We start from the raw sequence: 66,528 nt of genomic DNA on the forward strand, positions 1-66,528 counted from the left end.
GCAAAGCTTTAAGCTACAAGCAATCACGGAAGTCAGGACGTCTCAGGGAAGAGTCTGGAAAGTTAGGAGGGAGAAGCGGATCTTCCACAGAATCTCTGAGCCTCTGACCAATACGTGATACCCAGATGATGACATAGCCGACCAGCTGAAAGATGCTTCCTGAGGGCCTACTGTGTGCTGGGCAGGGTATCGAGAGCTTCATGCACAAGTCTTACTTTTCATTTTCTCCTCATTTGAGATGGCACAGAGACAGCTCCTATGTGGGTGACTTGGAAACAACGGGGGCCTTTATGGAAGACCACCGCTTTCCCCACAGGAAAGTGGTGCCGTTATTAATTCAAGAACATCTCGGGGAAAACAGCTCCAGAGGAGGACGTCAGCGTGGGGAAGTGTCCCCTGTCCTGTGTCAACGAGTCTGCTTCTCTTTTCAGTTTGAGGATAAACAAGCCCCCAGACCCACTTGGGCTCCGTGTCTCTAAGTATGGAGGTAGTTTCTGGCTTGAATCATGCAGACGTGGGCTTCCCTCTGTCGGGAAGGAAGGGGGTGGCAGTTGCGTGGCCTCCGTATCTGTGAGAAACAAGCAGCGGCCGAGTGGGTAGGAGAGAAGAACTCCGCGTGATTCATTGTTGAGGATTTTGAAGGAAGAAAAGGAAAGGGGGGGCCAATCTGGTCAGAGTCTGCTGGTGGTCCCTGGGTAGCTCCTTCAAGATCCCGTCACAAAACTCCAACAGGCTGCTCACTGGAGCTGGGGACAAAAGCTGGGGATGACCCAAGAAATGCCAGATGAAGTGGCCCCTTCAGGGCTGTCACTCACTGGCCCTGCTTCGTTCTCCCCAGCCCCTGACGGTAGGTTAAGTAAGACACAGAACCAGGGCTTGGGGAGAACTGCAGGTCTCCCACGACCCCCAGTGACCTCCCTGAAGAATCCTTCGTCCTGCTTGGACTTACCAGGCTAACGAGGTTTCAGAACATTCGATGCTGAGCCAGGGGCTGAGCCAGGGGCTAACCCAGTCCTCAGGAGTGTAAGGGGTGCCTTTTGGCAGCTGTCAGGCTGCAGAGGTCAAGATGAAGTCTATTTTAATGCAACATTTTTTAAAAATCCAAATTCATGCCAAAAAAAACATGAAAAACAAAATATCAAATTGTTAAAGAATGTAGATAACTATGTAGCACCATGCCTGGGACCCAGTAGGCTCTGTGTGACAATGTTGCTCTGAAGCCACACAGAGCACATAAGAATAAGACAAGGCTCCTGCCTCCCGGCGCTCACCTGTTAGCTAGGAGGACCCAGCTCACTGGCTGGTATCGCCCCAAACTCTGGGAAACAGGGGAAGCTGCTTCCAAGAAAGTTAGAAAAGAGACATTTCTTGGTGGCATCTGTTTTGTTGTTGTTTTTACTGAGCCCCTCCTGCTCCAAACAGCAGATGCCTAATCAGCATCTGCTGAAAGAAGGGATAGGAGATAGAATAAGGTGCCCCATGGCCACACATCATAGCATGGTGTCCAGTGCAGGGCTGGGCAGAGGGGTGGCCTCCAGGGATCTATGCAAGGACCCCTTGCTCTACCCAGGCTCCGGGCTGGGGGGTTTTCTTGCTTTAATTGTAAAATGCTAAAAATACAGGTCAAGTGTCCCTTATCTAAAATCCCTAGGACCAGAAGTGTTTCAAGTTTTTTCAGGTATCTGGAGTATTTGCATCTACATAGAAGACATCTTGGGGATGGGAGCCACGTCCAAAAGGAAACTCATTCGTGTTCCATATTTGCTTTGCATATGTAGCTTGGGGTGATTTTCTACACTTGCATTTTGATGGCAGTTTGTTGTGTGAGATCAGGTGTGGAATTTTCCACTTGGGTCTATGTATTAATACTCAAAAAGTTACAGACTTTGGAGCATTTCAGATTTTAAATTTGTATAATAGGGATGCTCAAGCTATGTGCCATAAAAGTAGAGATACTGATACAATGATGCCTCTTTATAAGTATCCATCATAATTATCCATAATTATCTACATTCTGCTAATCTTATTTTATCCGCCCCCCTCTTCCCTTTTTTATCTTGTCCCAAATTCAATTCAGCTCAATAACATTTCAATCACACATACTTCTGTTTATGTCTTGAGCAGATAAGGCCCTTAAAAATACAGCACTGCAAAATCATCACTTCCAGCAAAATTAAGTGACTCCTTAATGTCCTGCTAATGCACGGCCAACATCCAAATTTCTCCAACGGTCTCAAAAGTGTAAAACAAAATATTCAAATCAGGATCCATATATGGTACTGATTTTAGTTGAAAAATCTTTCAAAATCTCTTTTAATCTAAAACTTTCCTCCTTTTTTTACCCCTGAAAACCTCAGGCCATTGTCCTGCAGAATTCCCCAGGTTCTGGTTGTGATGAGCACATCCTTGTCTGCTGTGGGTTCCTCTAACCTTTGAGTTTCCTGTAGGCTGGAGAACAGGTCCGGAGGCTTGATTCAATTCAGGCCTGAGTGATCTGGACAAAAATCCCTTTATAAGAGGTCTGGCAGCTTCCAATGACGTCAGCCCCCGGCACATAATGTTTTCTGTTCCTCCTCCGAGTAGAGCTGCTCGTTAACTTTTCATCTGACTGTTTCCCGCACCCAAACGAGGTTGTCAACTAACTCATGGGAGGTAGAGAAATTCCCGCTGCCATTTGGAAGGCAGGCCTCCCCTTTGCTGGGCTGGTGTGAGTTACCCAGGGTGCCTACTGCAAGTACACCATCTTGTCTCACTTTATGTCAGGCTCGAAATCGGTGGACCGCCCTTTGAATACCTCCTGGAGATGTTTTTTAAACATTGAATTAATATTCTAACATGGGAATAATATAGATTTCTAAACGGAGCTACTTTCAGCTTGCTTTGACATATGGGAAGTCCAGCTACATGGGGTCAGTTCTACCACTTGGGGGCAGTCTACAAGGTCCAATTAGTGACTGACACTCTACACAGAGTGCATTCTTGGTTCTCCATGGTCACTGCCACTCCCCGTTATGTCCCCAAAGCTAAGGCTGAGCCTCAGGTGCCCCATCAGGCCCTTGTGGATGTGGCTGTCATGATGGAGAGGTAGTTCTGTAGAGCCCACCAGCTGGAGGCTGAAAGCAGAAGAGAGGCCAACAGAGACACTTAGTTCGAGGCAGTTAGGAAAGAGACTATTTCCTTGACATTTTTAAAGATGACACTAGTGGTCTAATAAAGCATGTCTGTTAATATGGCCTGAGATAGCTTCGTGCTGCTCCCAGCCCGCGGTGCTTGTTCATCTCCATGACGCGGAGTTTGTGGCGCCTCTTACCCTTTCTCTCAGCAGGATCCTCTGTGCCCATAACTTCAGGTCCCATCTCGTTATGGGCTCAACAGTGTCCTCCCCAAATTCACATTGAAGTCCTAACTCCCAATGCCACAAAATGTGACTGTGTTTGGAGATAAGTTCTTTAAAAAAATTATTAAATTCAAATAAGTCCATGAGTGGGGGGAGGCACTGTTCCAATCTGACTGGTGTCCCTATGAGAAGAGGAGATTAGGACCCAGGATGAGCTTCCAGGGCTGTGGGCACAGAGGGACAACCACAAAAGTGACAAGAAGGTAGCCATCTGCAAGCCAGGGCCACCTCTGCTGGCTCCTGATCCTGGACTTCCAGCCTTCAGAACTGAGAGCAAAGACATTTCTCTTTTTTAATCCCCCAGCTCGTGATATTTGATTATGGCAACTCCAGCAAATTAACACACATCACTGAATTGAAAATCCCAAATCTGAGTCCTGGCCACACTGCTGCCCTGACCCCCAGACCAGAATTTTCGGCAGCCTGTATCATGTCTGGTCTGCAAGCAAAACCCGATCAGGCCTGAGCAGAGCTGCAGAGCCTGGATCCCACCCTGTCGGGAGGCTGCGGCAGGGCCCCAGGAGACAGAAGGAAACGCGACCCAGCAGGCAGGCTGCAGGGAGGTCATAAAGTGCTAAGAAGCAATAGGCTTTCTAAAGGCCCCCAGAGATTTTCAAAGTGCCATTTTGGGAAGATGAATCATATAACTGTGGCCTTCCCTTTTTAGGCTCGATTAACAGGCCTAAGAATGTTGCATCGTCTTATTTTAGGCCTCCATCCTGCCAACCAAACACAGCTGACCACAACAAGCATTGGTTAGGTTCTAATAGAGCACATCTGTTAATAGAATATGGCTTGAGCTAGCTTCGTGCTGCTCCCAGCCCACGTCACAACGGAGGGGCAGGGATGGCATCTGGCCAGGCTGTGCGGACAAACATCACCCAGGGCCCCACGGGAAGAGGCTGGGGTTTTGGCCCAAGTCTGGGTTGGGATGTTGTCTAAAATCACAGAAGGCGCTGGGGAGAGAAACAGCCCAGTTTCCCATGCCTGTGGCTTTATCACTTTATCTGACTCTTTAGGGGTAAGGGAGAACAAAGTCCCACTGTCTCTGTAACTGGATTGTAGTAACTCTGCATCATCAAGAAAGGAGAGCTTCCAGACGTGATTCTAAGTACATGCTCTACTCAGACAGTCCTTGGGACCAGCTGGAGGCATCAGAAAGAAGGTGACATAGACAGGGAGTGAGAAAATAAATGCAAAACCCAAAAATCTCCAATTTATTAGAGTTTATGAATGAGATTTCAGAACCACATAAAACATTAATGCTAAGCCAGAGAGACCATAGGTGGAACAAGAACTCAATCTAGATGAACAAAAGTACTATGAGACACAATATCTGCTATACAACTATGAGATAGTAGGATACTCAGTTAAAAGAAGACATTGTATTTCCCAAGAGAAGGTACAATAAAAATAAGCCAGAATTAAACAAAATGGACATGAAAAAAGAGATTTTAGTGTCTGCTCTGCAGTCAAACTTATATTTTCAAGACACATGACAGTTCGAGAAACAATGTTTATTAAATGTTCACTAGAAATCAGCATAAAGTGAACTAAACATGTAAAAAAAATGAAAGCAACTATTGGTGTTGAATTTAAGTGGAAATAAGTCTGCTAGGAAGAAATACAATAATACATACAAAGAGCCATGAAGCTGTGCATAAGTGTTGGACTCACTAATTTACAATGGGGAATTTCTTCCATAGAACTAACCAAACAAAAGCCAAAGGCGCAAATGTATTCATTTGTTATCCATAACGGCTCGCTCCTGAAAACAGACTGTTCAGTGGAAAAAAAAAAAAAAAACAGAAATCTAAAACAGAATGTTCCTTGTGAGAAGAATAGTTTGGTAAATATGGTTTAACTAACAAGCGAAGGAACTAGATTCATTAAACAATCATGATTGCATAAGAGCACTTTCAGAGATTTATGACAAAAAAAACGCGAAAGCTGGATCTTGCTTTCTGGCCATGGTGGAGTGACTGTGCCCCAAGAATCCGCCCACCATAAACAACCATCAAGCTACACCAAATAGATGAGGCAACTTCTTTTCAGCACTGGGTGTGGTGCAGTGTGAGGGTGCCAACTCTGGAGGCGGGACACTCACGGGATGCTTCTCATTACAGCTGTCCCTTCTCGAGGACCACTTCCCAGCTGTGATGTAGCAAGCTGGAGTCTGAGCAGAGCTCTGGAGCAGCAGGTCTGAAGAGCCAAAAGCCCCAGGCACTGGGGACTCTGTGGAGGATCTAGGGAGAAGAGGGCTGCATAGAGGGGTTGGGGACATAGGTCCTCACAAGTCCTTTTGAGGATTAGGCTACCCATGGGCAGGGGGAGACTACACAGCAGTTCCAGGTAGTGTCTGCTATGGACTGAGAGCAGAAGAAAGACATCCCAGATTGGGTGACACAGGGGACATTAAGTTCCAGTCCAGCCAGATCCCACAGACATGCAAGGCATGCCTCATGTATACTGTGATGAGCTCATTACCAGCAAGTTCAATAGTTCATACAATGCAAATTATCAAAACCAATTCATGGTGAAATCATTACTCTGAAATACCTTATGTCTGTAAGGAAATTGAATTAGCTGTGAAAACTTTCTCACAAAGAAAACTCCGGGTCCAAGTGGTTTCTGCGGTGAATTCTGTTGAATATTTTCAAAAGAAATACTATCAATATTGCACAAACTCTTTAAGAAAATAGAAAAAGGAACGCTTCTTAACTTATTATATAATGCTAACGTTGCCCTGAGCTTAGAGTAAACATAGACATTTCTAGAAAAGAAAAGTAGAAATCAATAGTGCTCATGAGGATAAGTGAAAATATCCTCAAAAAAATCAAAAGATTAAATCAGCAATGCATAAGAGACATATTACTTTCTAAATTGGGTTTATCACAGAAAATCAAGTTTTAATATTAAAAAAATTCAATTAAAGCCATTCTGATAAGCAGTTTCTCAAAAAGTTGAACATAGAACTACCACCCAGACTAGCAATTCCACTCCTGGGTATCTATCCAATAAAAATGTTCACACAGAAATTTACACATGAACATTTGGAGCAGCATTATTTGTAAAAACCCCAAACTACAAACAACTTAAATGTTCATCAACTGGTGAATAAAGTGTGGTATATCCAAACAAAAGAATACTAAGCAGCAATAAACAAGAACAAACTACTGATGTACACTAGACCCCCCAAAATAGCATGCTAAGTGAAGGGACAGACACAAGAGACACACACTGTATGTTTCCTCTCATATATGAAAGGTCCAGAGAGGACAGAGAGAAGCTGTCTACCGAGAAGCTAGGTTAGCACTGTCCAGGAATGCAGAGTGACCAAAGGATGAGCTTCAGGGGTCCCAAGGGATCCTATTTGGGCAGTGAAGAGATTCCAAAACTAACTTATGGTGAGGGTTGAATCACACAGTAATGAAGTCACTAAAAACCATCTAGTTGAACCTTGAAGGTGTGAGCTTTAGGTCAGTGAAATGTACCTCAACAGTTACGTGTAAACCATCGATGAGTGTAATTCACTACATGAAGAGGATGAAGAAAACCGGCCATAGTTACAGAGAGAGTGTCTGACAAATTACAACACCCTTTTGTGATTTAAAAAAAAAAAAAAAAGGAAAGGCCCGGCATTTCCTACTTGGAGGCATAAGATGGTTTATATGTTTATATGTTTACTTGTTCCTCGAGGTAGGAGGTAGCGTGGCAGCAGGCTCAGAGGCGAGTTCTCACCTTAGCCTGGAAGCCAGAGCTGCAGGGGACCAAGGTGGTATTCCAGGATAAGGGGAAAGGCTGACGCAGCAACTTGCACAAATGTCTCCGTCTACTCCTATCTGCAAAGAGGTCTGGGAAACCAGTTTTCCAGCCATTCCCCTTTGTGAAGTGTTCTGCTTGTAGGAAAGGAGAGAACGGGAGTGGAGCAGATCCTCTTCTCTCCCCGAGTGTGAGCCTGAGGTTCCCTCCCTCCGTTTCAGTTCTCTGGAAGCAGGATTGTGCAGTGGAAGGACCTGACGTCCAGTTCCCGTTCATCTGACATCCGAGCTTCCATGTCATCCTTGGGGTAATAGAAATAAAACACCTTCTCTGTGTTTTACAGGCTTCTTAGAGGATGGGATGAGCCCTTTGTTTTAATGTATCTAACAGAACACGACAAACAGTGAAGCAGGACTCAAGTAAATGAACGTAATGTAATGATGACCATGTTCAAAACCAACAGAGCAAGCCGTCGCTTCTGACTTTTCTCTTACAGCAAGTCACCAAGTCCGTAAGTCCTTCTTCCCACATCCACCTGCATCTCTGGCTGAAATCGTCCTTGATAGTATCCTTTTACCAATTCTCCATCTCTGCCATCCTCACGGCCACCCTCATGGTCACACTTCTCCTTTGACTTACATTAACTCTCTGAGCTAATTTCAGTCCCTATTCACCCTTCTCAGCCCACATTTCTATATATTTCCACATGGTTTTCACTGTCGTGTTTGATAGGTTCACCGTGGATGGCTGCATCATAATCCAGTCGGCATTTCCTACTTGGAGGCATTAGGTGGTTTATATGTTTAGTTGTTCCAAAGTGGCAGTAGATTATTTATATGGCCATACTACATGTAAATCTGGACAGGTATAAAGCATATGATTAATTGTTGTTAGCATAAATTACCATAATTTGGGGGGGAGAAAATAAAACCTCTCAGAAACCTAAGAGTGAAAAATGAAAAAAACCTTCCTCAAACAAAAAAAAAGTGCATCTATGAAAATTCTATAACTAACATCATATTTAATAATAAAAATCTGAATTCTGCCTCCTAAATTGGCAACAAATCAGAGATGTTGACTCTCCCACTGATCCTCAATGTTTTCCTGGAGGTTGGCCAGTACAGAGAGGCAAGCAAAAGAAATAAAGAACAAAAATATAGAAGTGAAATTGTTTCTCTTCAAAAGTGAAATGATTATCTGTATAAAAGATTCCCATCTGCTAGAATAAGGAAATCTGGAAATTTAGAAATTTAGAATAAAATCCAATATATGAAAACTAGCTGCATTTCTATATATTAACATTGGATAATTGGAAAATGAAATTTAAAAATAACATTACTGTAACGGCATTAAAAGTACTTAGAAACAAATGTAATAAAATATACGCAAAACCTATTACATGGAAAGCTGCAAAACTTCCCTGGGAAGAGCGAAGAACATGGTATTGGCACCAAAATAGACTTGTTGACCAATGGTAAAGAATAGAGGACACAGAGACACACTCACATAAAAGGGTAAGAAAGATGGTGGAATGAGATGGACATCATGGCCCCAAGTACATGTATAAAGACACGAATGGTGTGACTCTACTTTGAGTACAACCAGAGACATGAAAAACTGTGCTCTATATGTGTAATATGAATTGAAATGCTTTCTGCTGTCATGTATAACAAATTAGAAAAAATAAATAAATTTTTTCAAAAAGAAATATGCCATGTTCATGGACCAGAAGATAATATTAATGAGGTGTTCATTAATACAAATTAATCATAGATTCAACTACTGCCAAGAAAATTCTAACAGTCTATTTTAAAGAAATCAACAGCTTTGGGTTAAAATTTATATTAAAATATCAAGCTTGTGGCTCAGCAGTAGAGTGCTCACCTAGCACATGCGAGGCCCTGGTATTGCTCCTCAGCACCATAGGAAAATAAATAAATAAAACTAAGGTATATAAAAAAATATATCAAGGATTCACGATAGTCCAAGGATACTCCTCCAAGCAGGCAAGGGGATCTCAACGCCACCTGAGTGAGCTCTTGACCTGAGTCACTGAAAAGAATCCCCAGATGCATCAAAAGCAAGGCACAAGCGAAGATTGTTAAAGGAGAGCTACAGTACACACCCCCTAAAGGCAGAGTGCAGGCATCCCGCATCCCTCAGAGGAGCCAAGACGAGGGGCGTGCCCAGGGTGGAGCTCTCTGATTACCTAGTGATTTTTCTGGGAAGCAATGTGCAGGTTCCCAGGGAACCTTGTGTGAAAAAATTACATCTCATGCCAATCACTGGATATTCAGGGTCCAGAGGGTTTCTTCTTGATTAAGCAGTCTAGCTATAAATCAGCTGTGGGCACATTGTCTACGACTTTGAAACTGGTGACATTTAAGTTGATCTGTTTTTGTTCCAGTTGCTCTGATACAAGCACACACTGGAAGATTGTTCATCTAACTAAAGAGACAACTCTCGGCTGGTTCTGCTCTTAGATCTGGACCTCCAACTACTAAGGACCTCTTTATATCTCTCCCCCAGAGCCCAGCTTCTCAAACCCATGTTTGAAAAAGAACCAAGTTAGAAGACTTGCGTTCCCTCTCCCAGGCCATAGTCAACCCCGAGAATGTGGTATTGGCTTTAAGGGTGAACAAGACTAGGAATAGGGCTCAGTGGTGGAGGGCTTGCCTGGCATGTGCAAGGCCCAGGTTCAACCCCCAGAACCTCAAAATAGAACAATGGAGCATCATAAATGTAGTGCTGAATAGTATCCCCCATAACACGGCCCTTTTCACCGAGAACCTCAGACTGTGAACTTATTTGGCAATAGGGTCTTTGCCAATGTAATCGCATTAAAAATATCAAGATAAAATCATACCAGGATTAGGATGGCCCTAAATCCAGAGACTGGTCTCTGAAGAAGAGTTGTGGTCACAAAGACACGGGGAGAAGACCAGGTATAAACAAGGTGGATTGGAGTGGGGCGGCTCCCAGCCAAGAAATGCCACAACAGCAAGAAAAGATCCCCCCAGGGCTCAGGGGAGCGTCGGAGGCCTCTAGAAATGTGAGAGAATGTGTTCCTGTTGTTTTAACCCCCGCAGCTTGTGGTCATTGGCGGCAGGAAACGGATTCAAGAGAGAACCAGAACAGAGCTCTCAGTACTACCAAGGGCTTCTGCAGGGAGGCCCCTGGGCTCAGCTGGGAGGTTGTGCAGGCTCAGCTGTGGCTCTAACTTCTGCGCCCAGCTGCTGGGTTGACTGGAGGCCGGGTGACCTCGAGGGGCCTCCACTGGAGCGGTTCGCTGTGCTCCAGATGTCTTTCATCCTCCGTGGAAGCCAGCCCTGTCTTCACATGGCAGCTGGACGAGCTTCCACATGGGAGCAGAAGCATGCAGAACCAGATCCCATCACTCTGTTGAGCAAAGAGGGTTGGAGGCCCACCCAGATTCAGGGAATGGGAAACACGGCAAAGTCCATGGCAGATGGTGAGCGTGCGAAGATGGGTGGAGGATTATGACCAAAAATGGATGTCATTATCACCCTTGTTGATGTAAAAGAAGACCAAATTTCAGAGAAGTTAAGTAACCTTTTAAAGGTCACATAGCCAATAAATGACTGAGCTACTGGGCTCCCATTTCAAATTATTTCCACAACAAATTGTAAATTTGCATTTGAAGGAATTTTTGGTGTTTTATGCCATTGAATCCACCAATCCCTCTGTAATGTTCACAGAATCAACAGACCAGAGGATGAGGTAACAGGAAGTTGGTGAGCACTAGACTTCTGAAATAATTTCAAATGTGACAGATAATTTCCTGAAACCTAAACAGAAAATAAATTCACTTCCTTTTAGCATCATCGGGGGCTGAGAATGTCCCCAGTAAATATTCCACTGTTTCTCATCCTTCAGACAAGGCAAAGCAGGCTGTTGACCACACGCAGCTATTGCCCACACAGGCCAAAGTAGCACTAAGAGTGACAAATGGTCATTAGAGACTGGCCGTCACCAGAGGAGCACACTGATGGTGAGATCCCACAGCGGGTGGGTGAAACAAGTGGGGACATGGCCAGCCCAGGGTGACTTTGCGGCCAGGTCAATGCAGAACATGGGAAAGATGCAGTGTAAGAGACCAGGGGACTGGAAATGTGCACATATGCATTTCAAAGGGAGGAAGTGACTGCAGAAAAGTCGATAGCCCAGGAGCTGGGAGCTATTGTCCCCCAAATTGCTAAGTGTGAATTACTGACTGTTGCACACCAAATTTGAATGTGCTGGTTCTTACCAAAGTGCATGGAGTGGTCCCCAAACACAGCACTCACTTGCAGAGCTGGGGCCACACACCTGCCTAGAGAGTCTGAACACACAGCACCAGGTGTCCCCCCACCCCCTCCCTGTTCCCACCCCCACCAAGCAACAGCGCTGCATGAACATTAGCCAGGCAGGTGCAAGAGGTTTTGAGGTTGCAGAGAAAACTTGGCATTCAAAGTCCCAAATCCTGGGTTTCCAGGTGGGCAGCAGCATTTAGTAACCACATGCTGCTGGCCATGTGCAGGCCTCGGCTTCCTCCTCTCACAGAGGGCGATGGGGAGCCCTCCCTCGAGGGGTGTGTGCACCTCCAACAGGCTCCAGAGCCCTGGGCACCTACTTCAGGCCCCCTTCCTCAGGCCCACGATTGGCTTCTCTTCAATCGTGAAATCTAAAGACAGCTCAGGTGCTTGTTCAGTGACGTGCTTTGACAGATCACGTTCAGATCCACAGTCCTTTCCAAAGCCAGATTTTAAAAGGCTCCCGTAGGAGGCTCGATGGTCTGTCCCACCCAAAACTCCCTTCCCAGTGACACCAGACCCTGACCCCGGGTGCTTTGTGGGTTTGTTTTTCGTCCGTGTGTAGTTGGCTCCGCACACAGGAGCACATTCTATCCAAACTCCAACAGGTTTAGCTGGGTGCTTCCCCTCTCCCCTGGGGCTGTGGCACCCTGTGGGACCCACTGCCTGAACTCTGGAAGTCCAGGACAATGGGATCATCTCTTCCCAGGGGTCTAGACAAGGAACACTGGACCTGTCCTCCTCTGGCTAGGTCACAGAACAGTTAGCCTTGAGGACTATACCACGTCTCCCATAGGGAACCTCCTAACTGATGCTTGGAATCTTCCAGAACCAGGACCTTATTACAAAGTCCTAGACATTCGTTCCATTGTGAATGACTTCTTCTAAATGATGCCTGGCATCTGCACCAAATCTGTCTTCTCTGAATGTTCCTCCGTGGTCCCTCTTCTGTCCTTGGAGCCCAGAGAACCTGGCAGCCCCCCTTCAGCCAGATCCTGTTCTCAGGGATGGCTACATCATTGACAGGATCCAGTGTGAAATGGAAATGTGGGCCCTGATTTGAAAAAAAAAAAAAACAGAAAAAATGATATTAAAGATACTATATTAGAAAATATGTACATGGTTTATCTCTCTCTTTACTTGTAAGTTAATGTTATAAGAAAAATTAAAAGGTTAAATAATGATCGTAAATTTTGCTGATCTTCATACTGTGAACTTCCAGTTTTTGGTTTGTTTGTTTTTAATTTTTGGTGCTAGAAATCGGACCCAGGGTTTTTTGCATGCTGGGCAAGCACTCTACTACTGAGCCACAGCCCAGACCCAATAGTTTTAAACAAAAATTTAAGTTCACTTAATTTATATGTGAAATCACCAAAATTATGCAATTTCCATTTTGTAGTCTGTAAATTATGTATTTTTCCTCCAGAATAGTTAAAACACTGCATAAGATTAACTCAGCCATCTGAATGCATTTCTTTCCTTCTTTCTCTTTTCTTTCCTCCCCCCCCCAGCCCTTTTTATTATGAGACAGGGTGTCCCTAGTGCCCAGGCTAGCCTGGAGCTTGGGATCCTCCTGCCTCCGCCCTGAGCCCCTGGGGTCCAGGAGGGACCACCACCCCCGGCTTGACGCACATTCTATCCAAACTCCACCTGCTCTTACCAATGGGCAAGGGACAAAGGAACGGGAATTGTGGGTGTCCTGCGCAGTGGTGTCCTGGCCAGTGTAAAGAAGTGACATAACAGAAAGGAAAGAGCGTTCCTGGTCGCGCCTGTTTTTCAGGATGCACCGCCCACCTTTGATTTCCAAGCAAGTTCTGGTTGGACAGGAGAGGACAAGATGGCCCCCTGGGTGTGGGCGGCCCCAGGATTCAGGCATAGGTGCAGCCTGAATCCTCAGGCTTCTTGGAGTCTGGAGCTCTTTGCTGGGTGGGTGTACAGTGCATCTGGAATGCTGGGGTGAACTGGGTGGCAGGAGCAGGTCACAGGCACGCCACTAGCTCCTGTGCTCAGGCATGTACTCCAAAATCCTTTCCCTCTTCATCTAGAAAACACAAGTTTCAAGATCAAACTAAGACTCTCAAGATGGCAATGGCAGAGCACTAAACCAAGCATGGGGCCCTTGTGGGCTCAGGCCCTGTGGGATGGCACCAGTCACACACCCATGAAGCTGGCACTGCAGGATTACAAGTGGATTGTTCCTGTTCTTTCCAATTCTAGGGCCCCTGAAGAAGCCCGCATCTAAGTCACCTAGATTCTAAGTGGGGGACGTTCACATGTGTGGTTCCCATAGCTTCCTTTGCTGGGCCTACGAATGAGAATGTAGAGTCTGGAGTTATGGCTGCCATCTTTCCCTCGGGAGGAGAAGATCAAAAGCAGTGTGGCTGAGCACGGAGCTGAACAGTCTTCTAACCATCGCCCTCCCTGGAGAGTGCTGTTATGGGACATGACACATGCCCTGAAGGCCTGAGCGCTCAGACTCCGGCTGAGTCCCCCGGGAGAGCAGGCAGCAGCACGAAAACCCTCCACTGCATAGACACAGCCTCAGGCTTGCAAAAGCAGCCCTGACCTACCCTGGGAAAGGGCAGCAGCCCAGTTTGGACCACCTTCCTGGTGGGGCAGGGGGTGGAGGCCACCATCGAGCCCAGGGCCCTAACCTGTCCACTTGCCAGGTTGCCAGTCTAGTAACCTCCTCATCTTCCAGTTCCAACCCAGGCACTTCCGCCAGCCTTGGATGAGCAGTGCCATCCAAGTGCCATTCATCAAGTCCAGGATGGACAAGAGCCTTGTCCTCCAGTGGCTTGCAGTTAGGTGACAAGAAATCCCAACAAGGATCACTGTTGGAGTCTAGGACTCGGTTCCCTGCAGGAGACCGAGGTGGAGAACTGGATTCACCAGGGTTGCTGAGGGCGCTTGCTGGGGGCTGAGGCACGGTAAGGAGGGGAGAAGGACGGGGTTGGGGGAGGGAAGATGAATACAGTGCAGCTGGGACCTCAGGTCACCTCACTGCAGCTCTGGAGTGGGGTGGAGGTAGGGGGGCTGGAACTTCACGTCCCCGTCAGCCCGTGGCTGCTGCCTGAAAGAGAGTCGAGCAGGATGAGTGTGGACACCCTGCTCAGAGGCACTCCAGGGCGTGTGTGTAGAACGGCAGTTTTCCGGCTGTGCCTAAACCTGTGTTGCTCCATTTGGTAGAGCAGTAGTTTGCCGCGAGCTAGTCCAGCTCAAGGGCAGGTGCCAAGGCAGAAGGACACCACGCCTGTTTGTACAAGCAAACAGCACCGTCTGCTCAGCACAGCCATATGCCACAGTCTGATGCATGAATTAATCATGCTAATAAAAATGGCAGCCGTGAACTCCACGAATCAACCAGAAGCACACGGGTGCGTGGGCGTATCAAACCCACATCAGAAAATCCAGGTCCGTGAGCTTATTGAACACCCCAGACCAACGAATGAAGCAAGCCCCTCACTAAAAGGTCCATAGAAGGAGAAGCATCCCAAGACTGGACACAGCCACCCTCTGACCCTGTCACCTGTTTGCTTGTCACGAGCCTTGCCCAGGGACATCGCCACAGGGACAAACCTCTGAATCTCTGTCCTCGGCTTTAGCAGGGCCTGGTTTCTCCTTCTCACGATGGTCACCCAAGTCCCTCTCCACACTGACACTCCCTGCTGACGTGGAAGCTGCCATACCTGCTCTGTGACAGCTCTGCGCCCTGAACAAGTTCCTGTGCAGATTCATAATCTTATGTGACCCCCCACAGTGACTCTGCGTTCCCATCTGCTCTCTGCCTTTGCTCTAGTGCAGCCTCCTGAGCCCCTGTGGCTGCCTTGACCCATTCCTGGCCTTTCTGTGACCTCTATATATCACTGTCAAGGGCGAGATGGGACTTGAGTGTAAGAGACATTAGAAATTAAGTTTGACATAAAAGAACGGGGCTTGCCCAGCTTATGACTGCCAGGTGACCCACAAGTATTCAGTCACCTGTCACACATAAAGGTGGTGTAGCCTGTGAATTTATTGTTATTCAAATAGTGTGATGTGTAAAAAGGCACAAATGTGTTTGTCTTCATGGATGACACAGCTCCCTCATGACAATGGGTCAGGGGTCCCATGAAGGACGCAGAGCAGGCCCTGGAAGAGGCACATCTGCACTTACGTTAATGCGGAAGCAAAAGGACAGCCTCCCGCACGTGCCTGGAGACACCACAGAATGGGCCATCCAGACGGGGGTGCTTCTGAGAGAGAAAGAGACACTGTTACTAAGTGCCTCAGCACAGCAGGTCTCTCTCTGTGTGATCGGTCCCATCTCCTGGACGGGGAAACCGAGGCAGGAAGGATGCAGTCCTTGTGAATGGGCAGTGGCTGAGCCCAGGGCTCCACACCCTGCCCTCTGCATCCAGAGGGAACTTTCAAGACACTGCTGAGGTGCAAGTGCCAGGCTTGGGGGTGGGAGGTCTCACGAGGGGACCTGAGGGGTTCGAAGGGACCCTGGCATTAGGAGGATGGTGGAGCCTGACTGGGTGAGGTGCCCGAGTGGGGTGAGGGGAGCAGGCAGGGGTGTCTTCATCCACTCCAGCTGCTCCAGCAGAATTTGTGGGTGGGGTGATGTGTGAAGAAATGGCTTGCCGTTTTCTCCCCTCCAAAAACTGGTGTCTAAGTCCCCTATTAAGAGGGTGGGATCTAAGTCCAGATGCAGTGTTTAGAGGTGGGTCTTTGGGAGGTGGCGAGGGTTAGACAAGATCACCAGGGTGGGGACCCCACCAGTGGGTCTGATGGCTTTATAAGACGAGGGAGAGCCAGGCATGGTGGCACATGTCTGCAATCCCAGCCACTCTGGAGGCTGAGGCAGGAAGAGGGATCGCAAGCTTGAGGCCAGCCTGGGCGACTTAGGGAGGACCTTCCCAAATAAAAATCAAAAAGGCCTGAGAGTGGAGCTCAGAGAGCCCCCTGCACCCTGGTTCTTGCAATCAAGTCAAATGAGTCACTCAGATTAAGTAACAGGCATGAGTTTATTAGCAGTGATGGGAAAAGGGGAAAGGGTCACTCTCAAGGGACAGAGTGGGTCCTTACAGGAGAGGGACAGCGTGCCTATCTCTCCTGCCCTCCAGTTTTATTGGGAGCCCCCAGTTGCCAAAAAGTCCCACCCATGTCCACCTCTTGACTTGTTGCTGACAGCAGGACGACATCAGTCTTCCAAGTCCCCACTGCTATGACCATTCTAGGTCACTTTGGCCCATGCTGACCTGTTCTAATTGGAACCTGTTCTTATTATCCTTGGCTCCCCGTGTTCTGGTATCAGGCCTGTAACAAGTCCCCTGCTTCAGGATAACTTGTAATCCCATTTCTTATCAGCATTTCAGGCCTGCAATTCTCCTGCAGATAACAGGAAGTTTGCTGAGGGATGCACCCTGTCCTGTGGACGTAGCCAGGCAGAGCTGCAGGGAATTGAAAGCGTGTGGGGGTTGGCACAGTGGGCCTGCTTTATAAAATCATTTCCTCAACCTCCAGTTCCTACTGCTCACGTCTGCGGTGCCCTGTCACCAGGAGACACACACATGTGCTCCCCGTCTCACCATGTGATAAATGTATTGCCTCCGGACTCTGCCAGCAAGAAGGTCCTCACCAGAAGCAGCCCTTGACCTTGGACCAAGCTATGAGCCAAAATAAATGCCTTTCAGTTATAACTCACCCGCCCGTGGTGGTGTTTTTAGCAACAGCACATAGACTGCTCAGAGGTTTACTTTGGCTGGTGGTGGAGGCTGCAAGTCCAAGGCCAGGTGGCTGCCTCTGGAGAGCGCTTCATGCCGCTTCAACTCCTGGTGGAGCAGGGTGAGCCGCTACGGAGGGGCAGATCCCCTTGATGACAGCTGCTCTGAGCCAACAGGTGAGAGGGCAAGAGCTGACCGGCCAGGGGAGACCTGGCCCAGCCTTTCTGAACAACCAGGTCGCAAAGGCCCACTTAGTACAGTTACATTGGGACTCGGAGTTCCAACACAGGAACTTTCAGAGTACAGGTTCAAATCACAGCTGAGGGACATCGCTCCAGGACCATTGTGTAAGGTGACCACAGGAGTGGGGTTCATATTCCTGTTCCAAAGAATTGAAGAACGCACACTGCGATCAACGCGAGGTAAGTAAGCAGCAGGGGTTTTATGTAAGAGGAGAGTAAAGATTCAGAATGGGCAGCGCAGGACACCAGGAGGGCAGGAGTGCCCTTGAAGTCTTGCAGCGAGCGGAAGCGGGCGCTCCTTTTAAAAGCCCACAAGAGGTTGATAAGCTCCTTTTGGTTGGTTTGGGAGATTTTAATTGTCCCTGGTGGGCTGTTAGAAATACCAAGGTGCCTAAGAAATCCGCCACGAGTCGGAAAGCGGGTGGGCAAGGCAAACTTCCTCCTTCCAGAATCTAGCCAGCCAGCACCTGGGTGGGCAGCCACCTGTTGGACTTCCAGATATGATGGCGGATAATTGATTGTTGGCCAACAGTGGGAAGGATTGATTCCTCTGCTGTCTGTGTCTGTGAAGTTGGTGAGCCTAGTGAGTATGAATTCTCCTTTCAAGCAAGGTCCTAGGAGACGGTAAGGAGGGTCATCAGGGACAAAGGATCACTTTAAAGGGGGTTTTTCATCTACAGTCTAGATCCCAGGGGTCCTGGAAAGACAAAGAGGACAGGTTGGCTCAGAGGACCTTCAGCCTTATGCCTCTGTGTGCAGACAGCATTAGCTCTGAGGGAGGCACTCAGGAGGGTGGAGCGTGAGGGAGGAGGTGCAGGCCTAGCTGCCTAGAGGAACTTGCCCCCAGCACCATGATCAACCACCAAGGATACCCAACAGGCCTCAGGAAATGGGGTTGGCAGAGGGGCCTTTGGGAGTCACTGAAGAGCAGTTAGGATCTCACAGTTTCCTCTCAACTGCACCCTAATCCTGGCATCCAAAGGCAGGCCAGGACCAGGGCACTCTCCTCTTGCTCCAGGCACACCCCAAGCTGGGACAGAAAGGTAGGAAATGGCTCCTAAGGGCAGGTGGTCGGGAACTACAGAAACGAGGAACCCATTGCCAGAGACTTGAGACCAGCAGCCACACCGATTGCATGTAACAGGTGCCCAGTTTCCTCCAAAGGACAGTGAAGGCAAAGAGCGTCAGGCACAGACGACTTACCTCAGTAGGGATCCCAGAGGGGCCCCCAACACGATACCCGCAGGACTTGGGATAGGGTCCGGGTTCCATGGAGTTGAAGAATGAACACTGCAAATGCCAGAGCCAAGCAAGCAGCAGGAATTTTATTTAAAAGGAGAGTCAAAGATACAGAGCGCCCAGGAGGGGCAGGAGTGCCAGTCACAGCGCTCCTCCTCTTACAGGCTTGTAAGGAGAGGTTGATGAGCCCCTGGACTGGCTTTTGATATTTTAATTGTTCTGCAGCAGCAGGCACAGGCTGGATTATGGATCATGCAGTCGCTTTCCATGAGATGGAAACTCACTCCTTTTCTGAGAAAGAGGAACTGTCCTTTAACATGTGGGCATGTTAGCCCTGTGATGGCCCTCTTGCTGACCTTACTGTCCCTCCCTCTCTCCACTGCCTAGTCTTCTGTATCTCAAAAGAGTGAAAACTGAAAGGCAGCTCTCTCTCAGCTTACTTATATTTATTACAGAATCACATAATATAAAATAATATCCCATAAGGAATTAGTCTAAACTAAGGTTTGCATTGATGTAAAACACACACACACACACACACACACACACACACACACACACACACACACACACTCCTTAAGATGGTACAGCAGCCACAGGACCTTGCCCTTAGGCAGGTGTCAGTAAAACCCATTAGGGACCCTAGAGCCATGTTGTCCCCTCTTTTTGATGTGGATGCATCTGGCAGGAAGATGTCAGAGCAGGGAGCATCCAACTCAAGGCTCATCCGCCCACCCCTGGTTAGGAGGTGGGAAGAGCCCTCAGCATGTGGAGCTCAGAGTTCGGCCCCTTGCTGGACACTTCCTCCTGGGACTGGTCCCTCTGGGGACATTGTTGTCCAGGTCTTTGTGCCTGGCTACATGTCGGCTGTTCTTGCCTGTTCTGAATGCACGTGTCGTTTGGGCACCTCCACTCATGTAGCTGTGCGACTTACTGAGCTCAGGTAGCCTGCAGAGCAGGAGCTGATACAATGCCTTGACCTGCTCCAGAACTTAGTCACAAATGCTGCTCTCCCAGGCTGGGTAAGGGGACGGAGAAGAGATGCCAAGGGGAAGGGGAAGACTAAGGACTCACCTTGGAAATGATGATCTTGAGGCCCTAGCGGTGCATTTAAGGCAACTGTGTGTCCATGGCAGGTTGACTTTCTACGCTGGATGCCAGAGAGAGATTTGGGCTTCTGATAGAAGTGTGGGGGCCATAGCTGATTGATGGTCATTACCTGCTGTGTTTCCACAGTCCTGGCTTGAGGGGAGCCCAGAATGGAACCATGAGATGCTACAGCATTTGAGGGTTGGACACAAGAGCTGCTGGCAGAGGAGGGCGAGCTGCTGGAGAAGGCCAGGGAGGGCGGGCAGGAGGGTGCTCATCAGCTCACATGATGGGGATAAGTGAACAGGAGAAAGTCCCCAAGCTCTGGTTGCAGAGGTGCGCAGTCCACCTTGGTGGGAGCTGATTTTGGTGGAGTAAGGGGTGGGAGGCAAGGCCAGAGGATTGGTTGAAGAATGAAAAAGAATGAGGAATAGGAGTTAGGGAGGGTCAACTGTTCAAGACGTTGCCTAAAAAATGGAAGGGAGAAGGGGCAAAGTCCTATTGGGTAAGGCATGAGTCCAAGAGAGAGATTTGAAAAATCAAAGAGAGCTGAACAAGTTCTGCCCCTTGGTGAAAATCGGTTTGGTGGTTCCTCAAAAAAGTAAACCTAAAATCACTGTATGACCCAGGAATTCCACTTCTGGTATATATATCCAAAAGAAATGAAAACAGGTACTCAAAAAAATACTCATGCACAGATAGCTACAGCAGCACCGTTCACAATAGCCAAGACACAGAGCAACCCAAAGGTCCAGGGAGCGTGATGGGTAAACAGAACAGAACGTGGTTCCGCCATTAAGAGGATTGAGACTCTGACACGTGCTGCAAAATGGGTGGCCCCAAACAGGCCAAGTGAAGGAAGCCAGCTGGTCTGTTTTAAGGTCCCACTTATGTGTACTACCGGAGCAGTTCAGTCCAGAGGCAGAAAATGGTTGTTGCCAGGGCTGCGCAGGGCAGGAGTTGGGGGTCACTTAATGAATTCAGGTTTTGCGGGGTTTTTTGGAAGCACTGAGAATATTTTGCAACCAGAGAGGTACGATGTTTGCACCACAAAGTGTACATGCTGAATGTCAAAGAACAGTAGGCTTTAAAATGGTTCCTTTGGTTATTATGAAGTTCACCAATGTTTTTTTTTTAAAGAAGAAGCAGATTGTAAATGATGGCAACAGACAGAACCTAACCTCTGCGACTACCTCAGAGGCTTGAGGAGGAGCCCTGCCGCCCCAGACCACCCTCCTCCCACCCTTCCTCAGAGCTGAGGAATGTGACTCGACCCACGGCACCAGACACAATGTCCCCACCTGAATGACCTGCCCCAAAGGTCCAATTGTCTCCCGCCTTCCCTTTCCCCAACTCCATCCCGAGATATCCTCCTCCTTTGAGTCGACGCCCTTCCCTCAGTGAGTGGAACAGAGCTGCTTCCTGAGCACCTATTCTGGGAAACAGCCCCAGGCAAGAAAACAACCACCATATAGGGAGGCCGCTACAGGGCGGAAACACCGTTGCCCAGTTTGGAGGAAGTGGCCACTTCAAAGTTGACACAGGCCGCTGTCGGGGCCTCCTGTGAACTGGGAAATGGTGGGGAAGTTGGGGCCCCGCTTTCTCTGGCCTCATGGACAGGGATGTAAAATCTGGTCACACCTTAGCTTGGCATCCAAAGGAGGTCCCTCCAGCAAACCGTTTCTCAACCAGTTTTCCTGAAAAAGAGAGCACAAGGTGCTGTGTCCAGCCTTGCTTTGGAATGTGTCATTCTGGAAAGCACGGAAAGGGGATAAGAGATAGAAAATAATGAACCGGGATGGGGAGGCAGCAGGGACCGTGAGCGAGCTACCCCAGTCCAGGGCAAATTTCAGTTAATGGGTGTTTTAGCCTTTCCATTGCTGTAACCAAAAGATCTGATTTTTTATTATGGGCTGAGTCCACAGCTCTGGGCCCAAGGTGAGGCGGAACATCACGATGGAAAATCAAAGCAGCGGAAAACAGCCGAAAGCAGCTCAGGGCATGGCAACAGAAAGCAGAGAGAGCTCTGCTCACAAGGGACAAAATACAGACCCCAGAGGCCACCCCCGGTCATCCAGCTCCTCCAGCCACAGCCTACCTGCTGCAGTTACCACCCAGGTAATCCTGGTCGGGGGATTGGTCCATGGATGGGTGAAGGCTCCTAATCTAGTTGTTTCACTTCTGAACATCATCTCACTGTTTCACACGCAAGCTTTTGGGGGACGCCTCACCTCCACACTGTAACAAAGCAGTTGCATTAAACAAGAAAAATTGAGGACCGCGTGCATGCAGCCGGATGAGCTTGCTGTCCTGCCTGCCTTCTGGTGTGAAACGGACGCTCTGTTTGTGAAGAGCAAGAGCAACATCTGTAACCTTGAACCGAAAGGACTGGAGGACAGCGGAGTCACAAAATATAACACCAGAGAGTCATCAAAACTGTATTCAAGGCAACATTGTGTAGTGGAAAGACATCGACATGGGCGTCTATCGGGTCTGGATTGGAATCTGGTTTATCACTTACTTAACCCAGTATGTGGCCCCTACTTTTTCCATCTCAAAAGTGGGAAGGGTGTCCGTACATCACAAAACAGACAGGCAGGGGCGCAGGCGCACACACACTAGGAGGACTTCAGCTGTGGGAATAATGGATGCAAAGTGACTAAAATGTAACAGGTTGCCGCAGCCTTCCTCTTCCCCCAGGGAGAGTTCCGTCCAGACCAATCAGACCATCCCTGTCAGACACTCAGGAGGCTCCCTCTGCACCCCCAAGGTACATCAGCAGCACAGATGAGCAGCCTTCAGGCACCTCCCCGCCACTCCTCTACGCAACAGCCAAATATATATATATACATCATTCTTGTTCGTGCCACTTCTGGGAAAGCATCCAAAAGAAACTTCTGGGAGAAACTGGAAAAACCATGTATAGGGTTGCTTCTCACAGAGTTATTTATAATACATAACAGAACTGTTTACTAAGAGACGTAGGAAATGTGGCTTGCTGATACCATGGGATATGACACATTTAGAGGGGTCCCTTGCCATCCGCATGGAAGGATGCAGTCACGAGATGTGAAGTGGTTCAAAGCTGGCTGCAAAACTGCTCCACCCAGGACCCAGGCTCTGCAGTCCACAGCTCAAGGGCAGGAGGACTGTGGGTAAATGTGAATACAGCAGTTGGTAGGTTGGAGTGCAGTGATGGGTACAACTCTGAACCTGCAGACCTATTTTATGTTATTTTTGTTCATTTGTCTCTTAATGACACCATTGAAGTAGATGATTTCTAAGATTCTGTCCCTCTCCCACATTCTATGGGTTAGGGGCATATCTTTGTTTGATTTTATGTTCCTTCATCTATAAAATCTCCTGGTAGTTTTCTAGAAACAAATCCTGAGATTCGCAGGTATTCGTTCTCTATTGTTACATCACAAATTATCCCCAAATCTAGCAGGTTAAGGCGAACACCTGATGTCTCGTCCTCAGAGGGGTGGGATCCGCGGGCTGAGCCGGCTGCTTTGCTCAGGGTCTCCAGAGGTCAAAGTCAGGCTGTTGGCAGGGCAGCTGTCACCAGAAGGCTGGCCAGGGGACGGAGAAGTCATCTTCAAGCCCACACTTGTGTTGGTGCCAAGTCCCTGGGCCTCACCCTGAGTCTCTCACACATGGTAGCTGGCCCCCCACAGAGGAGGTGCCTCGAGAGCCCTGTCCCCTATAACCCAACTCCTCTTCGACCCAAGCTCAGAAGAGGCAGCCATCATGCCGTGAATTCCTATAGCTCTTGGGTGGCCTTGGCATCCATTCTGAATGTGAGCTGGACTTTGTCCTGCCAGAAGCAGGACTCGGTCACCCTTGACACGATTTCCAGTCCTCCACCCACCACATGTTCCTCTTGAGATGGTCCATTCAGGTCTTTGTCTTATATAACCGCCTCCTGGTGACCACCTCCCTACAGGGTGGCTGGACACACCTGCCTGATTACCCCACTGGCCATCGTCCTTGTGTGGACTGCACAGAATTGCCACAGGGACCAACTCTCCGTCAGTGTGACCTCCCAGAACTCTCGCCTGCTCGTTCTACCCCCCCCCCCCCAGCTAGGACTCCCAGGGGAAACCTGCTTGGCAATGCCCTGGTCCCCAAAAAAGACACTGGCCCAAGGGACCCTTGCTTTTGCCTCTTCCTCCCACCTACTGGCTGAGCGTATGGGTGCCGGGTGGCTCCCTGGTCCCATGGCCTGGTGAGGCAGGCTGCCCTCTCCATCTGGACCTGTGAGCAACCGGCTGCTTCTGTCACTCGTGGGCTGTGTGGAGCTGCCTCCTCCATCTCACACCCACCTCACCCCCAAGTCTAACTCTCCTCCTGCCAGGGCTCTGCGGCAGAGGGGCCGTCTTGGAGTAAGTGACATGGCCAGACAGGAGCCACAAGGACATGTGCCAGTGTAAGCAAGGCATTAAGCCGTCAGCCAAGATAAAGAAGTCCTGCGTGCAAGGCATTCTGCACAATCCAGGGCTGAATTCCCGACTTGGCCAGGCTGGGCTGGAGCTCAGGTCTGTCCTGAGAGCCAGCTCCCGACCTTGCTGACTTACAGTAGCGCCTCCACCATACAGTGGGGGTCACCAAGGGCAACTGCGGGCCAGTGCAGGGGGCAGTGACTGGGGCATGAAGAGCAGAAGGTGGGGATCGTTAGGGGCTGTGTCAGGCAGCTCCATCATGAAGTCTGTCCTGCAGAAAGGCCGCCTCTCCTCGTCACCTCCTGGATTCCAGCATCCTGCGTGACGTCACATGACCCAGCACAGTGAGGCCAGTGAGTGCCCGAGAGATCGTAACTGAACAAGGGGACGAAGAGCTGTTTTCTGGCTTGTGTGAAAGGCTTGTGAGGATTGGAGATGGTGGACTTTAAGTGCCCGGCTCACCAGATGCACGAAGTCACAGTTGCCCATGCTGTGCCCCCCGCCCGTCCCCCCACCACTATGCAAAAGAAGAAACTGAAGGTCAGTGTCCCCAAGGTTATGAGCAGGTAGGTACCAGAGCTTCCTGTCCAGCCCAGGCAGATGGGTTTGGCTCCTGAGCCCCAAGCTAAGTGGCTTGGAGTCATATCTAACCCATAAAACCCACAGGAGTGTGCCCCGGGGTCAGGGTAAGGCCCAAGCAGAGGAGACAGGGAGGACCAGTGGAGGACAGATAGCCAGCTGGGTGGTCCAGGGCCTCCACAGGAGCCGTTTTAGTGTCTCCAGGGTGGGGAGCCGTGTGGAGGCGGTAAGCTGTCCACGGGGAGACAACGGCCTTGAAGAGCTCATTACTCACACTTCCTAAGGGTGACAATTCTTTCCACTAAATTGAAGAAGGACCCACTTGTCCCCTATAGAGAAAATCATTTTTGAGAAGAGAAGATTGCGTCACTTCTGGCACAGGACGTGGAGGTTTTGAAGAATCAACGTCTGAAGAGAAGCTCCTTCCACTCCCAGGTACTTCAAGGTTTACTCGGAACTTATAAAAGTGAAAAATAAAAGTAATGCTAGCCCTGATGTCATCTCAATAATTAATATGCCTCCGACAGATGGCGGACTGATGGAGGAGAAAGCCGTGGATCCATTAGGACGCTCTTTCAGGAACGTGCACTTTTCATCTATTAACGTAATTTAGAACCTATTCTGTTGTTCAATCAACTGTGAACTCATAATCACAGTGATGAATTATTTCCAAAGACTTTTTTTAAGCTTTAGTTTCTATGTTCAAAGGCAGTTCTAATTGTCTACATTTCTGTTTACGTTCATATTTTTATGGCAGACAAAGAATATATTTTGTTGAGATAAAAATCTAAGGGAAGGAAGTAGAGGAGAAATATGAGCTCAAAGAGAAACAGGAACAGTGTAAGATTGTGCCAGATTGTTGGTGTGTTTATCTGAAGGCTTGATAATGGGCGTCTGATGGCCATGGCACGTATTTCTTAGGATACATTCACAGGGAGATGGAGCCACCTTATTTTCAAAGTATCAGTATAACTTTTTGGAAACTTTAGGTTTTGGAACTATTTCAACTTTTAGATGAGTTTTAGATGTCAACTTGAGTAGGTCCAAGGGAGTCATTTTTAGAATGATCTTAAGGAGTTTGGCAAACAAATTTTAAAACTTCTTCCCTCGGCAGTGAATCCACTGTGGCTGGAGCGCAGAACCACCTCAGGAGCTTTGGCGTGTGGGGCTGGCCCTGAGAGAGCTGGTTTCCTAGTCAGAACTGATTGTTAAATTTTCAAAAGTTTTGCACCAATGTTATTAATATTAAACTCTACAAGCATGTGAAAACAAATGCACACAAACCCTCACATCCAAACTATTTTACTCCTTCCTGTCTTTGAGGTTATTTAGATCATTCCCATCTGTGTGGGGGAATTCTATAAAATGACAGGCTGTAGCACACTTCCTGCAGCCCTGCGCTCAGTGAGGTTGCACTGGTAGCTTGAATTCAGCCTCAGGGGCATTTACACCGTGGGAACAGGCAGATGCTACAAGCCGAACTTGAGCTGTCACTGTGTTGTGTACACGAAATCAATGGATAAAATGTTACTAGTGCAAATTGAACCTAGTGGAATGCCACATCTGTGAGTTGTAGCAAAAAGAGAGAGAAGAAACACTCTTCCAGGTTCAAAACCCATTATCTAATCCAGCAAAAAGTCACTTATGTCATTGATAAATAAAGTTCTGACGATTGTTAAATATGCACCAGCTCCATTGCCCAAAAGCATCCATCAGTATTGGCATCAGTATTTTAAAAATCTACTAGCTGAGACTACCCTGCAGAGGGGTGGAGAATCAGTGATTTAGAGGGAAACAATGATGAAGAGGATTCTCACAGCAGCTGGCCTGATGCGAGTCTCCCCCTCCAGTGGGTACAGCTCAGGGTCTAAGCACTTTGGGGTCAGAGAGGGTGGCAGGTTTTAGGGAGAGGCCCTATCCATTTGAGAGGTCTGGCCTGTGACTTTTTCTTGCTGTGATATGGCGGATCGGAGGTCATTCTACAAGACAGAGCTCCCTGAGGGCCAGGACTGTCTTATATATCAACAGAAAACTTGGTTGGTGCTTCCTGGCTGAGTGGCAAATGAATTGATGAATTATATTAAGACATGATTTTTCTAAACATCTCACAATAATATTTTGGATGAACTAATCATAGTACAGGGCTTCACTGTGCTACTCTGTGACCATTAGAAATGACACTTGATAATTTAAGACAACTGCTCACAATACATTGTTACAAAGGAAAAGCTACAAGATACCATCAATTATGAACACAATTTGGTTTTGTAAAAACACATGCTAAATATTTTCCCAAGCTGGACAGGGTTAAAGGGAAGTCCTGGCCTGGAGCCAGTTCATTTTGGGGGAAACAAAGACTTCATGACTCTCTGGAATGTGCTCTAAGGGGAGAATCTGTGCGGCTGGTGGTTCCTGCCAGCCATGGTGTGACCTGGAATGGGCTGCGGGCATTTGGAGTGATGTCCTGCCACAAGGGAGTTAAAGAGCAATAAACAAGTCTAGACCCTGGGGCACACTCGGGTAGGACGTCTTGCCAATTTCAGTGTTTAGATGTGACATCCTCGTGGTGTACCAGAACATGAAGAAATAGGGTTCTAACGCAGAGTGGATTAGCTCGTTTGTGATAAATCCTGCATTTTTAATCTCTCAAGTGTTTTAATTCGATCTATATGACCTTGATCGCCCACGACAAAAAAAGTTGAGAGGCACAGTGGTCATTATGCCAGGGCAAGGAAGACTGAGCAACGCGAAAACAGCACTTGGAAAAATCACAGAGTGGAATTCGTGGCTGGAGGAATCTGGAAACCCCTGCCGGGGCCAGAGAGGGAGGAGAGCTGCCCAACGTGCTTAGTAACACTCGGACTCCAACACACGGTGCCAAATAAATCCCTCCCCATTGTTCTCGCCTGTGGCTGTCCTGGACATTGCAGGACAAGCGCTCCTGTTGGGGGCCAGGAATGGGAAAACACAGGCCAGCTGGCTTCCTCCGGACCAGTTAATGGCAGGGCGGTGTGTGAGGTTGGCCTTGGCCCAGCGGTCCACCCTTCCCTGCCCGGCGGCTCAGCGTGCAGCCTGGGTGTGTTTAAGAAACAGGGTGCAGTCAGCTTCCAAAGCAGGAGTCAAAGCTCCCAGGCGGCCCCCTCCATCCTGTAATGCACAGCTACAGGAACTCAGCAAGTCGAAGCATGGACAAGGACTCAGAGATGCAAATAAGGGCAAGTCCGCCTCACGCAGGCAGCAGGCAGCAGCTCAAGAAAGCACATTAAACAAACCCGAAGAGGTCCATTCCAAGGCGTGCTCACCCTTTGGGTAGCTTCAGAAATTGTGGGCCCTCTACAAGGTCGAGAAAGAAAAGCGTGGTCACGCCAGCCTGAGGGTCTGGTTTATTTCATTCCTCCTTTAAAAGATGTTTGGGGTTTTTTTTGTTTTTGTTTTTGGATACTGAGGATTGAACCCAGGAGTGTCCGACCACTGAGCCACATCCCCAGCCCTTTTTTATATTTTACTGAGACAGGTTCTCACTAAGCTGCTGAGGCTGGCTATGAACTCGGGGTCCTCCTGCCTCAGCCTCCTGAGCCGCTGGGATCATAGATGTGCACCACCACACCCGGCTTAAAAGAGTTTTACTGAGTGCCCATTGTGTGCAGAAATCAGACGTAATATCTTTCTTCTAGGAGGTTACTGTGCAGAAGGAGAGACAGATAAAAATAACCACTGTAGCTCAAAACAAAATTAACCTAGTAATCATGACAGGGCCACCTATCACCAGCCCAGCCACTGACCCAAATTGAATCCCTCCCTGTTCCTGGTTAGTGCTGCGTGGGCATCAAATAATTCAATTCCACAGGAATTTAGGAGGAAGTTCCCCTTCTTAGCTCCCTTATAGATTGGCCTCATCTTAAAGGCAATGTTGAGACCCAAGATACTAAGGAGTCTGCTTCCAGAACTCTACTCATTTCCACTTCACATTAAAGTATCCAAGCAAAGTCCCTCAGGGCAGTGTGGGGGCATTCTGGAAGAAAATCCAGGAAAGCTTCATGGAGGAGAAGGCACTGCATGACAAGTTCAATTCCCAAGGATAAGAAAGAGGCTCTGCAGGCCCTGGTCCAAAAGCACATCAAGAGTCACGCAGGAACTTGATTTGACTGTCAATCACTGCTGGGGAACTGCCTTTAAGGAGGCCCTCATTCAGATCTTGTTTATTCTGTGACTCCTCCCACTTGTCAAAGCATAATCTCAAATTCCTCTTTGGAAGTTGGTGAGGAGACTAACTTATATGCAGGCACCCCAGTGATTCACTTGCTTCCCTAGAAACGTCCAGAAACGACAGGGTAATTTGCCTTCTGAGAACTGTCAGGTGACCAGCGATTGTCTTGAGTTGCTGTTTGTAGTGGGGCGCTGCCCGAGTGCCAACACAAACGAAATTCTTGGGAACACAGGTGTGTGGCTTTTCACACTCAGGTGGGAAGGCTGAGAGAGTACCCTGAGCCCCACCTAGTGCTCACCAGCAGGAGGTCCTTCGTGGACACTTGGCCCATGCTGCTTGGTGAAAGTGGAGGTAGAGAAGGTGGACTCTGGAGGGACTAAATCTCCCTTAGGGATTAGCCTTGTCCAGCAAGTAGCCTTGTCCTGCCAGGTTCCAAAGAGAAGGGGAATATCTCAGTCCATTTTCTGTTGCTATAAGAGAATATTTGATGCCACAGTCCGGCTGCAGCAAAATAACGGGAGGGTGACGAACAACTTGTGTACATTGATACAGCAGGAGTGGGAGCCGTTTATTGTAGGACAACACAGGTATTTATACATTCCATCTAGCTTATCTAATTAACATAAACTAGATACAGCAGTCAACCAATAAGAAATCTCCACACTTGATGGCTCGCTGGCATTACTTCACAAACCACTCCCTCTGGCATGTTGCCAGGTGCCATCCAGACTTATTTATGGACTCTAACATTTCTCTGGCAAAATGCCAGGTGCCATCCTGACTTGTTTATAGACTTTAACAATTTGATGCTGGATAATTTATAAAGAAAAGAAGTTTATTTAGGCTTGTGGTTCTAGAGACTGACAAGGCACCAGGACCTGCTCTGAGAATCTGGTGTGGCTTCAACTCATGATGGACAGTGGAAGAACTAGTGGGCACATGTGGGAGGTGCCAGATTGCATCACAACAACCTATTCCCACATTGTAACTGGCCCAGTCGTGCGAGTTCTTGGAGAAGTGTCCTTCAAGAAGAGCATAAATCCCTCCAAAGGACCAAATCATCTCTTAAAGGCCCGGCACTCTCAACACTTGGATGGAAGACCAATTCTCAACCTAGTTTCTGGTGGGGACAGACCCCATTCAAACCAAAGCAGGTAGCAACGTGATCAGAAGTACGATTTGGATCTCTGCCTGATATCACAAGAGGCTCTAGCGTCCCTCCATCTACCACTGATAAGACAACCGGAAAACCAAGGTGACAGCTTGGAAAGGCACATGACATCAGTACCAACCACTGCACTCAACCTCAGCAAGATCTCTCTTTACTTCAAGTGCACACTGCACCATTATCAAAATGACGTGATACAGGGACATAAAGTAAGTAACAACACATTTGCCAATGTTTAAGTCATGTAGAGTGGAAGAGAATGGAATTAAATCAGAAATCAGTGATAAAACACTATCTGGAAATTCAATTAACATTTGGAAATTGAACAACAGACTTCTAAGTTACCTATCAAAGAAGAAATCACAAAAGAAACTAGAAAATATTTAAAATTGGAAGAAAACCTGTGAAATGCAGCTCATTCAATACAGCATTAAGTGCTTGTTCTAGAAAGAAAGAAAGATCTAGAGCCAATGTCTAAGCTTCTAGAATTAGAAAAAGGAGAGCAAAGTAGAATGAAAGTAGGTAGAAAGAAGAAAGTAAAACGATGACAGCAGAAATTAATGAAATAGAAACAGAATAACAATAGAGAAAATAAGCTCATACAAAGTTTGTTCTTTGAAAAGATAAATGAATGTACGATAAAATCCCTAACCAGGCTGATCAAGAAAAAAATATATATATAAGAACAAACTACCAATATTAGGAGTGAAGGCGTTAATCTGCAGACATAACCAGTCAGGATAACACGCCAAAACTTGGCAAAGACGTCACATAAAAAGAAACTTCAGGCAAGTATTCCTCATGAATTTGACAGGCCCCTCATGAATTCAGACACAAAAAATCTTAACAAATTATCACCACGCCAAACATAAAAAAGATGATGCATTGTAGCCAAGTGGGTTTTTTGGGAGAGGGCAAGGTTGGTTCAGCCTAGAGATATTAACAAGATGAAAAGCACATGACACTTTTAATCCATACAGTATTTGACGAAATTCAACACCCATTCATGATGATAAATTCTCAGAAAAGTCCAAGTTGATGAAAATACTGCAGCTAGCTTTGTACTTGATGGTGAAGAATTTAATATTTTCCTTTTAAGATCAGTAGCAAGACAAAGACACATGCTTTCATCTCTACTATTTAACATGCACTGAAGGTTCTAGCTATGTAATAGGAAAATAGAGAGAAAGGCCTTAGAAGGTAAGAAAAATAACTGCTTTGCAGATAATATTATTATTTATATAGAAAATGGTAAGAAAGCTACAAAACAATTACAACAAGGATTATTAATCTAGCAAGATTGCAAAATACAAGATATATATATATATATATACACACACACACACACATATATGGATCCCATATATACATATATATGAAATCGATCATATTTTTAGGTTACCAGCAAACAACTTACATTTGAAAAGCAACATCATTCACAAAACAAAATTGATTCTTGGATATTTAGGAATAAGCATAAAAAGCAAAAAGATATGTGTAAGACCCCAAACTCTAAAAATTGAAAAACATTGCCAAGAGAAATGAAGAAAATTCTAAATAAATGGAGAACAATGTTATTATGATCATTGACTTGAAAAGTCAATGTTTTATGGATACCAATTATCTTCAAATTAATGTATGAATTTAAATCAAAAATGCTGATCAAATCAATTACTAGGCATTAACAACATAGTTCTAAAATTTGAATTGAAGGACCAAGAACCTAGAATAGCCAAAGCTATCTAGACAATGGAATCTGAGAACTTACTTCCAGCTTTCAGAATTCAAGGTTTGCTTTAAAGATGCTTTCATTAAGAGAATTTGGTGCCCACATAAGGATTGGCAAATAGATCAGTGGGACAGAACAAAGGTCCCAGAAGTAAATTCACACTTACGTGTTATTCAGTTTTTGATGAGATACAAATATCTCATTTTTTCCAGTGGGGAAAGAAAAGGTTTTTTCCACATATTGTGGCATAACTAAATAGTGACCTAAGACCAAAAAAAATCAATCTATGCCCCTATGTCACATTATTAGGCAAAGTTAACGTATGATGTACAATATTTGTAAACATAAAGACTGAAATTAAAATTCTGGAAGAAATCACAGACACACAGATTCATAATTTGGGGTTGGTGTAAGTTTCTCACACAGGACACAGACAGCAACAAATGAAAAAATTAACAAATGGAAATTCATCAGAATTTAAACCTCCGCTCACCAAAAGACAATTTTTCTGTAACCATGAATAAGTTAGCCAGACTGGAGGAGAATATTTACAAAACCCGTATCTGATGGAGAACCTGTATCCAGGTTCTATTTTAAAACTCTTAATGACTCAATAACAAAATGACGAATAGCCCCATGAAAATTAGGCAAGGATTCAAACAGACATCTCACAAAAGAGCCCACACGATGGTCAACAGAGATGGCCGTCAGGGGCCGGGGACTCTGGTGGGATGGGGACGCTCGTTTTGAACCTGCCAACTCCCAGCAGGCCGCATATGCAGGATCAGACCATTTCCCTTCACACGGATTTCACATCAACTTACAACTCACATGTATAAATGCATAAACAGAAGATATCAAATGAGAAAGAGAATTACTAGACACCCGGCAGGTGCTACCTGCGCTCTCCTTCCCAGCTCCCTCCAGCCGTGGAAGGGTGGAGAGCCCGGTTACCCGGTGGGAGGAGGGCAGGACTCTGGGTCCTTTCCTGGCTGTACTGTGAACTGCCCGCCTGGCCCTCAGCCCACCCGCTCACCCTCAGGCTCCTTGTCATTATCTGGAAACAAGTGACCTTGTGTGGGGGGGCCTGGCTGGGGGAGGAACGGTGGCTGGAGTTTCTAGGTCACTGGCTCCTATGGTGCCCTTGCGGGCAGTGTGACACTAAGGCCCAAGACCATCCTTCAGGACCAGCATCACAGGTGGCCCGCCTTGTAGGTGAGTCCCGCAAGAAGTGGATTTGCGGATCCTGACAGCCTCCCCCAGCTCAGTGCTCTGAGACTTCCCCTTCTGCCGGGTGCAACAGCACGTGGTGATAAGGAGCCCCCCGTAGCTGAGGCTGCAACCTGGCTGAGGGCCTAATGTGCATTTAGAGACATCCTCGGAGACCGTCATCCATCTGGAGACATTGGGAGCTGAGGCTGATTCACATTAGCCTCTGGGAGGCAGCTGCCAGCCCCAACCCTCTGCAGCGCCGAGTACTTCAGGGACTTCTGATTACTGGACTGTGGCTGGCAGCGGCCCAGGAAGGGGGGTTAGAAAAACCTCTCCCCCCCCCCAGCCAACCAGGAGTGTGAGCCCTGGAGCCTGGAGACCAGGAAAGCCGGCCACCCACCGCACAGCCCACGGGTCCCTGAGTAGACAGCCACCCAGCCCCCGATGGTCTTGTCACATTGGGCGGAAGTCGGAAGTCTGATGGGAAATAACGACTACTGCTCATCTAAAGAGTGGGGGCCCTGCTCATCTGGTCTCCTGGAGTTACCCCCAGGTGTGAAATGGATATGGTGGAGAAGAATGTTGGAGGCCCAAAGACAAGTGTGTGAAATGGACCCTGGCTTTGAGACCTGCTGGCTTTTGAGAAAGGGGATGTGGGGAGAGAGTCAGAGGCTGCCCTCCGGGTTTGGGAAGAACCGGTTTCAGGTGGAGATTGACAGGAATTTGACTCAAGGACTGAGCCGGAATCTGCAATTCTGGAGCCCAGCCAAGCGGTAGGAGGGCCCTCGGAAGGCATGAAGCTGATGTCCCAAGGCCCTTTCAACCCCCTGGGGTTCACCCAACCATCAGCTCACAGCATTCCCCGCAGACCTTTCTCTCCCAAGGTGCAAGTGTCTTTCTGAAGGAAAGCTTATTTTCTCTGCCTTCTCCTGGTGGGTGTGAATAAAGAAGCACATTGCCCCAGCCGTCACTGGCTGTCATCTGGACGCCATGAGATGCACCAGCCTCAGGGTGACATCAGTGCTAAGAATGGTGGCGTAGAGAGACTGGAAAGAACTCAGGTCCCTGATGTCAGCACGGAACCCCAGAGCGCCCTGTACCTGAAGCCCACCTGCTCTCACACCTGTCGTGTGAGACTCACGTCTTCTTGGGGCTTCAGCCTTTGGGAATCCGATGTCTTCTCTTGGCCACACAAAGCCCCTGACAGGTCCATCAGGCTGCAGGAACTCGCTGCCTAGCAGAGGCTCACAGCAGGAGAAGCAGGCGGGGGCCCAGGAACCTGGGGTGTGCTTCAAATTTTCACAGAATCTAGTTTAAGAGGCCTTCCTACAAAGAAGCCCTTGATCTGCAGGTGAAGGGTTATGAATATTCTTCAATTCCACCAAGAAACTCCTTCTCTCCTTTGTTTTATGAAACCTAACTCCTGCTTCAAGTTCCACTTTGGGGGAAAAACATAGGTACAGAAGCATCTCGCCCTTCTCCTTAAGAAAAACTCCAACCAAAGTACAAGGGCCAATGCTGACCACCACTCGGTCTCCTGGTGGGGTGGAGAGGACGGGCTGGGGCTTGGGGCAAAAAGGAGAGTTTGTGCCCCATCCAAAGAGTGACTTGCGGGATGGCGAGGCCCAGGGTCACCCGACCTGATTCTCCTGAAGAAGTTGTAGGATGGAATTGGTACGTGACTGCTCCAGAGTTTTCAAGTTATTTTAAATAAATAAATAAAGGCAGATCAACCTTTGGGACCCTCACAACACCCCCGTGGTTCCTGACGTTTGGCCGAGGCCGGCCCAGCAGACCTCCAGCTGCTGCTGACCCTGGCCCTGCATCTCCAAAGACTCAGCCGGCGGCCAGGGGCCAAGTGTTTCCTCACGCTGCTATTTTTAACGCTGACATTGTGGGAACAACCTTGATTTCTAATAACCGGGATGAAGTAAACCAGGACAAACCCACTTAGTGGGAGATCGGCAACTGTTTACAAAAGGTATGTACACAGAGGAGCCTGAGAGGATCCGGCTGGTGACACCATACCCAGGGTGGGGGCAGAGTCTGTGCAGTGTACACACAACGTGATTGACGACCCTGGCAGAGGACACGGAATGCAGCAGTTAAAAATCGACTCTAAACAAAAATGAACCCATTATTGCCAAGAACGGAAAGAACAGCACTCTTTCCCTTATGCTTTTCTGAACTTTGCAAATTGTCTATGATTTCATAATCGGGGAAAACACCAACTTTGTTTTGGGGTTTCTGAATCATTAAATGACTTTGCCGTACCCCGCCTTCTTCCACATCAACCTCAGCAGGCCAAGCTCAAGGCAGTCACGTCTGCAAACTTCTCCAGAGCCATACTGAACCAGATCTGGAGGACGGAGCTGGACTAGGGCCGGCCCTGCCCTGGAGCTTAAAACACTACAGTGAAATGCAGAACAGCACCCACAATCAGAGCCCAGAGGACATGTGCTGGCCCAGTCTTCAGATGAGGGATAAGGGGGAGTGTCCAGGTGAGCTGTGGGCCTTGTAAGGGTGCCCCAGTTGAATGAATGTGGGAACAGGACTCTTGGTGAGGATCCTTGCAATGCAAAGACACAGAAGCAAAGAATAGCATAGCCTTTGCAGAAGACCAGTTGATTGAGTCATTTTCTGATGCTATAATGAATTACCTGAAACTGGGTACTTTAAAAAGAAACAAAGGTTTATTTAGCTTACAGTGTTAGAAGAGAAGTCCAAGGTCAGGTGGCCCTGTCTTTTTGGCTCTGATGAGGACGCTCCTTACCTGCCTCACATTGTAGCAGATGGCATCACTGTGGGAACACCTAGGAGAGAGAGCTCCGATGGCAAGACAGGAAGACAGAGGGCTTCAGGGCCAACCTCACTCTTGTATAACATTGCGCTTTCAGGGACAAACTCTCCACGGAGACCAGCACTGATCCTTCAAAGGGCGATGCCCCCATGACCTTGTTACTCCTCACAAGGCCCCACCACTTAAGGCTTCCACCACCTCCCAACACGCTAAGGGACCAGCTCCCAGCACATGAGCCTTGGGGAACACCAGAGCATCCTGGGGGTCACAAGGGCCATGTGCGTGTGCTGGCCACACACCCCTCAGACTGCCTCAGTGGCTGGGGTGGTCAGGCAGCATCAGCCTCGCTTGGTTAGGTGGGGGTCAGTGTCCATTTGGGGTCAAGCCTCCTTCAGGACATCCAGGGTCAAGTGCAGAAGTTCTGAAGTTGGTCGGTTCACAACCGCACCCCTGGCCTGGATCGACTCATTTCTTGGCTTGCAAGGACCAGAGGGCAGACTCCCAGGGTGACTGGAGCCTCAGTGGACCCGAGCCCCTCCTGCACCACAGCTGTCAGCCACGGCCATCCCGAGGAAGCTGGAGACGGAGGGCGCCCAAAGCCCTGACCACAGGCCAACTCCGTGTCCCGCGCTGCCCGCAGGGGCCAGGAACCCATGAGCAAAAATGGAACAAATGCCCTTGTTAACGATGGGAAGCGTGTGCACGGAGATCCGCGGGCACCACTTCCCCCCGGGCTGGCCCAGAGCACGGCACGATCTGGCAGAGCTGCTGTCCAGGAAAAGAGGGGCCAGTGGCCTGCACAGCCCAGGGGACAGAGCTGAGCCCAGTTGTGGAGGACCTTAGGTAAGGAGAACTGCGATGGCGGCCACGGCCTCTGCCAGGGGCCAAGACTCTGCTCTGGGAACACCCTGTGACCCACGGAGCCAGGTGCGCTGGGACAGTGCAGGTGGCCAGGAGGCTGCTCCCACAGCAGGGAGGGTGGACGAGGAGCCACGGAGGGGCCAAGGCAGGGCGGTGGGAGCTGGGACTCAGAGCCGAGCAGAGGCATCCAGGTCAGATGCTGCTGGTGGCCAGGTGTTGGGGGCAGAGGTGCTGCTGCAATGCACCCCCCAGCCATGGGGGGGCGCCAGTGCACACCCCGTCACACCTGCTGTGTCTTGGGCTGTGCTTGTGGAAACAGGGAAAGCCCAGCCCCACGCTGGGTGTCGGGCAGGACATGGTGAGCGTGGGTGAGACAAGCGAGTGGGACTCCTGGGACGGAGGAGTTTACGTTCCATGGAACCTAAGCTCCCTGGAGACCTGGCTTTCCCCAGGCCAGGGGCGGGGTGGCCTGCTGACCTTACCCAGGTCCCAAGAGCCAGGGAACCTCTGAGGCCTTCAGGCCCCTGCAGCAGAGGCTGTCGCTGTCTCCACAAGCCCGGCCAGTGCTCCCAGTGCCGTCAGGAGTCCCCCTGTGAGACCCCACTTGCATTGGACCTGTGTGACCCTACCGTCACCCTCAGTGCCACCGTCCTTTGTGCACATTCCTGCCTCCCATCTATGCTCTGGACTCTTCTGAGTGTACTCCTGTCCGACCCCCAGAACCTAGCTCACTATAAAGTGACAACGGACAGAAGAGACCTCGATGGACATTTCTGCAGACTGTCACTGTGCCAGGCTCCGAGGACACAGGTGCTGAGCCTGTAGCCTGTGCCCAGGGCGCTCACCGTCTTGATGAAGTGGGCATCCTGGGAGGTAGTGAGGCCCCATCTCTGGAGCATGGAGAGAGGCGGAGCCAGAGCCTGGCAGGGATCCAGAAAGGGCACTGCACCTCCAAGGGGTGGTGGCCAGATGGCTTCAATGTCCCTTCCAGCCCTTGGCTCCCCTGACTCCAGAACCCCACTCCGGGAACATACTGGCTCCCAAGTACCCATCCGCAGTCCTCCGGTTGGCAGCGAGCAGGCCTTGAACGGAGTGGGGTAAACAAGAGCTGAGTCACTCTGGGGACCGCCCGAGCGGGAGCCCCTCCCTCCTCTGGAACCCTCATAAACAGACCGTGGATCAGCTCTGTTTGTCAGCTCTTCTGAGTTTATGATGCTGCACGAAATCTGTTGCCCAAACGAGCCCACGGACCTCTGACCACCCATGTTTAGCCATCTCTGTGCCTGAGTGTCATCATTGCACATTCCACGTGTCTGTGCAGGACAAGCCGGAGGGGACAGTAGCCCCCACCACGGCAGCCCACCTCTGACGAACCCTCCTAGCCTCCCCACTGTGCCGTGGCCTCCCTGTCCCATGGGAAGTCGGGGCTAGGTCACAGGGGTTGCTATATCTGGTGCCCTTCTTGTGCTGGTGTCTCTAATCTTTGTGCACCATCAACCAAATCCCTGAGAGGGTTATTGAGAACCCAAAGTGTATATTGGATGCTTTACATAATGACTTGTTTCTGGTCTTCTCAAGGTTCTAGGTTTTAAAACGCTATTTCACAGACTGGGAGACAGAGGTTGAGAAGGGTACAGGGTCTTCCAGAGCCTTGGTCATTTGGGTCGTCCTGGCTCTGGTTCCTGGGCTCCTTCCCTGCCATGTGGGTTTTTTCAAACCTGTTCCCTTTGCAGTGCTCTCAATCTGCTAATATGTCAACCTCCACCTGTTTGGGCACCGAAGCAGACATGAAGACCCATGGTACAGAATAGAGGACACAGAGACACTCCCACCTAAATACAGTTCTCGTGCTAGAGAAGGCGCCATAAACATGCATTGCAGAAAAGCTAGCCTCTTCAACAAACAGTGCTGGGAAAACTGGAAACCCATATGCAACAAAATGAAATTAGACCCCTACCCCTCACCCCGTATAAAACTCAACTCCAAGTGGATCCAGGACCTAGGAATTCAACCAGAGACCCTGCTCCTACTAGGAGAAAATGTAGGCCCAAATCTCCATCATGTCGACTTAGGAATCAAATTTCTCAACAAGACTCCTAAAGTGCAAGAAGTAAAATCAAAAATCAATAAATGGGATGGAATAAAACTAAAAAGCTTCTTCACAGCAAAGAAACTAATCAAGAATGTGAAGCAGAAGCTTACAGAATGGAAGGAAATCTTCACCCCGTGCACCTCGGGTAGAACACTAGCCTCCAGGATATTTTAAGAAATCAAAAAAGTAACAACCCGCCCAAAGGAAACCAAATAACCCAGTCAATAAATGGACAAAGAAATGGGACTAGCACTTCACAGAAGAAATATGGTCAGTCAACAAACATAAAGAAATGTTCAACATCTCTAACAATTAGAGAAGTGCAAATCAAAACTTCTCTAAGATTTCATCTCATTCCTGTCGGAAGAGCAATTATCAAGAAATAATAAGTGTTGGTGAGGATGTGGGGGGAAAGGCACACTCATACACTGCTGGTGGGGCTGCAAGAAGGTGCAGCCAATATGGAAAGCAGTATGGAGACTCCTTGGAAAACTGGGAATGGAACCACCATTTGACCCAGCTATCCCTCTCCTCAGTCTATACCCAAAGGACTTAGAAACATCCTACAGGGACACAGCCACATCAATGTTTATAGCAGCACAATTCACAATAGCTAAAATGTGGAACCAACCTAGATGCCCTTCAATAGATGAATGGATTAAAAATGTGGCATTTATACACAATGGAATATTACACAGCAATAAAAGAGAATAAAATCATGGCATTTGCAGGTAAATGGATGGAGTTGGAGAATATCACGCTAAGTAAAGTTGGCCAATCCCAAAAAAAAACAAATGCCGAATGTTTTCTCTGATAGAAGGAGGCTGACTCATAGTGGGGTTGGGAGGGGGAGCATGGGAGGAATAGATGAACTCCAGATAGGGCAGAGGGGAGGGAGGGGAACGGAGGGGGCAGGGGAGTAGGAAAAACAGTGGAATGAGATGGACATTATAATCCTAAGTACATGTATGAAGACACAAATGGTGTGACTCTATTTTGTGTACAACCAGAGATATAAAAAATTGGGCTCTATATGTGTACTATGAATTGAAATGCATTCTGCTGTAATGTATTAAAAATAGAATAAAAAATAAATAAATAAATTTTTTAAAAGCCCAACTACAGTGGCTTAATCAAGGAGGCGCTATGTCAGGTGGCATGGGAGTGGGCCGTATGGAACAGTGCACCATATGGCCTCCTGTTCCACCCTCCTTACCTGGAAGCTTACATCCTCCTGATCCCAAGAAAGGTGCTCTACCTGCAGACATTCCAACAACCTTCCCAGCAAGAGGAAAGGAAGGAAAGGTTCATGTTACCCTAATGTTTCCATTTTTTTTTTTTTTTGTAGAAAACAATAGGTTTCCCTGTTAGAATTCTGCTTGCACTTCATTGGCATGACGGGGCCACCTTCAGCTGCGTGGCACTGAGAACACAAACAATAACCAGTCATTGGTGCTCTTAGGAAACGGAGTTCCTGCTGGTGGGAAAGAGGCCTGGACTTTGGATGAGCAGTCAGCTGCTGGCCACGCCCGCTGCCACACTCGGCCTGTGCGGAGTCTAACCTGCAGTCACCTCCCCTCTCCCTGCGGAGGTCCTACCCCGAGCAGGCCACAGCAGCCTCTGGCTGTGCCCCGTCCACCCCTGACCACCACGGGCGATCTCCATAAAGCATGGACACGGCGACCCCGGCTCTGCCACCCACTTCCCCCGAATGCTTGTGAAAGGATGTCCACGTTCCTCACGCCGCCCGAGGCCCCTGTGAAACCGCCAACCCACTCCTTCCCTCACTTCCCAAGCTTCCCATGGCCAGCTGCCCACCATCTCCCGAGCCCCAAGCTCCAACCCCGCTGCCCCGCGTCTCCTTATTTAGATGAGGAGGCTCCTCTGCTGGGGGTGACCCTCATCCTGCCTCCTCTACCTGTGCAGAACTCCCTCTAGGTCTCAGCTGGAGTCCACCTGGGGACCTTGCCTCCTGGGGAGTTGACCTCTCCCTCCCGGGGCTCCCCATGGCAGTGCTGCCTGCAGTCTCACCCGGAGTCCCCTGGTGGTGGCAATCTACTTGGTGGCTTGCCTCAGCTCAGCCCATTCTTCTTCCAAGACGAGCTTCTTGGGGATCCACACATCCCCACCCTTGGTGCACGGAGTCCTGGTGACACCAGCTGAGATGTCAACCAGAGTGACCATCTCCTGAGGCTGGACACCGCCTAGCTCTTCAGGCACGTCGGGCTCTGGGATTCCTCTTCACTTGAATCTGTTTCTGTTGGAGTTTGTTACCCGTGGTCAAAAGAGGGCTAGAGAGGGCGGGGCACCTGTCCCTGGCTGAACAGGACACCCATCGATGGCACAGTCTATGGTGTAGCCCTTTAGGTCCCCTTGCCTGGCACGGAGCCCTGTCACTGCAGGTGGCCAGGGGGTACACTGAGGGGCTGGAGATTTGTGAGGCCCCCACCCCTCTTTGCCCCAGAGCCTTCTGCACACCTGGGTCTGCCCGACTGCACTAGCCCACGGGTCCCTGAGCCGGTCTGTCTGTCTTTCTTTCTTTCTCTCTTTCTCTTTCTTTCTTTCTTTCTCTTTCTTTCTTTCTCTCTTTCTTTCTCTCTCTTTCTTTCTTTCTTTCTCTCTTTCTTTCTTCCTTCCTTCCTTTCTTTCTTTCTTTCATCTTTCCACGTTTTGGCAGGGGGTATACTTCAGTCCTATATAATGATGGGGTTGGTGGTTACAGATTTGTCCCTGCACACAGTGGAGCAACATAATCTGGCCACTGTCACCCACAAGCACCCCCTGGGGGGTCAGCACCCTCCCTCCCTCCCCCTCCTTTCCTCTACTGCTGTCCTTTGACTCCAGTGACCTGGGCCTTTCACTTGTTCCAGGCGTCCACGGAGCAAGATCACACTCCATAGCACATGACAAACGGAGTCTCCCGCCTGGCGTCTCCGGTCCCGAGGCTCATTCTGTGGAGGCTGCAGGGCCTGGCACGTAGGCACATAGTAAGTGCAGGCTCTCCTTATTGCCAGGGCCTTCTGGCAGCCAGTGAGCCAGGTGCCTGGAGTCGGCCCCGCAGACGTCCTTGACCCAGCTGCCCTCTGGTGTTCCCGTGTGTGGGGGCTCACCTGCCATCCTACAGACCTGGCAAGCCTCCATCCTGAAACCACCCCAGGGCCCTCTGGACTGGTGCACGGAGCTCAGAGTGTTCCCTGCCCCTCGCCCCTGCCCCTGCCTTCCATTACCACCGAGCGGCCGGAGTGACCCGTTGACAGGGGAAGTCACACCTGGGGCTCCTCAGAGCACTGGGCCCCTCCCCGCCACCCAGGAGGAAAGCTGACGGCTGGCGTGGAGGGCTCCAGGTCCCCTCCAGCCGGCCCTCTCTGCCCCCCGCTGTTCTGCCTCCGTGTTCAGGGCCTCCTGTCCCCGGCCTTCAGCCTGCTCCTCCTTCCGTGGAGGGTCTCAGCAGGTGGGACCCTGGGAATCCAGACGGCAGGGGGACTGAGATGGGGGCAGGAAGATCCCGAGCTGTCCCGTGAGGTCAGCCCTGGAGGTCTTTTGGAGTGGGACAGTGACCTGGGAAAGCAGAGTGACTCCAGGTAGGGGCTCAGCCTGTGGCCTCAGTGAGATGGGCAGCTGGATGTGGGCAGCTCTTCCACGGCCATCCCGGTCCCCCTCACCTGCAGGTGTCAGTAAGAGTTGAATTCCCTCAGTGACCCCGCAGCACTTTCTTGGGAGCAGGGGCTGGGAGTCCGGTGTCCTCCGTGGTGGAGGCTCCTCTCTGGAGCGTCGGGTGGAGCTGACATGAGGGTGGCTGGCCGCTGCTCGGGGACGTTGGCATCCACAGCCCCGGGAGACCTGGCGTTGTGGACTGCGGTTCCTCCTGCTCAGGGGCCACTGCCTTCTCTGCTTGGGCTGGGGCGGCCCCTAAGGCCCCGGAGGCCCCAAGTTGTCAGGAGAGAAGACCTGGCATGAGCCTCCAGCTCCTAGAGCACCTGGCAGGCGTGGGGACAGGACGCCACCCTCATGGCACTCTGGGTCACCAGGGAATGACGGTGAGCCTGCCACCAGCACCCAGGAAGGTGAAGCTGGGGACGGAGGGGGTCTTGAACAGGACTGATGCAGGCTCTGAGCAGTGACCAGGTGAGGAAGGGCCTCTGGGAAGAGGGCCTCTGGGCCCTACGTGTAAGAAGGCAGCTGTCCCAGATCCCAGGAAGAACATTCCAGACCACGGGACGAAGGTGTGGGCTCCTGATGAGACTCAGAGCTTCGCAGGACGAGGCGCTGGAGGAAACCGTGTGGCTGGGAGGCCCAGAGGACGGGAGGGCATGGCCGCAGGCAGGGCGGGTGGCTCTGGCCTGGAGAGGAATGTGGATCCATGGGAAGGGGAGCCGGAGGGCACTGGGGAGGGTGGGGTCTGACCTCCCCCGAGTACATCACTCAGCTCTGGGGGGGGGGGGGGCGGAGGAGCCAGGTCGGCCAGGTGAGCTCACGGTCCCTGGGCTCAGGGGACGCAGGTGCCAGAGGCCATCAGCTCAGATCTGCTTCAGTGGCAGAGCCACCAGGAATGGCCAGTGGCTCAGAGGAGGGGAGAGAGGAACTGAAGGCGACTTCTCCGTTTGGGGCAGAGCCACGGAGCCTGTGGTGACGGCCTTTCCTGTCTTGGGGGGAACAGAGCCCCACCGTGCCAGGTGAGGGTCAAGGGGAGCTCGTCTTCAGGTGGAGAAGGCCGGGCTGCCGGGGAGGAGCGTCTGGAGCTCAGGGGGCCGCTGGCTGTCAGAGAGAGTTTCTGAGTCGCCCAGGGCGGGGTATGGAGGAACGAGCAGGGTGGGCTCACCTAAGGGGTGGTGGAGCGGGCGGAAGGCACCCTGGGGCACTCCAACCTTGAGGGGTCTCGATAAGCCCAGGGAGCAAGGAGGCAGGCAACCACCTGAGGGGGGAAATCTAGCGAGGGAAGGTTCTAGAAGTCAGGCCAGTCACGTCAAACAATGCTGGGAGGTGAAGGCAGGTGAGGACAGGGACCCGAGACCAGCTTTGGTGACCCTGGGAACCATCTCACGGGAATCCTGGGGACAAGCGCCCCTCTGGAAAGCCCAGGGGGGAGGTGAGAAGGTGGGGGCCACAGCTGGGGCCACTCTGCAGTGCTGTGAAGGGACCAGGAGGGGGTAGAGGGGGACCCCACAGGGAGCCCTGCTCCTGAGCCTGACTCCCGGGTGGACGCGTGGGGACCACTTCCTGGCGGGCTGGGAGCTGGGGAGGAGCAGCTCACCCCTGGGCACGGATATCCTCGTCAGACCCGAGGGCCATTGTCAGCAAGAGCGAGGGAAGAAAGCCAGGTGGACAGGCAGGAAAGAACTGTGAGCCCAGAGAGCAGGTGGGCTTACTGACTCGGGGTCTGTGCGCCTGATCCCAATGAGAACAAGGACCCAGCCGTATGGCTTTCTCAGCCAGAACCAGCCAACGGGTGCTGGCAGAGGCGCAGGTGGTTGGGGTGGAGAGGTTTTGAACAATTGTGGGCTAGAAGGAGGAGAGAGGGTATTTGGTGAGTGGGTTCCTGAAATCAGGACTGTGAGTGGGTAACTGAGATGGGTGGCAGAAGAGATCTCTGGCTGTCCCTGAGAACAGGCCATCGGGAGGTGACTTGGAATTGAACAGTGACACAGCTGTGGCTGATGACCCCGCCCAGTACCCTGAAGACTCAGTTCCTAGCACTCTGCTGGCCCTTGACGATAGACTGGGATGTTCCTGAGCACCCCGTGCGGTGAGACAGAAGCTGCTTCTCCAGACAAGGACACCTTCCCCAGGCCTCCATCCCTCGCTCCCTTCTCCCCCAGTAACTTCTTAAAACCTCGTGTCCAGCCTCAAGCTCTGCTTCTAAAGCAGAGCAGTGTCCTCGTGTCCAGAGCAATGACTGGCCCACCCGTGAATTCAATCAGCCACGGACTGAAATATTTGGGGGGATGTATCTGTACTAAAGACATAGGATGTTTTTCTTGTCATTATTTCCAAAAACAATACAGTGGACAGCTACCCATACCTACACACGCTCTGCAGCAGGTGCTGTAAGCCATCTAGAGGTTATTTAAAGTACACAGGCAGGGCCTGTGGGTTGTATGCAAATTCTCTGCCATTTTATTTAAGCAACTTGAGCTTCCTTGATTTTGCTCCCCTTGGGGGTTCCTGAAACCAACCTCCTGTGTCTCCTGAGGGTACTTGGGTTTTGGGTGAACAAGGAGGGTGTTAGGATGTGGGAAATTTCAGGCAGGAGGAGCAAGGGCCAGGAAGGTGTATGTCAAAGGAGCGAGGGGCTTTGCAGAGGAAGAGACATTTAGGAAATGGCACGAAAAGCAAGCAGAGCTCCTCTGTGGCTCTCAGGTTCTGGCCCGGGGAACCTGAGGCACCTGCGCAGCCACATTTGTGTTGGCCCAGGAAGGTGACTGGATAGGAGCTCTTGACAGACCGTGAGTTCTGGCACTTGGGGAAAGGGGGCGGTTGGCCTTGGAAGGACAGGTGATGGGGGGTCAGACTCAGAAATGCTCAGGAGCTACCTAGGAAGTGGGGGTCCTGGATGATCGGGGCTGGGCTTCTTCCAGGGCCTGAGGGCCATGAGACTGAAGTCTGGGTGGGTTGGGTCCTGGGGCTCCGAGCTCACACTGACAGGCGCCCCAGGGTGCTGGGCCAGCAGGGATGTACACCAGGTGGGAGGAGTAGACTTCGCCATCAGCTCTCCAGGTTCGTAGAAAACCACGCACCAGTTTAGTTTTGGAGAAATTTCTCTGACTCAGTTTCTAGACTCTGTGCCTCCAAAGGGCCCCTCTCCTTCCCACCCCAACCTTCCACTCCCAGAAGAATTTCCGTGGCTCCTCGACAGCTTGCTCCCCGGGGGATTTCCTCTGCAGCCCTCCGTCCCAGGTCCCCTCCACAGAGCTGACTGGATTCTGGAGCCTGCGCTCTGGACACGACGCCTGAGGTGTGCTGCAGGTCAGCCAAGTCAGGCAGCGGGGCTCCCCCTTCCTCCTGCTCTCCGCCCTGCCCTGACTCCACACCAGGGTGACCCACCTTCTCCCTGGCCTCAGGTGGGATGTTTTGGCCACACACAGCTCCTGGGACTCAGCCTCTATCCCAAGGGGCTTTGCCTGGGAATTTCTTCCCAGATGTGTCATGCTCTCCTGGGCAGGAACCTGGCAAGATCCGTGGCCCCTCTGTGCAAACTGAGTGTACAAGGGTGGTGCCCCCGCAGGGCTACACCTTTCACAGCCTCAAACTTCCTGTCTGGACAGGGAGGGCATCAAGAGGGCTGTGAACATTTCCCCAGCGCTGTCCTGGCTCCTATCACTAACACTTTGTATTGGTCATGTTAGTTACTAGCTATTGACCTTGTGAGCAGGGCATCCCTCCACTTTCCACAGGTGACCCTCAGTTGGTCTGCCCACCGTCCCGGGGCTTTTCATTGGCTGAGCCAGGATTCCACGTGGGGCTCTGTGCCTTTGAGACCTGGGTCCTTAGGAGCCCTGCCCTGGCACAGTCAGGAGCCCTGGGCCCCCTGCTGGCTCTGCCGCTGACCTGGGCCTCCTGCTGGGGCTCGGTTGCCCCATCTGTACAATGGACGGTCCCTTCCAGCTCTATTCCTGTTGAGCGTTTGGAAACGGAAGTCTTGGGCTTGGGGAGTGAACACAGCTGCGTGGGACTCCAAATCTCCTCCTTCCTGGGTTCTGCCTCCAGTTTCCAAAATGCTTTGAAGAGACAAAGTACATGAGTCGATTTGAAAGCCAGGGTCAGAGGAGGTGCGCACACAAACAGCTCCCCAGTCCTTCCGGGAGGTCCAAAAACTTGAGCCAAAACATGACCACACACAGGACTTTTTGAGGGTTTTATAACAAATAATGCCAAAACACAACTTTTTATCTGTTATGGTTTATTCCCCGTGGGGCTTCCTCCCATGCAATCACAGAGCCAGAAATCAACCCAGAGAATCCTCGGGCCTAAGGAAGGGGAGGGCAGGGCTGCGGGCTTCCCGGGGCCCCTTCGGCTTGCCAGGCATCTGCACCTGCAGGAATGGGCTGATGGGCAGCCGAGCCCTAAGAGGGGTGGCCTGCCCCCTTTACCCAGTCACTGCGGAGTCAGGGCCCGAGCAGGTCTTTGGGGCTGAGAGTTGAGGCTGAGCCTGGCATGGAACCGGGCTCTCCTGACCCTTGGCCAGTGCTTGTGCCTCCTCTCCCTTTTTCCCAGTATTTCTCTAACCACAGCTGAGGGGAGCTTCCCCGCAGCCAGGGCTCCGGCCCTCCGTGGCTTCAACCTGAGCACCTTGGCTGCACCCTGCGTAAGGTTTTGTTGGAAAAAAACTCTCTGTTGCTTACAGAATCAAAAACATTTAGCAGTGAAGTCATATTCGCTCCATTCTTTTTTATTTTTTGCCCTTAAATTTTTTTTTGGGGGGGGAATAATAATAAATAAGGCCCCTGACATGGAGAAGGCAGAGGAGAGAGTAATCAGCTCTCCCATTGGACAGGGGAGACGTGTGCGTCCACATGTGCATGGGTACACGTGTGTGGTGTGTGCACGTGCATGCGTGTGAGCGCACACCCCACCCACTCACAGAAAGTCAGGCTGCAGGTCCTGGGCAGGAATCCGGCTCAGCCCCGAGAGGCGCCCACAGCCGCAGCCGCGCCTTGTTCATGCTCCTAGATGCCGAGATGCACAGACCTTCCCTCTGAGCAGCTTGTCTCCCTAGAGCGTCTGGCCTTCCCTGAAGTCACAGATGGGAACCCCACAGGGCTGTGGGCCAGCTGTGCAGGTAGGCCACACGGCAGGGGACGGCCAGCTGCAAGCCATCTGGCAGCCAGGAAAGGAGGTTCTAGAAAGAGCCCTGGGTTGAGCACAGGCCCAGTCTTAGGCTGGACCTTGGTCTCCAGACTCTGAGTGTTCACTGGGCTTCGATAGCCTTCCCCGTGTCCCTGGAGCCTGGCCCCCGTCCCACCCTGCAGCAGCCATCATTCATGCTGGGAGCCCACTGCAGTGCTCTCTGGAGGTGACAGGGAACCGCCGAGCCCCGAGGCCCAGCCCCAGGCCCTTCGTGACAGGCCCTGTGGCAGGCGCTCCCGAATCCATTCACGACTGAATTCCTGAACTCAGGGTGCTGGGGTGCTGGGCCCACCCTCCAGGGTCCTCTGTGTATCAGGGTCTTGCTGGCACCCAGCAGACAGGGAGGGGACGAGTTTGGAGCTTACAGATCGCATCAGTGAAAGAGCAAAGGCAGCCGCAGGAACATGCTGGACACCGTGAAGAACCAGAATCCAGGGGTCAGGACGTCACTATTGGTGACAGTGCACTGTCACCACCCCAGCAGGGGGTATCTCTATCAACATGGTGGCCTGGAAATAAACCATTTAACTTAAGAAAATTAATCAACTAAGCTTAGAGAGTAGTGGAAACTGATTTCTCATTGTAGAAAATATTGAAAATATCATGAAGAGATTAACCATCCGTGGTCCAAGCCCTCACCCAACGGCACTTGGAGGCGTTTTCTTCCAGTCTGGTTTTGTTTGGGTGTTTTGTTTTGTTTTGGCCCTGGGGATCTAACCCAGAGGTCCTTGAGCCGCATCCCCAGCCCTTTTTATTTATTTTCTATTTATTATTAGGCAGGGTCTCACTAAGTTGCTTAGGGCCTCCCTAAGCTGCTGAGGCTGGCCTTGAACTTGTGATTCTCCTATCTCAGCCTCCTGAGTGGCAGGAATTACAGGTGATGCCATCGGGTCCGGCCTTCTCCTAGTCTGCTTTCCCTCTCTCTCTGTCTACCCCACCCCCTTTCTCTATGTATAAGAGAGGAAAAGAAAGAGTACAGATGGGAACAAATCACATTCCGATTTACATGCTGCCGTTTTCAGTGAACACGTCACTGTGAGCACTGCACCACGTGTTGGCAGCTGAGCTCAGGACCCAGCACGCCCTTTTTCCCAGCCCCATGACCTTGGAATTCATCTTGCCTTGCTGTGCTCCCAGATCTGCTTCTCTAAAATAACCACAGTCTTACGGGGACAGAGGCCGGCATTCACCAATATCGATCACCCCTCTTGGTGGATATATTGCCAAACCCTATTCCCCAGCCTCCTCTGCAACTCCGAAAGGCCGCATGGCTATGTTCTAACCACGGGGCAAAGGAGAAAGTGGTATATGCTGCTTTCATGCCTGGATCACCAACTCTGCCTCAGAGAGTCCTCGTTCACTCCCAGCCCCCAGGCCCCCCATGCTTCCTGGATGAACCACGGCCATCAGGAAACAAGTGGCAGGGCCCAGGATAGAGCAGACCTGGGTCCCCAGGTCAGAGCTGCGACTGAACAGGAGACAAACCTTTGTTGTTTAAGGGTATCAAGAGCCATTTGTTTCTGCAGCCTGGCCTAACCTGACAGCGACTGGCAGCTGGGACTTTTAAAATCATGTGCAATCAACTGCCCGTGAAAAGCACCTCCCTGTGAGCCTTTAAAAATTGAAGAGTCATAAAGGAGTGAAGGAGCTACGTGCGAATTGCAGAGCACACACTGTTGGGGGACTTCAGGGGAGACATCAGTGTGGACAGTGGGAAGTGGTTTAAAGGGAGGAGCTGAGGGGAACCCGCCAGGACCGGCTGGCCTTCCCGGGGGGCGAGAAGAAGAGCCCCAGTGTGAAGGGAGGAGGATGAGCCAGTGCCAGGGGCTGGCTGCCTCCCGCAGGCGCCAGCCCCTGGCTCCGCCCCTCCGTCCCCGCAGCAGCCACAGCTCTGAGGGCTCCCCGGCACTGCAGCGCCCACCCCGACCCTCAAAACAGAATCGTGTCTCCACCTCCACCCCACCATCTTCTACCCAGGCCCCTCTCCCATGGCGACTCCATCCTCCTCTGCACACAGCCCTACCAGTCCATTCTCCCTCTGCAGCCAGAGGGCCGGGAAATGCAATTTCCATCACACAGCGCCCTCCACGGACAGACACACTGCGGTGGGTAACTCTATGCATCAGTTTGGCTGGGCCTCAGTGCCCAGACCTGCATTCAATATTAGTCCAGGCCCACCTGTGAGGGCGTTTGGATGAGATTAGCATTGAGATTCGGGGTAAAGCAGGTTTGCCGCAGTCCGGCTGGGCAAATAACAGGGAGGTGACAAGCAACTTGTGAAGATTGAAACAGCGGGAGCTGCTTTACTGCAGGACAGCAGAGGTATATATACCTAACTGATCACACACAGCTTGTTTCAATTAACATCATCTAGATACAGCAGTCAGCCAATAAGGAATCTCCATCATCTTAATGGCTCGGTGGCGTTGGCTCACAAACCACTCCTCCTGGCAAAGTGCCAGGCGCCATCTTGGCTTGGTTGTGGCCCTCAACACAGGTTGTCCTCCATAATGTGGGTGGGCCTCATCAAATCAGCTGAAGGTCTGAACAGAACAAAAGACTGCCCTCCCCTGAGCCAGAGGGACAACGGTCTTTGAGCTAGGACCCCAGCACCTTCTCTCTCCTGGATCTACAGCCTGACACCTCACCGTGCTGACTTCAGACTTTCCAACCTCCATAACTGTATGATCTGATTCCTTAAAATAAGTTTCCATATATGTTTATATACACATCTTATTTGTTGTGTTACTCTGGAGAGTCCTAATATGCACACACACAGGCATATGTGTAAAACACACACACACACACACACACACACACACACACACACATGGTTTCCCATGTCCCTTAGGACAAAGCCCAAACCCTTTCCATGTTTTAGGAGCCCTTTCTCAACCTCTCCCTTTATAAAACCTACAGGGCCAACTCCTACCCCCACCTTCTGCCCCCCCACCCCTCCACCACCCCCCACCCGTGCCACACACATCTTGCTCCATCAAGTTCCTCACAAGCAGGCCGCTTCCTTAATCCAGTGAGTCATTCTCTAAGCCCCAGGGCCTTTGCACACATGCACCTACCACCTGGGAATTGTTCCCGAGTGCTCCCTGGTCAACCCTCCTACTTACAGCAGCTTAAATGTTCCTTCCACAGAACCCAGTCCCTGTCACCCCTCCCACCCCAACCCCTCATGGCTCCTCTCACAGAAGCACTGAGTGATCATCGTGACTTTGCACACTCAGTGTCTCGTCTTCCCCTAAGCTCTCTCCTATCAAGGGGCCTGCGCAGCCTGCGAGTTCCCCTAGGAGCCCCAGTGCCCGTGACAGGGGCAGATAGGTGGCCTGTGTGCAACTTCACAGACTGGCCAAGTGGGACTCTGATCCAATGGGACTCTCCGGCTGGTGCCTTGGTGGCCACCTCCCTCCTCTCTGGACACACACTGTGAGACTGCGTGACGATGGCGCCTGATCCAACATTTCTCCACCGTTGCACAACCCTCGGGCCTGGGGATTAATTGGAGGGCCCTGCCAGGCACCAGCCCCGCCCGTGACTCCTCACCCACAATCCAACCCTCCCGGTGCCCCTCCCGCTCCTCCCTCTCCCCGCCCACATCATCCAGCCTCTGAGGTCCCCAGGTCCCACCCCAGCTGCCCGCTCCCTTCCTAATGGGACAGCTGATGGCAAGGGTGCCTTCAGCTCTCTGGCTTAAGGGGCGTGGCCCTGGCCGCCTGCTGTCCACTCACGTCTCCTCTGTATCTTGGCCTGGCTGCCCCTTCCCGCTGCCAGGGCTTCCTTTGGCTGGGAGCCAAAATTGACTATTCCCTGTCCCACCCCAAGTAACCCCTAAGCCACCACAGTCCCCAGGCACACCAGCCTGGAGGTAAAGTAGGATCAGAAACACAGTCGGATTCTCCTCCCTCTTCCTTCCTTACGGCAGGGGTGGGCTCTGCTCTCCCCCGTGGGTCCTCGTACCCTTCCCACAGGTCACCGTGCCTTCCACCAGTCTTCTGGGTTTGACTCACTTTTCTTTGCACCCCGCTTTTTGACTTGAAGCCATCTGCAGGGACACTATTTGAGTGACAGCCCCCAGGCTACGTTTGGAACTGCCCCTCCTCCAGTTTGGGATATTTTTGCCTTGGAGCCTCTGAGGATGATTCTTCCCAAGAAGAATAGCTCATCTCCCAAGAAACCACTGGGTCCTCAGGGAGTAGCCCAGAGCTTGCACCCTGGGGCGCACCTAGCATTCCTCTCCACAGAGTACAGGGGTCAGGTTGAAGTCAAAGCCAGAGCTTCTGCTACTGTCCAGAGTGGCCGAGATCGCCAGCTGTCCCCCAGCCCAACGCCCCTGATTTCTGAGTGGCAGACACAGCTCGGCAGTCCGAGTGCACTCTGCGGGCTGTCCTGGGCACATGCCCTCGTGGTCTAGCCCTTAACCTTCATGAGTGACCCAACTCCAACCATGCAAATGACAAAATTGACATCGGGGACAGTGAAATAACAAATGGTGGAGACCTGGGTCCCTGCGTGACTGTGTGGAATAAGGTCTCCAGGACAACTTGGGTGCTTCACTAGAGATGAACCTGTGCGTCCTGCGCAGTCTTTACTGCACAAACTCCGCCCTCACTCCACTAAGACAGCTGTCGAGCCAAAACACCTTTTCTCTGGTGGTACCCGGAGGACAGGCATCCGGGAGGTGGGATCAGGAAAATCCTCCTGGTCGACAGACCTCAGCCCACCTCCTTGCCACATGCTGTAGGACCTTTCCCTTTAGGTAAAGACACTGTGGACTCAGACAATGGGGCACAGCATGAAGTTGACTCTCAAGTGGACTCAGACAGCTCTCCATCATCCCACTGGCCGACACCAGGGGATCTGAGACGATGATACCCAGGACGGGCAGATGTGGAGTGGGACACAGATGGTCTCTGAGACTCAGTTCTATTCCGGGGAGGGTCAAGGGTGTGGGGGCTTCGGGGGTTACCAGAGATTATCCTATAAGATTATTATTATCCTATAGATTATCCTATAAGAACCTGGAGGAGGGACGTGAAAAGCAAGAGAAGACGCAGAGACGGCGAGGAGCGCAGACTGGCCAAGAGCTGGGGCATCAGCTGGAAAGGGGGGCCTCGGGAGAGAGCTCACGCCAACGAGGACAGGGAGGGACAGAGTCGGACAGAGAGGGAGAGAGGAACAGGAGACAGACAAGAGAGTGAGACAGAACAGAGGAGGCAGGGGGCACGGAGGCTGGCGGTAGGGTCACCTCCCACCACGTCCAACCTCGATTTTCGTCTGCTCCCTGGGGTCCGAGCTCCTCCGTCACCAAGATGGACGCCATCTGGCCCTCCCACGACACCAGTGGGCACGGGGGGGGGGGACATCGTGCCTGAGTCAGAGGACGGACTCCATCATCTGCCCCGGCCCCTTTTCCAGTGGAGAAGTGGGCTCAGACCTCCCAGGCCTGCAGCCCTGTGGTCCTCCCCAGCGGCCACCTGGGCCACCTGGGCAGTGCCTGCCTTCAGCAGAACGTTTCGCACTCGGCTTGCCCTTCACAGCTCAAGGAAGGGGCCTGAGGGCAAAGGGGAAACTGAGGTTCGGTGGGGGTGTGACGCTCCTCAAGCAGGATAGACAAGAGAAGGGGACTGCAGGCTCCCTTCGGAGGCCTGTCCCCAGTGAGATGCCAGCTGCAGCGTGGCACCCGTGGTCTAGCTGCACAGGAGATGGTGGCATCAGACTGTCACGGATGACTGGCACTGGGGCTGCTGCCTTGGAGGGCAGGGCAGGGTAGAGCCCGTCGGACAGGCCACTCTGGTTGGCTTGGCTCCTAACCCCTGGGATCCACCCTGCCCAGCCGCAGGGAAGCTTGGGAGCCCATCTCCTCCTCCTGCCTGGCTCCCGATTCCCTGGGCCACCGTATTGCTCTTTCCACGTTTTCCTGCTGCAGGGGCCACCTGCGTCTCTGGGCTCACGACCCCCTCCTCTGCCACCACAGCCAGCAATGGCAGGTGAAGTCCTCCTGGTCTGCCGCCCTCTGCATCTAAGGGCCCTGGGGGTTGCAGTGGGCCCAGATGACCCAGCATGATCTCCACGCCGTCAGACCTCTCCCTTCACCCCTTGATGTCAGCAGCAAACTAACCCCCCCACCCCGACCTGCTGCACCGCGCTGGGGGCATCTCCAGGAGCCCTTGTTCTGCTGGTCATTTTCTTATTCAGAAACACAAACCTTCAAGTTGCAAACAGAGCCTTGGAGAGAGGCTGAGAGAGAGCCCCTGGGTAACTGGGGATTTCTCAGGGGACTCTTTGGGATGATGGCCCACCCCACACCACATGGCAGGCAACAGGTACCTTCCCCATCTCTTCTAAGATCAGAAGCCGGTAGAAGGAGGGATCCTGCGGCTTCCTGACAGCAGAGCTGCCGGGAAACGAAAATGGGTTTCCTGAGCCTCACAAGGGCGTCTGACCCCTGGTCTCAGGGACAGGTCAGTAGGGCCCAGAGGGGTGATGGGACCACCTGCCCCCCTTGGGATATGGGCTTGGAAGTTTGAACGTAGGTTTCAGAAGTTGGCCGCCAGCTGTCAGCAGAAGCAGAGGCTGAGGAACCTCCCAGAAGGAGGAACAGAGACCAGGGGCCACAAGGGTGGGAGGAGACGGAGCTGGAAGAGACGCGGTCAGGGCTACCGGGGGCAGGTGTCCATCTCTCGAGGGGGAGGACCAGAGGCAGAGGGCAGCCGGCAGGACTGGGAGTGTCCTGGCCATCCTGGTCCTCGGGTCCTCAGCTCATGCTCAGCACCGATGCTCCCTGCTGGGCCCTGCACCTGTGCCTGCCTCGCTTCCTGTCTGGGGTGCCTCCGGGCTGCCTGGGGGTGCTGGATCCCCTTGGCACAGCCGGAGAGTAAGCGCAGGGGTTGGAACCTGACCAGAACACAGCACCAATGTGGGGAGCAACGCACTCCCTTGTCCCCTGGCTCAGAAGATCTTGTTGCCCAGGGCCCTGTCACCCCTGCGGTGGCCAGTTCATAAGGCCCCTGGCCTCGTCCTCGCCCTTCTTAACTCTCCCTCCGCTCCTCTCCTCTTTTCCATGGACTGACCCCCAGATATGTTCCTGCTCTGGAAGGAACGCAGCTTGGGTGGCCCAGCCAGGGTCCCTTCTGCAAAGGCCCCAGTCGTGACTTCTGGAACTCTTAGGGGTCACGCCGATGCCGTCACTCATCTTAGGGTAGCATGAGCACATCACGGAGAAGCCTGACAGAGACAGCCCCTGGCTGCAGGCCCAGGCCCTGAGCACTATCCACAAGAGGAAGGGGAGGTCGCCTGGGCCCTGGTGGGGAGCCCTGGGCCCGACACCACCCTGCTTTTCCCAGCTCCAGGAGACTCCGGTGAGTCCTCTTCTGGGTGTCTGTCTCCCAAGCCATGAGTCAAGGAATTCTGGGGGACCTCGCTTGCCCCCCCACCCTCCCTCCGTATGACCCCTGGCTCCCCAGTGCCAGCCCATCCCTGGTCCCTGCTGCAGCTGCTCGGCCTCCTGTCCTTCACCGGAAAATGCTGACAATCTCTCCCCAGGACTTGGGGTACCCTTCGGGACCTGGAGCTTCCCAAAGAGGTGGACCCCTCAGGCGGCAGCCCAGCAGGACTGGCTCAGCCCTCTCGCCGGGCTCTTGGTGCTCCCCGGTACCAGTGACACCTACTGTCCTTGTCCATGTCACTAAGCCAGCCTCCGTGTGGGCCCATCACTTGGCTGCTGTCCTGAATCACCCTCTGTCCAGAGCGCGATCCAAGACCAGGTCTGATTCTCACTGAGCAGAGGAGGGGTATGGAGCTCCTGGGTGGGCATGAGATACTGTCCCACCTCAGAACTGACCCTTCATCTCTTAACTGTCACCTACAGCAAGCTCCTGCCCCCTCTGAGCCTCGGCTCCCCCATTGTGAAACGGGGCTGATGCCTGTTTCACAGGCGAGTTCTGAGTATTAAAATAAAGTCGCCGTTACAGAAAGCCTTACGTAGCGTTCTGTGGAACAGGAGGTGCTGGTGACAGCTCATAATCCAGTGTCACGATTGGTGAGTGGGGAGCAAGGACCTTGCTGGACAGCTCAGTGGTTTTTCTGGGGGTCCAGGTGGGACCTCCCAGAGCAGGCGCCAGAGCCCCTGAGCTGTGCGTGAGCTGTGCGTGAGCTCCCATGACCCCCGGCCACAGAGGGGAAGGCTTCCAGATGGCGGGACACTGCCCTCGGGCGTAAAGGAGAGTTTAATTAATGAGCATAACACTGAGGAAGTGCGGTGCACAGCAGTGACCCTGGGGCGGGGGCGGGGAAGGAGCCTGTCCTCCACTGTCACTGGATGGGGCCTTGGAGGGGTCTCGCAGCCGGTTCCTTTCATAGCCTTGGCCCTACCTCCAAGTGTGCCGCTTCTCCCCCACGGATGCAGGAAGGCTGTTCCGGAAGCTTCCTGCTGCCAGCGGCTATGGAACATTGAACTGGGGCCAGGCTAATAGGTACTGAGAGGAGTGGCCAGCACGGTGCCCGCTCGGCTCGGGAAACCCCGGCCAGTCTGTCAGAGCGACCTCTTCCCCTCTGTCTTTCCAGATGAGGAAGTTAGGAGCCTGTCCAGAGACCCATGGCCAGGGCTGGACCTCCCCGGCTGCTCACCTGCCGCTCAGGGTCCAGCGGGCCTTCCTTCATAACGCTGCAGGGGATCGGGGGCCAGCACCTGGAGTCCTGGGGGTGTTGGTGAGATGGCCCCCAGAAAGCTGCCAGGGCAGAAAGAACCCATCCCGAGTTCAGGTGACCCCCTGTGGGGTCACATGGGCAGCACCTGGGTTGGCAGCCTCTGGGTTGCACGTGGACACGGTCACACCAGATCTATGCCTGCGAGGAGATCTGAGAAATCCCCAGGTGCCCGGGGGCCCTCTCAGCCTCTCCAAGGCTCTGTTTGCAACTTGAATAAGAAAACTGCCATGAGAAAACCTGGCGCAGTGGGACCCTAGCAGAGCTGTGCGGTGGGCAGAACCCCAGGTCCTCACTCCTCTCTGGCGACACCCACAGACCACAGGAAGGTGGCCCCAAGCCTGCAGCCCACAGCACCTGCCATGTGCCCAGCAAGTCCTAGGGGCTCAGGGCCCATCAGGGAACAAGATGGGCAGGTCCCTGACAGTGGCCAGGAATCTAAATCCTAGAACAGGGAGCAGGTCGGCAAGGACCCCCGGGACCCCAACAGAATGAGAGCAACCGGCTAGGAGGGAAGAGCCAAGGGTGGAGAGATTTAGAGTCGAGGCATCTGTGGGCATGTATCTGTGTGTGGCGTGAGGTGTGTGTGATGTGTTGTGGTTATGGTTGTGCGTTGTGTGTCTGTGTGGGGTATGTGGGGTGTGTGTGTGTACATGCTACGGGCTACTCTAGATTGGGTGGCCGGGCAGCTTCTCCTGAGCCCACATGGCCAGAGAGCCTGGCCCCGGGAGATGACCATCCAGGTGACTGAGCTGACCCACTGCAGGCTCCAGGGCCCTACAGCCCTGGGGGTGTCCCATCACCCCCTCCTGCTGGGTGGAGCAGGGGGTGTCCTCTTTCCAGGGTCCACAGAGAGAGAGGCCAACCTCGCCAGGAATGAGCCTCCGTCTTGAGCAGGGCAGCCTGGAGCAGGCCTGGGCCTGGGCCTGTCCTCGCCACTGAACTTGCGTGTTCATGGCATTCAGCTCCCTGGCTCTGGTCCCTTCCTAGAGAGCCCACCTCCCTGGGGACACTTTCCCAAGGCTCACCCACGGAGCCCGGAGTTCTCTGTGAAAATGACCTTATTTGGAAATAGGATCTTTGCAGACAATCAAAATTAGGTCCTGAGGGGGCCCTAACCCAATATGACTGTGTCCTGAGAAAAGGGACAGATGTGGACACAGACGGCACAGGGAGAAGGCCGGGGGCAGCGGGAGCTCCTCTCCACAGCCAGGAGCTGCCAGGAGCTCGGGAGCGGCCCAGCAGACCCTTCCCAGGCGCCTGGGAAGGAGCGTGGCCCAGCACACACCTGGATCCTGAGCTGCAGCCGCCAGAACGCTGCAGCAGCGTGTTGAAGCCCCTCTGTTCAGGGCACTTTGTCACGGCAGCCCCAGCTCACTACCGCCCTCCCACCAGCCTATGTGACAGGGAAGCTCCCGGTGGACCAGGAGGCCCCGGACACTGCTGTATCCTCCTGCCACAGGTAAGTGTTTGAACATCTCCCCTGGAGGAAGCCGATGGGACAATCTGTGTCCGTGACGTCTCTGGAACTGAAAGGAAGTGCCAAAGCAGAGCAGGGAGAACGTCGCTACGGTTTAGACAGACGGTGTCTCCAAAGCTCAAGTGTGAGACGGGGCAGGGAAGTTCAGAGGAGAAAGGAGTGGGTGACAGAGCCTTAGCCTCACCAGGTGCATCCCCTGATGGGATGAACTGGGTGACAACGTGGGCAGGCGGGGTGTGGCTGGAGGAGGTGGGTCATGGGGACCTGCCTCTGGGGTGTGTATTGTGTCCCTCATCCGTAATATCTCTCTCTCTCTCTCTCTCTCTCTCTCTCTCTCTCTCTCTCTCTCTCTCTCTCTCTCCCTCCCCCCTTCCTGGTGTGACGTCCTGAGCTGCCGTCCTCCTCCACACTCTTCCACCTTGATGCGCTGCCTGACTCCGGCCCAGAGCAGTGGAGCTGGCCGTCTGTGGACTGAGACCTCTGAAACCGTGACCAACACATCAACTTCTCCTCCTCCACAGGTGCCACCAGGTAGACTTCTCCTCCTCCACAGGTGCCACCAGGTAGACTTCTCCTCCTCCACAGGTGCCACCAGGTAGACTTCTCCTCCTCCACAGGTGCCACCAGGTAGACTTCTCCTCCTCCACAGGTGCCACCAGGTAGACTTCTCCTCCTCCACAGGTGCCACCAGGTAGACTTCTCCTCCTCCACAGGTGTCACCAGGTAGACTTCTCCTCCTCCACAGGTGTCACCAGGTAGACTTCTCCTCCTCCACAGGTGTCACCAGGTAGAATTCTCCTCCTCCACAGGTGTCACCAGGTAGACTTCTCCTCCTCCACAGGTGTCACCAGGTAGACTTCTCTCCTCCACAGGTGTCACCAGGTAGACTTCTCCTCCTCCACAGGTGTCACCAGGTAGGCTTCTCCTCCTCCACAGGTGTCACCAGGTAGACTTCTCCTCCTCCACAGGTGTCACCAGGTAGACTTCTCCTCCTCCACAGGTGTCACCAGGTAGACTTCTCCTCCTCCACAGGTGTCACCAGGTAGACTTCTCCTCCTCCACAGGTGTCACCAGGTAGACTTCTCCTCCTCCACAGGTGTCACCAGGTAGACTTCTCCTCCTCCACAGGTGCCACCAGGTAGACTTCTCTCCTCCACAGGTGCCACCAGGTAGACTTCTCTCCTCCACAGGTGCCACCAGGCATTTGGTCACAGCAGTGGAACAGCTGATGAGAACAATGAGGAAGTCGGGCAGGCTGTGAGGCCCTGCCAGGACACAGGGGCACACTCCAGTCAGGAGGCCATGGTGGCCTGGGGGACAGGGGGAGGATTCTCATCTCTGCGGTTCTGTCTAGAAAGGCCATTGGCTTGGAGCAATGGGGACGAGGAAGGTTTGGAGGCTGGAAGGACAAGAAGATGGGAAACCCTGGAGACCGGGCAGTGGGTGCCCAGCGGAGGTTGGCAACTGCATGAAGGCACTGGGCTCTGTGCGGCCGTTGGCAGTGCCCAGCAGATGCCAAAGTGGCAGATCACAATGTCTGGGCTGGTAGAGAAGAGAGGAGGCAGCAAGGGACAAGGGACACAGGGAAGGCCCAGCAGCACCCCGTGAGGCGAAGACGGCAGGGAAGGGTCGAATCAGTCTTACGGAAGGCGGGCACCCCTCACCAGCACACGCACTCTCAATTTTGGTCAAAAATGGAAGATTTGCCACTCTCTGATTTCTTCCGCCCCCTCCACAAACTCCTTTTAAGATGTTATTACGGTTCTACAAAAATAAGAAAGGTGTGACTCTCCAAGAATATAGCAAACAGAAGAGTTGGGTAGAAGCTGAAGGAATCAGGAAATGTCTAGTTGTCTGAAAGCAAAAAGGGTGTAGCTAAATGGAGACAGCTGAATGGCTTCTTGGCCACGGGACACCTGAGGTGCTTGGTATTTTGAGGTGCCATAAAAGGAGGGTGTTAGATTTAGGAATGAAAGCAAGGAGATGGAATGAAGGTTCATCTGAAAAATAGATGGTTCTTAGGTGTCTCCCTGCCTTGAGAACCAACCCCAACCCCACACCTGTTGTACCCACCTCCAGGCCCAAGACACAAGGTTCATCCTCAAAAGATTCAGGGAGAAGAGGTAAAGGTGGGGCATGGGGCTGAGCAGCGTAGCTCAGGGAAAATCCCTACAGCGAAGCTTGGGGCCCCCAGGCCCTTGCTGAATCTTGGCCCCACAAGTTCATAGCCATTAGGGAGGGGTTGCAAGCCCTGAGAGAAACTTTGGAGGCTCCCAACAAAACCATTTTCTTGCATCTGGATCATTCCCCCGTGGAGTACAGCTGGTATTGAGACTTCTCAGTGTGCAAAGCCCAGGACTAGTCACTCAGTGTAAACAGGTAGCCAAGGACACTGGCCATTTGAGGAAACCCGCTAGCCTAAAAAGGAAAATAAACCAAGGAAAAGAAGCACAGAAAACAGAAAAACTTGTTAAAATTATAATTAATAACCTGCAAGGATGAAATATTGCATCCATTAAACAAGAACAGGGTGCTTGTAAAAATGAACAAGACTAATCAGAACTCTTGCACATTAAAAGCATCACAGCTAAGACTGGGAGGAAAATCTTTGCAGAGCATACATCCACCTGTACCTTGTATCTTTTTGTGAAGAACTCTCAAAATTCATCATCATGGATACCAACAATCCAATTAAAAATTTGAACAGACACTTCACTCAGAAAGACAGCTGATTGGCCAATAAAGAGATGGAAATGTACTCAGCATCATTAGTCATGAGCAAATACAAATTAACAGCATGAGATACCACTACACACCTATCAGAGGAGCTAAAATTTAAAAAGCTGACTCACTTAATGCTGGGAAACTGAGCCTACGAGAACTCTCTTAACTGCTAGAAGGAATGTAAAATGGTAAGGCAGTTTTCAAAATGGTTTGGCAGTTTCTTAAAAAGTTAAATATTCACTCACCATATGATCTAACCATTCTATTCCTGGTTATTTACTCAGAGAAGAAAAAAATACATGTTCATACAAATACGTGCACATGAATGCTATAGCTGCTTTATTTGCAATAACCCCAAAAGACAGAAAGAACCTGAATGCTCAGCAACAGAAGAAAGAATAAATGAATTATGGTGTATCCGTTGTTATGCTTTCAATGTGTCCTACAGATTTCATATGTTGCAAACATAGTCCTTAAACTCCTGTGTTAATGGTATCTGAGAGGTGGGACCTTTGGGATGTAATGAAATCTTCAGACTCCAGCCCTCCTGATTGGATTAACCCATTCTTGGATTAATTGACTAATGGATTATTAGGAAAGCAGCTGTATTATAAAAATGAGCTTTCTCTAGCTCTCCACGTGACACCCTCCACCATGTTATAATTCAGCAGAAAGGACCTCAGGAGATGTTGAGCAGGTGCTGATGCCACACTCCTAGACTTCCCAGCCTCCAGAACTATAAGAAATAAGTTTTTTTTTGTAAGTTACTTGACTCAGGAATTTTGTTATAGCCACAGAAAACAGACTTAGACATCCATCTACTGAACAATAAAAAGTAATGAACAATTTATACACATAGTACAGATGAATCTTGAAATAATATATTAATTTTAAAAAGCACATACTGTGTTATTCTATTTTCACAAAACTCTAAACAAGGGGCTGGGGTTGTGGCTCAGTGTTGAGCACTTGCCTACCATGTGTGAGGCACTGGGTTCCATTCTCAGCACCACATATAAATAAATAAATGAATAAATAAATAAATGTCCATTAACAACAACCAAAAAATTTTTAAAAAACACTCTAAACAATGAAGATGAATCCATAGTGACAGAAAGTGAAGAGAGTCGGGTGGAGAGAGTGAGAGGGAGGGATGCTTACGGTGCAGTTTGGGTAATGACCAGGCTTGCTCTGTTGACTAGGTGATGTTTGCCAGAGAGACATGTGTAAAAAAAAAATCATCAGATGTGCACTTTAAAGATGTGCAGTTTTGTGTGTGTGAACTACATGAAAACTGACATGTTCGAGAGCTGGGAGACTAGGTCAAGGAAAGTTCCAGGAGCGAGTTGAGAGAAGAGGAGGGAGAAGAAGGAGAAGGACTAAAAGCTGTCTAAGGGTTAGAGACTCAATCTGAAAAACAGAAATTCCTAAAAAAGGAAGCAGAAGAAAACCAAGTGGAAGACTTTGCCAGAGAAATAAGAACCGTGGCCTTATTTGGGCAAAGGGTCTTGGTAGACATGATCAGAGATTCCAAGATAAGAGGATAATTCCAGATTACCAGAGTGGGCCCTAAGAGCCATCCCAGTGTCATTTTAAGAGGGAGATGGAGTACTGTGGCCCCAGGCCAGGGAATGCCGCAGCCACCAGAAGCTGGTGGGGGGAGCGAGGCCCCGGCCGATACCTTGACGTCAGCCTCTGGCCTTCAGAGCTCTGGAGAAACAGCTTTAGGGCTTGAAGGGACCGAGCCCCACCAGCCCAGGACACCAACAGGGAGACCCAGGCGTGTGATACAGCTCTTGGTCCCAGGGGCAGCAAAGTGACAGCTCATCCCCTGGGCTAGGGGCCCGTGGAGGTGTAGGAGGGGACCCTTCTGTCTTGGTCTCCACCTGCCGTCTCGGGGATTTTAGCTCCGTGAGTGTCTACAGGATTTCAACAAAAACCCACATCCGTTTAGAGAAAAGGAGCCAGGCTTCCCAAACCCATCATCCCCTGATGGGAGGAGACCAGCGGTGACAAGTGCAGGGCATGTCACTGGAAGACGCGGCTGGAGACGGGTGACAGGCAGGTCCCCGGCAGTCTCCGGAGGTGAGGACACAAATGCCGTCCTTGGGAATCTGTGTTCTGGCCGAGCAGGAAGAGCAGAGGAGGCCCCGAAAGGCATTTGGTGTCCGTGAGTGGAGACACAGGAGGAAAGGGGGGAGTGTGACCAGGTGGGGACAGGGAGCTCGGGCCTGGAGGGCAGCACTCATGAGACAGGTAGGGGCCTGTGGGTAGAGCCCGAGAGTCGCTGGGCCTCACTGAACCCCCTGTGGGGAGGAGGCCCAGCTCAGGAGGCAGGGGTGGGTGGGGCACCCTCTTGCCCAAGGCCTTCCTGCCTTGGTGTAGGAGCAGCTCAGAGGCCAGCTCCGGGGCGACCACCCCACAGGCAGTGGCAGGAGGTGAACAGGTGTGCAGATCAGCCCTTGAAGCTGGGCAGAACCTTACCCCAGCCAGCTCTGAGATTGTGCCCCTAGAGAGATCCACACAGGCTGGGAACATTCAGAGGAGGCGGCCCTGACTCTGAGACTTCCCAGGGGTTGCGACCTGCAGCATGCAGAGCAGAATGTCACGCCTGGTGCAGAGAGACCATGCATGGAGGCCGGAGGGCATTGAATTAGCCCCAGCACCGGTGTCCAGCACGGCTGTCAGGAGCTCCCCCTCCTCGTCGGCCTAGCCTGCTCTCTGAGCTCCCTTCCTGAGTTCAGGGAATCTCCCACCCGGCCAGTCCTGCAGGGCAACAGATGCTCTCCCAGCCCCCCTCACACCTGGGGTGCACACAGGTGACCAGGAGGCCCCAGTGGGACCCAGCTTCCTGATTCGTGGGGACAGCGTGACGTCCAGTGCCAAGCTGAAGCACATCAGTGATGCCCGCTGAGGCAGCCTCAGGGTCTGCACAGGAGCAGCCCTGAGTTGGCTTTGGGCACCATTCCTGAGCACGTGGCCTCCAAGCCAGGCCTCTCAGACACCCACCTGTGCCCAGGCTGTGAGTCCTGGTCTGCTGTGTGGTGCACAGACCTGCCCTGGCTTCTGCCCTTGGTCCCGAAGCATCTGCACATGCAAGGGCAGGGAGAGGGTGCGCTCCTCCGCCCCCCCTCTGCCTGGCGCCAAGGGACCTCAATAATGTGACATCACTCCTTTTTGCTTTCATTAGATGACTTAAAATGTTCCTGAATAAGCCCTGGAATCAAAAAAGTGACTGACACGGAAGGAAAAGGTCACCTTCTTGCTTTCTGAATCATTCTGGTCTGGGAAGAGAGCTTAGCTAGGTGCCAGGAAGGGCGGCCAGTCACCACCCACGCTGTCTCTGGGGGTACAGATGGCAACAGGGAACCCCGGCTCCGGCTCCCACCTCCACCCTCGGGGTGCATGATCTAGGAAGGTGGCGTCTATTTATGGAACCGCAGGATGTGCTCACTCAGTGTCCCAGTGCCGTTGGAGCTGGTCCCTCCCTCTGCCCCAGAGTGTCACCCCCGACTCCAGGGTGGCTGCTTTCAGACTCTCCAGAAAACACGGGACCCATGGTTGGGACTGGAAGGGGAAATCCCAGAGAGGAAGGGCCGAGTGACCTGGGCCCGTTCTTCCTGCACCCCAGCTCTCCACTTGTCCCTGAGGGGGGTCCAGGAGGCTCCCCACCCAATGCCATCCTCTCAGGAGCCCTCCCATTGTGCCAATGTGACACTTCAGTGTGAGGGGACATGTCCCTTGCCCCCGCTCCTGACTCCCCCAAATGTTCTTAGAGGATACTGCCTGGCTTCGTAGGTTTGGGGCCCCCCTCACCAACTCCAGCTTCCCCTGTCCTGCGGCTGGTCCCTTCCTCTGGGCTGAACACCCCTGGAGGGCTCCGCCTGCACCACTTTCTCTGCTCCATCAGGGTTTCTGGAGCACCCCAAGGGCCTGCCTGTGGGTCAGTAGGTAGCTTGGCTCCACCCCTGTCCCTACGGAGCTGCAGGGTCACAGAGCCCTTGCAGACAGCAGGGTGTTGGCAGGGAGGGTGGGAGGGTAGGAGAAGCCCCTGAGGCTGTAACTGCAGAGGAGACAGTGGCTCCTGGGAGCTGAGGCCAAGAGACTCTCCTGACAGGGGCCAGCTGTGCCCTGACCTGCTGCAGGTCCTCTGGGTGGTGCATAGCCTTGGAGGGCATGGCGGGGTGGGGTGTGGACACCAGAGTCAGCATCAGTAGGGCAGGTGCCCAGGGTGGGCGGGCAGGATAATGTTCCGTGCACTGGAGGCCACAGCAGATGGCTGAGAGCAGGGGTCTGGGAGGGTTCACAGCAAAGGGCCACACAGCGCCCTGGTCGGGTGACTGAATGTCGGGTTTGGCACTAGGATGGGGGATGGAGGATTCTGCGTCTGTTGAACCCAAGGAGGTGCGCGCCACCAAGCAGAAGCTGTGCTGTGTACTGATTTAAAAAAAAAAATTGTTTTTAAAATCCCTCCAGCCGACATGGGGAGGTGTAGAGAGGGCTGGAAGGACAGGAGGAGGAGCGGGAAGCCACCTGGGGATCCCTAGGAGAGCCCAGTGCGAAGGCTGAGTCCAGGGCAATGAGTGGCCCTGGGGACATGACCTCAGGTTGTGGACACTGTGAGCCTCAGGTTCCTCATCAGGAACCCACACAGTGAGGCCCAGCTGGAGATGGCACCTGTAACCTAGGGTCAGGCTGCCTGCTTAACAGAGAGTGGCTGAGGCTGTCCCCAGGCCACCTGGAGGTGAGCTCTCTGCCCAGGGAGCAGGTGGGGGCTGGAGCTGCCAGAGGCTCTGTGAAGAAAACAGACCCGAAGGGGAACCAAAGGGTAACTGCTCAACCGTGAAGGGCATCGAGCTGGAGGCCCCCCGCCTGCGGACCCAGTGACATCACCCCCAATGAGGAATGTGGCCCAGAAGGTGGTGTGTTTGCAGCAATGCTCCCAGGGAGGCCAGAGCCCCAGGTCGGGGCTAACTGGGGCTCTGCCCGTGGAGGTGGGTAGGAGGGTGTTCCAGGAATGCCTGGGGCCCGGGAGGCGCAGGCTGCATAGTGACCGGCTCTCCAAGGCCAGAGTCCTTCTCCAACCCGGCCCCGCATTAGCTGGGCAGCCCTGGGCTGGTGGGGGCTGAGGAAATGTTTGGGAACTAGACAGAAGTTCTGCTGGCACACCATTGTGGACGCCAATGGATGGCGTTGTGTGAATTTCTCCTCCAGTTTTTTTTTTTTTAATGGAGGAAGTGGAGGAGTGCACGTGGGTTCCCGCCAAAGAGTGGACGATTCCAGGGAGTGGGGCCGCCATCCCAGAAGCCCTGGGATGGATTCCTGAACAGTCCTATTTTTCCCACCAGGAATCTGGGGCCCTGCCCAAGTCCCTGCAGCCCGTGAATGGCAGCCCTAGGCCCCGCCCTCACTCTGCTGCTCCCTCTGGTTTTCACCACCTCTGAGGCCGGTGTTGTCCCCATGTTATGAAAGGACACTGATGGGCAGGGAGGTTGGAGTCTCGTTCACAGAGTTGCCAGTGACAAGTGGTCAGAAAGCAGAGGACCTTGGCTCATGGCCTTGGAGGAAGAGAAGTCCCGCTGCCCAGAGGGACATGAGACAAGGCTCCAGAGAGTGGGAGACCCCGGGGGGCGGGGGCACTGGGCTCCGGAGGGAGAGGGAGTCCAGGGGGGCAGGTGGGGAGTCGGTGGAGATAAGGCCAGCGGCTGCACACTGCGCAGGTGAAGGGGCTGGTGGGTAGACAGATCACAGAGGGCTCCTGCCAGGGGCCAAGCCCGCCCTGCCCCGTCTCCCTTGGGCCTCTGGTGGCCAGTAGGATGAAACCTGAATGTGGGGCAGGAAAGGCCAGTGGGGCTCGGCCCCCTGAGGAGGAGCCCCCAGCAGACCCTGCCCCAGCTCAGCTCTACCACTCCCAAGGGGCTGCCC

General features: G+C 51.9%; 1 long non-coding RNA gene across 1 annotated transcript; it reads left to right on the top strand.

Annotated features, from left to right (window-relative positions):
- Nucleotides 1–17,181: 17,181 nt before the first annotated feature.
- LOC144377941 (uncharacterized) lies at nt 17,182–23,135 on the top strand. The gene is made up of 2 exons (XR_013439274.1): nt 17,182–17,602; nt 20,891–23,135. It is a non-coding gene; the product is annotated as an uncharacterized LOC144377941 (long non-coding RNA).
- Nucleotides 23,136–66,528: the final 43,393 nt, after the last annotated feature.

The sequence above is a fragment of the Ictidomys tridecemlineatus genome, chromosome 5, assembly GCF_052094955.1.
Source record: "Ictidomys tridecemlineatus isolate mIctTri1 chromosome 5, mIctTri1.hap1, whole genome shotgun sequence".
In the NCBI taxonomy this organism is placed as follows: domain Eukaryota; kingdom Metazoa; phylum Chordata; class Mammalia; order Rodentia; family Sciuridae; genus Ictidomys; species Ictidomys tridecemlineatus.